Genomic DNA, 66,996 nt, shown 5'->3' with positions numbered 1-66,996 from the left:
ATTTCGTTTTTACAAGTATAACACATATGAGAATAACAGGTTAGCCAACTTGTTATGGAGAGACTCGACTTGCTTTATAAATTGTTCTTGTTTTAGAGTTGTGTTAGTCTTTGATAGCACATATAAAACCAATGTCTATGGAAAGCCCTTAGTACTGTCTGCTAGTTCAAACAACCATTTAATGACTACAATTTATGGTTTATGTTATTAACTAATGAAAAGACTGAGACATATAAATGGGTTTTGGAGGCATTTTTTGAGTCAATGAAGGGCAAAAAACCAATCGATGTGCTAACAGACGGGGATAATTCAATGTGCAAGGCGATTGAAGAAGTACTTTCAGATTGCCCTCATCGCTTATGTACATGGCATATTGCAAAGAATGCTCGGACAAACTTGCATATTCCTGAAATCTACAAATAGTTTCAAATATGCATGTTTGATGAAACAACTCCATATGGTTTTGAGCAGCGATTGAGTGATATGGTGAATAAATATGGTACTGGTGATAAACTTTGGATGAAGATGATGTATGAAAAATGACATAAATGGGCTGAAGCATTTATCAGTGGGATGTTTTTTGCTCGACTGCGTAGTACCCAACGGTGTGAAGGTATGAACAATTGTGTGAAGGAATATCTGAGGAGTGGAGTGAAATTGTTTGAACTAGTCCCATTACTTGATACATGATTGGGGCGACTTAGAAATAATGTACTTCATGAAGATTTCTTATCAAATAACTCCAGCCATGAAGTTACCACTCAACTGAAACAGTTGGAAGCACATGCATCTACACTTTACACTGATAGCGTATTTTACTTAGTACGCGAGGAGATAGATCATTCTGGAGGTTTATATACAACAAGAATTATGTGATTCCCTACAAGCCGTGTGTACGTCACATCTAGATATAACAAACATGAAGAGAATCTGTGCACAACAGTTTACCACCACTTGGAAAATACTTCTCAAATAGTATGTTCTTGCAAACTTTACGAATGTGAGGGTATTCCATGTTGTCATGCATTTAATATTATGAAGTACGAAAATATGGAAGAGATACATGTGTCTGTGGTGATGAAACGATGGACAAAACTCGCAAAAGCTGACATTCAGTCTACTGTTGTTGAGGACCATATACCTAATGAAGCTCTAAAATTATCAAGTACCTAAATAGCTATACTTAGTTTATTTCAATGTCCAGAATAGAACTGACTAATATTTTTTTAGTCATATAAGATCTATTACATTACTACCACTATAAGATCTCCCAAAATGAGTTTTGTTTTTTTCTTCCAATTGGCTTAGAAGCTTGAACCACATGCATACTTCCATTATTTTATAGTTGGTTTTTTTTTACTATTGTCAATTATGTTAGTAAGTATAGTCCGACTTGACTTTATAATTATTTTTCTTATATATGTAGACACGAAGATTTAAGTAATTTGGGTACCAAGGTATCATACATAGCATCAAAGACAAAGCAGGGCACTTAGTTTCTAAGAAGTGAGCTCATTAAATTAGAGCCGGTATTAGAGGATATTTTGAATCAACAAAAAGAGGTATGTGCGGGTTTGAGCGGTTGTAATAGTACTATAAGAGATCCGATCAAGGTCAGGACCAAAGGTGTGCAGTCAGAAAGCAACAAATGATCTAAGACCAACAAAAAATGCAGTTTGTGCAAGAACTATGAACATATGAGACATGCGTTCCCAAAAAAGATTAGGCAACGTGGTCGAGGTGGACGTGTTAACCGCAGGTAGTAAAAACCAAAGTTTGGATGAACCTTCACTATTAATTTGATGCATAATTTATGTAACAGACTAATAATTTCTGCTTATGATGTTATTTTTGTGGTGATTATAATAAGGGTCATATAACAATTGCAGTTTTTTCTTTCTATTTTTTAATTAAGTTTCAACCATGGCAGTAATGGCGTTACTTTGTTAAATATATATCCATAGTTTATGAAATGATATATTCATCCCTTCCCGGACAAAATCCGTCTTTGAAGAGATTTCAAAAACAGTTCACAAACATCTCTCCTTGTTTGCTTTGAGAAGATTTGTCCTCATTGAGATTGCTCCTCCATGTAGTTAAATGTGCTCATGTCAGTTTTGGAGTTTAAGTAACCATTCAAAAAGATCTTTCCTTTTGAAAAGTCAATATGTAGTTATAGTGATTAATATGACTATTTTAAGTAATATCTGACATTTTTAAGACTGATTTATATACAAATTGTACAAAGTAAATTTGAAACTATGATATGCAAACTACGTATCCACATTCCCTAATCGTATGCAAAACCACATGTGTTTATAATATGCCTATCTGCAATGTTCATTAATATCAATGTTTAGTACTAACTACATATCCTCGATCATGTACATAACATTCCCTAATCGTATGCAAAATCACATGTGTGTATAGGATATGCCTATCTGTAATGTAAATTAATTTCACGATCAACTAATTGCTTCCATTTTAGTCATTTATTAATTTTCTTAGATTTTTCCTTAAGTATTATCCTGATTAACCACATCGTTAGATATTTTTAGATTTTTTATGTATAAATGATAAAAATGATTACTTTAGTGACTATACAATTTACCACAACCATAACAATTGATGTTAAACCTGAAATTTTTGTTAAAAATATTGTAAGTACTCAAACTATAACCAATTTACTAGTTCAAGAACAAGTTTTTCAGTGTGACAACAATTTTGTTGTGGGAGTTATAAATTTATATGTATTTGTCAATAATGAAAATATTACTTTAGTGAGTACACAATTTATTAAAATCACAACTATGAATGTTAAAGTGGTAAATGTTGTTCAAATAGTGGTATATACTCCGTCTATAACAAATTTACTACTTTTGGGACAATTTTACAAGTGCGTCAACCAAGTTGTTGTGACAACTGAAATTTTATATATATATTATCATTAATGAAATGTTTACTTTAATAACTAAGCATCTTACAACAAACACAACAAGTGATGTTAAAACGGTAATTATGTTCTAATTTTATTAATTACTTAAATTGAACTAAGGTACTAATTTGTGGACAATATTACAACAGTGACAACAATTTTGTTTCCAATGCGGTAAATTATTTTATTTTATATCATTAATGTTAGGATACTAAAATGATTGTCCAATTTACCACAATACACAATTATTGATATCAAAACAGTAATGTTTATTCTAGTTGTAGTAATTACTTTTGTAACTACATTATTTACAAGATTATCAACTATTTTACAATTTAAAGATGTTTGTGTTATGAAAATGATAAAACTAATATTAGACTAAAAAAATATACAAGTACTTAATATTGTAAATATGTTTTCAATTTGATAAACATGTTCTCCATCTAATAAAAATTTTCTAATTATGATATTTACATCTTTACTACTCAATTACAACAATCACAATATAAGTGTGATCTTAAGTTGTAATTTAAGTTCTAGTTAGTGTAACTTATTATTTGACAATATAAGTTATATGGTTTTGAACAATTTTTCATATTAAAAATGAAAATGTTGTTAATATGATAAATTTCATTTACACATGTTAATTTTTAATTGGGTAACATATTAACCAATTCAATAGGTTTCCATTTAATTAATTTATTAAAAGAAAAAAAAGGTGAAAATATAGAATACATCTAAGTACCGTAGACGACCGCTTGGTCTTCATATATAAACGTGCGAGCTTCATAACCTCCCACACATACGATCGTTAGTCCTCTTTCGTTTTCCGGAATCCGGATTCAGTAAAAAGTGGTATTGTGCCGAAGGACAAGGGTTATTGTGAAAGCCGAAGGACAAGTTCTCGATCGAGTTTCATCTGGCACAGGATTAAAAATCACGTATAGAGGGTGGATTCTTGCACTGACCATATATAAGTCACTGTGGATAATATCATATATTGCTGAATATTTCTACGACACATTCAGTCTCAAGCTCCACACTACTGAGATATAGCAGCGACTTTTGGGTTAGCCAATATTGTTTCTAGATTGACAGGCCGGAGGGGTTATATCGGATATGATGGCGAGGAGGTTTGGGATGAGGGGGAGGCTGCTATGGACTACTGGACTTTGTGGGTGGTGCAAACTTAAGTAGGGGGTGTGTACTGTTTGATTCTAGGGTGAGTTAGCTATGTGAAGGCTTCTATTGCTGACATGATTTTGTTCTCCTTGTGGGCTTACATTTGGAGTGGTTCCGTCTATTTCCAGAAGATACATAGATAATTTTTCCATTGAATTTATGTGACTAGTATTTGTGTATTGATGTCTCAGTATGATGATTGATACACCACGTACTGACCCTAATACATTTCCCGCCCGCAATGGGGTGGAATGCTGAGTGGTGCATCATCCAAAAACAGGGCCACTGAAGAAGAGTTCTACTTGTCCGAATGGAATTCAGTGGAACAGGCCGGAGAAAGGTTTTCATCGCGCAAGCGAGCGCGACAACTCTGCTGAGAACAGCAGAAGCGAAAGGGTAAAATCAGGACCTCTGATGAGGTTCCACCTGCAGTTCATGTTTAACTAGCTAGTACTATTGTAAAATATGATTTTCCATTGACTTTCTAATTACAAGTATTCAGATTATATAGCAGCAACTATGCTAAATTAGTGCTACTGTTACACCGATTGTAACAAAAAATAATAATTAGTGCTACTGTTACAATGAGAAAATAAAGAGCAATTACACCAAATCAGAACTGATATGCATTCACATCAAATCTACAATATAGCCTGAACTGATCCTATGTCAAGGCTTGATTCCAGTTGATGATTTATGATATACAACAACTGTTGGAAGCAGCTGAAAGCTTTCAACCAAGACCTAGCTAGCTAGCTCCAAATTACAACAGACCGGTAGACTTGAACCTTGTTCCTACATGACCCGATCATGACTCCATTTACAAGCCTCACGAATAATTTCATTACCCTCACGAGCAAGATCAAGTCCCTCATTACGAGCTTGTACACATGCTTCTAGAGCTACTCGATTAACTATGTCACCTAATGAACACATGGAGCCATCTTTTTATCTTTCTATCAAGAAAAAATATGGTAGATTAGCGGATATTTATATCAGTTAATGAAAGAGACCAATGCAAAATAATGCATGAATAGAAGTAATGGACCTCTCTTTAGTAGAAGTAATTCTTTCTTATAAAGATCCCATTTCGGTACTATGGGATAATGGGGCTGAGATGCTTGTAGCATTTCAATTGTTTGATACAAAAATGACTGTATTTCAGGAGTTTGGGGCATTTTTTTCATGGCATCAATTTGATCACATAACATTATCCTACTAAACTTTAGTCATCATCGAATGAGAATGAAAATCATTGGGAAAAAATCGAACCAAAATATATAGTTATAACACTACAAAAAGATATTAACAAATGACACAAACAATGTGACACAAATGTGGCTTTTAGTGATGTGATCATTTCAAAATCACTACAAAAAAATATTAACAAATGATACAAACAATGCGACACAAATGTAGCATTTAGTGATGTGGTCATTTCAAAATCATTCATACAGTCACATATCTCATATAAATGTGACTTTTAAATTATAATAATAATAATAATTATAATTAAAAAATCACATTTATATAAATTGTGTGTTTTTTTTATGACCACATCACTAAATGTCACATTTATTTTGTCTCATTTGTTCGTATTTTTTTGTATTGGAAAGAACTGGTGAGAGAGAAATCTTCATCATACTAGTTTTGGATATCCCACGACTGACCAGCAAAATTCTTGTTGTCAGATCCGGAGCACAGATGGGCGCTCCACGCACGGATAGCTGGCAGTATTGCAAGCACCCTTTAAATTCAATCATACACCAATTTCAATCTTATATACACAAAACCTAAAACAAAAAATAAAAAAAGACATGATTACTTATCTTCTTTTGAAAAAATTAACGTATGACACTTTGACCTATGATATAAAGGTAGGAATCTGATAATTAACTAAATATAAGGTTGTTGATTGTTTGTAGAAAGTCCGCTGTTGTTCTAATTGTGGAAACATAATTTTCAAACACTTAATCATCAAACTTTTATTGGATCGCTAATATAGTGATGTATATGTCTCTCGAAGCGATTCAATTTGTATATGTAATGATTATGTGTCATACTATTGTTATTTCCTCCTGTAGAAGATTTTCACTTTGTTTGATTCGTTGATAGTTGTGTTTTTATCATATATATCTTGTTTTGTTTCAGGATGAAATAATTGTGTATTATTGAATGATATGTGGGTCTATATATAGGCATTACAAAACCACAATCCCGTAGGATTTGGAGTCCTAATATATTACGGAGATGCTAATCTATCTCCTAACAGGAAACCTATTAGGCTAAGACACACAAGGGTAGAATAATAATTCTCCCGGAACACTCCCTTGTGTCGCATGCCTAGGTTGCATGGTGCACACATCGTTGCCTCGGTAAAAACCTTGTCAAGCAAAATAAAAACCTCTTAGATAAAAACAAAAGCTTGATCGAAGGGAAAAAGAGCACAATGCACCGTCTACATTTCATAGCATCTTGTGAGGTAGACTCCCCCTAAAGTCTACGAAACAACTCCCCCTGACTAGTGCCATAATCATGGAATACAAAGAACAAGGTATACAACGTTCATTACATGCTTCTCAAACGTAGTCTTGGGCTAATGATTAATCATTAATCTAGCCACACATTCTTAGATCATACATGCTATACTTAGCCAAACATATATCTTAGGAAACAAGATTGTATAACAACTCAAAACAAGAGTTTGCAATGAAAATCAGATTCTCGGGTAGAATGACCTTCACTCACTTAAACGGCCATAACTTCTTCGTCATAATAAGTATCAGCGAACCGTAAAATGTTCTGAAAAATAGGCACCCGTGGATTTCCAGTGACATAAGGTTCATAACCTAATCCGATCGGAGCAGTTCACAATGCTCTGTCGAAGTTGACTGACTTGCAAATTTCCGGACAGAACTGTCCTACTTTGCTAAAACGGCCATAACTTACTCAATATGATAGCTATGAACAAATGGTTGGTACCTCTGGAAAGTAGACACATAGAACCTTCCAACGGTACTAATTTGACCATATTTCATTGAGCGAACTGTCCTGTAGGTCTCGTTGAAGTTGACCTACGAAACTGGACAGATTCTGATTTGTCACATTCAATGTGCCTTTCGCAAAAAGAATGGGGGAATGGACCAATGAAGGACTCATTTTGGTCCGAAGCGGAACCATACGTATCCTTTACAACTGCTATACCAAGGCGTATGTTGATGTTGCTGGAGCTGCTGGCGGCATTGGTGTGGATAGGATTTGTGTTGGTTCACTAAGTGTAGAACTAAACCCATGTCAAAGAAGCAATGCAAGTCCAATGACGATGCATAGGCGCATAGTTAATCACGTCATAATGAAAGAAATAGTGTCCCAACAACACTAACATGTATGAATGTATAGCTCACTGAATCTCTTCATCATCTATACTTAGACGGAATAGAGAATCAAGAATTAGCTTTCATATGAACACATATGAGTATGAGTTCTTGCAACCGATTGTACTACGTTCTCTCGAATGTCGCAATCTGATTACATAAGCTCTCCGTGGTCTGGAGGCATTTAAAGTCCCTCGGGCACTCTCATATATGCGTCAAGATCCCTTTACAGATATTCTATGACCACTATCATATGCTGCAAATCAGTATTCATGGACACTACTACTGATCAAGTAGCGGAAAGCAATTATGTCCATAACGAGAGAATATAACTCATCGTAGTCAATACTAGGATAATGAGACAATGTTTGCACCATAAGTCCTGCATATATCGCATGACTTCATCTTTCTCATTACACTTACGAACAACGACCAACATAACAAGTCTAGTTCAGCCTGTATTGATTCTTTCCACTTCGGTCAAGTTGCTCATCGTTGATACTTTACAACGGAATAACAGCATAAGCGAATACATCATCAATCATGGGAGATCAATCCATTAAACACATGCGCGCGCAGTATACGATCAATTTGTGAGAATTCTATTCTTCTCTAACATCAACAAAAGGAGTCTGTAGCGTCCCATAGAAACTTAGTTAATACACATGTTTAGAGAATATCTCTTGATGATGGGGGAAATACTTGTGCCTACGCACTTCGCTTCTTTCTGGTTTTGATTCCAGAGAATAATGGTCTCCCCCTCATCTAGGCAGGATCCAAGACCGAAGCTATGACCCTTACTAGTCCATCTTTGCATTTGCCGCCCTTGTTTTGTGGTGCAATACCACGGGCGCTGACAACACCACAACGTACGATGGTGCCATCGCCGGCTTCCTTCCCACTGTCATGGATGGTGCCAACGGTGCTAGGACCAGGTCATATGAAATTCTCTCATATTCTGAGAGTTCCAACCTTACCGGCACATCACATCATTTATGTGCGATCTCGTCACTTTTGCAATATCAGTAAAGTCATTGAGCATCGAATCTTTGACTTTCTAGAGGTAGATAATGCGTTGCACATTTACTCACTTTGAGTAGTGCGGGATCTTAATGAGACATAGTGCCACACCACGTCAATTTCTGGCGTTAAAACCGGAATGGGAGCATTCCATATCTCCCCCTAACGACGGGAAGTATGTCTCATCAAAGTGACCGTCTGCTAATATCGCAGGATAGAGATCAACGGTTGTAGATTGGAAATAGCGGACAAGTGTTGGTGATTCATAAATCATAACTAACCAGGATACTTAATCGTTTTAAGTAGACCCATTGAGATAACTACAATAGAGGCACATAAACAACTTTAACCAAATAGGCGTTTAATGAAAAGAACGTTGGGATCGTATCCAGTAACCATCTGGTACGCACTAAACGCTTGGCAAGTTGTGGGTCTGAAACGAATAAGTGTCGTTGCATGCAACATCATTACATATCCCCATGCAAAAATCGGCAGGTTAGTACCCATAATCAAGTCCGAGCTCTGCTAGATCGTGCAGTGAATGAACATGAGGAATAATATGTTCAACGACGATCCCAGTAGACATGCAAAACGAAATCATCAAAGTCGTGGGGGTGAACTCTCCAACGGTATCCATTCAAATATATTTGAGAGGATAGGAAAGGTGGTGAGCCCTTAGGATCATGATTATAGCTAAAAACTTTAGCAAATGCAGTGTTTCTTGTGGATAGCAAAGCGACGTGTGACCAACGCGTCGATGCTCTTAACCTATACCATAAAAATACCGAAAAATGTCCGTATTCAGTTGGATAGGGTCCACTAATGTCACCTTAAATACTTCGTAAGAATGAAATGTTCTCGGTTGGAGCCTTAGCAAATAAGGACTTCCTTGAAATCTAGCAAAAGAATAAGCTTTGCAAAATGAGCGATGGGCATCAGAGATTGCCATATAGGCATTAGAAAACACGGGAGGCATTACAAGCTCCTGTGAAGGATGGGATGCCGCCATCGACGGCTTAAATGCCATAGAGCCACCGAGAAGGGTAGGCTCGGCCTCATCGTGCATGGCACGGATAGGCACGGCCTCACCGTGTGGAGCACAGGTGAGGTGATCCTCCAATCGCTTCATGAACATGAAAAATAAATGATCATGTGAATTGTAAACAACTCGAATCATCAGATCTTGTTCAAAATGACCCAAAAAAATGATCATGTCAAAACTGAGGAGACAGCAAAACCAAACCCATGATTCAAAGAATCTTGAGTTACATAAAGCTACTGCTGCAGGCAAGCAAAACTATGTCCACATGCTAACAAAGCTACTGTCTAAGCTTGAAAAAGCTACTGTCAATGAAATTTGACAGATTTATTCCTATATATTCTTAACACAAATATCAAGATGAAAATCAATCATTGGCATATATGGCCTTTTAAAACTTAGCAAGACACGAAGATATAAAACACAATCTCCGCACGAGATCAGTAAAACAACTACCTGCGCCATAGGACAGTGTGGGTGGTTACGCAATTAGCAAGACACTCGATTTCACGGCGAGACATTCTCAAAATGAAGATTAAGAGAGTCAATGACGCGGTGAACTTCTCTAGACAATACGCCATAGGATATTGTAAGAGGGGGATTGAAACAAATGTGCAATCCCATCGAGTGTATCACATGGCAATAGAACTACATTCTTCAACTTAAGAGTTAGAAAAACATGGTATTGAAGCAGTTGAATACCAAACAATTTGGGTGGTAAAAACCATCCAATTGGTGCGGGTGGTCACCAATAATAATAAAATCGTTTGAGCTATGAAACGACTTGGAGAAAACCGAAAAATAACCGGAAAACCATGTCAAAATAACTCAAAACCGGATGAGATTTAGACTAGGAAAACGTGGCAGCAAGGACCGTTGAAATATACCGGAAAAATGACGAGAAACGACGAAAAAATCGTCGGAAAAACTCGCCGGCGGCAACGATTGCAGGGAAACTGACCGGTATGGAGGCCAGAAATTCAGGTCCGACAGGGGACGCCGTCAGGAACCGGATGACGGTGCCGGAAACGCCGGAATATGGCCGGAAGGCGGCGAATACGCCGGAAAACGTTCCGGAAACGCCGGAACAGTAACCGGGGAAAACGACGTCAATTTTGACGTTCCAAGGTCCGTTTTCTAAATTTCAAGGTCCAAAATCACAATGTAGTGCTATTGGGTCCTATGTAACCCAAAAACAGCCAATTTAAAAACCACGTGAGTTACAAACGTTGACCATGCATGCTAAGCCAATGCAAATAAAATTCTCACGAGTTAATCTTGTAAACAAGAAATACGAGAAATTTTATAGAATATGCCCATATTTAATACAACACAACCAAACTTCCAATTCCAATAGACGACTTAAGCTAAAGTCGAGCAAGAAACATGGCAATGCCAACGTCATACTTGAAAAATAGTAAGCAGAAAACATAGTCAAAATAGATTGACTAATCAAAAGTCCGTAGCAACAAAATCTTGCATATCGGATCGGGCGGAGCCTTAGCCTGAGGCTAAAAAATGTTTTCTTACTTGAGAATGGAAGAATGTTACTTTTCCATCTCCAAAATTCCCTCAAGAAATAGATACAGGTGCCAAAAATGGCATGCGTTTCTTGGATGTGGAGTATGTATCAAGGTTAACTCTGATAATACAACGTCATAGACGTTCATTAAATTACTTGAAGTGTGTCCCATAGAATTCGTTATTTTTGGGATCTTTTATCAGCAAATAGTGCTGCTTCAGAGTAATGAATTTTGACTCAAATAAATGAGTACGTAGACCTTGGGATTATCGTTTATAGACATGAGTTTAAGAAAACTCAAACATTCAAATAACAGTCGCGATGGCGACGCATCCATGAGAAACGAGGGTTGTATTAGTTTCGAATAATCGAAATATTCAAGTATGTAACCGGAATTAGAAGGGTTGTGATGTATATGGTCACAAAATAATCGATGCATATCGGCGATTCTCATGATCGCACCCAAAACAGCGGTGTACTCAGACAACCAAACGAAATCGATTTCTTCCCTTTAAATAATAACGTGACTCCCCCAGGACCGTCACACGAAAAACGTCGACCAAGAGGGGAATCATATCCCTCTTTGGTCTCATCGGCGTTATAAGAAAGGCCGGAAAAGAAGACAGGAAAAAGGCTAATAGCGCCCGATAATTTATATATATATATATATATATGTTCAAAAGCAGCAACTTTAAGAAAAACATACTTGTTGGTCTGCTAAATAGACCGCATATAATTAAAGTGCTCTGTAAATCGATCGTCATGCATGAAGTTGCTTGATGAATTCCTTTTCGATCTTCGTCAGATGACATAAAAATCTTGGGAGGATACGATCGAAATCGTATGTAGATGACAAAAGTATCGTCCATCTCGACATGAATGTCATCACCATAGTACGACGAGCAATGATTTTACCTATACGAGCACGTGAAATATCGTTATAAATAAAAACATTTAAATAATGAAATAGGAAAAAGGAAAAGAAAATATAGTATGAAGCCCAAAGGGCTATTGTGCTCGGCAGGCCATATGCCCAAAAGGGTAGAGAAGTCGGGAGTAGCTTCTCTTGAGCGAAAAGTTTGCTTGTGCAGTTTGCGTTTCTTGGGTGGATATACATTATTGCCAATTCATTATTGTCCGTCTCTTTCTCAACACCACGTTACGTGTGGGGGCTTCGTATGTGCATAGAAACAAATAGTTTGGATTTGAGGATGAACTTTTTTTGGTGCTATTGACTGTTAGTCGTCAAGACTATTAGTCCAGAACATTGTGCTAATGGCACGGTCGTTTCATCTGGCAAAGAATCGACGAGATATATTTTGTTATCCATTAAGTGTAAGAATGAGAATCTGAAAATAAATAAGAGTGCAGACACGTGTACAAATAAAATGTGATTTATTGATAATCAAGCGCGATGTTACAATCTTTGTGAACTCCTCTGATTCTATCTCCGTATGTAACTTAGTTAAAGGGTGACGTGCACTCTCTGTTTGAAATATCGGCGATATCGCCGATATATCGCTGATATTTCGAATCTGATACGATAAGAGCATATCGGTCAACGCAAAAATGATGGTCAACGGTCAAATATCGGTCAAACTTTGATTTTTTTATTATTTTTTCATTTTTTGTTTAATTTTTTAATATTTATTTACTCTCTTTTTTTGAAAAACTTATTTTTTTTTTTCATTTTTTCATATCTATTTTTAATTTATATAAATTTTAAATATATATGATGAATTTCAAGTCTAAATAATCATTCTTAAATACCTATTTTTATTATTAGATGTCGTTTGTGTATTTTAATTGTCATTAAATCAAGTATTTATTTTCTTTAGTTTACTTAGTACCGTTTTTTTAGGTTATTTGGTACATATTGAAGTATAATTTTATAAATTTTATTGAAAATAAGCAAATCCGATAAAACCGATATATCCCTCGATATATCGTTTTACCTCTCGACCGATACGATGCCGAAAACGATATTTAGACCATTGCGTGCACTTGATCTTGAGAATTTGAGTTTGATTTGGATTTGGATTTGGATTTGATGAAGAACGAACGATTTGGTAGCTTGATGATTCTTCGTGGACTTGAGTTCGGATTTGGACTTGATGAAGAACGATCGATTTGACAGCTTGATGATTCTTCGTGGACTTGGGAGACTTCAAGATTTCTTGTGAGTGATATTGCTCAAGTGATTTTCTCTCTTCTTCTCAAGTCTCATTCTCTTCATGTTGGAAGGGATATTTATAGTGTCAATGCTTCTATTTTATAGAATATTTTAACGACACTAAAATAATAAATTTATTTAATTGTATAATTAAATCAATATGTATTTTCTGATTAATTTAAAATTAGTTATTCTCATAACTAAATTAAGCAGAAAATAATTGAGTTAATTATAACCGGTAAGGAATTTATTAATCTAATCAAATGTCCGATTACCATTTCAAATCGTCAATGACATTCATTTTTTCGATTTAAATCGGAATCACGTAGCTTCGATTACGATCATACGTTTATGTGCTGATACGAGTTTTATTCAGATCCACACTAACTTTGTTGATTTTTGGACCACGTATGCAATTTTGTCGGGCTCTTAGTCGATTTAATCATTTAATGAAGATGATTTATTTTATTAAATTTCATGTGTCTACAACTTCATATATACACCTCTCCGTTAAATATGCCGCAATTCAGGCAGAAATCACAAGCAATTGAAGCAAATCAGATGAGCCTCACTAGACGCCGGATGTTTGTGGAATATCCAATCAACCGGGTTGGCAAGCTATTTCAATTAGCATTCTTAAATCTCTAGTGCTCATATTGATCGATCGGTCGACTTCAAGTAATGCTTGGTTAGAGAGGAAAAACTAGCATGCTGAGATGAGATTCAAGTGGCTAGCTTTTCATTCTTATTAAGCATGCAAATTTAACCGTACATCCCTCCCTAATTTTCGTACGTAACGTCGAAAGTTGGAGAAACCTACTATGTATGCATGACCTTAATTATTTTCTATCTGGTAGTGTTTACCTTTTTATATATCTTCCAAATCTTAGTATTGTTTACTGTTGGTGGATCGATCATGATTTAAGTGACATTTGATCGATCCGTTCGTTCTTAATTGTGTTAATTTTTTATGCGTGTCTCTTGAAATCGCATTAACGCCTTATCGATCACTTGCAAACCCTAGATGGCCAGTGATAAACTGGTTATCGATTCTTCATAGAATTAGAGCAGTACGTGTGATATACAGTATTCCGCAAACTGGAGTTGCCCTGTTCATGATACACCATCCAGAGAAAGTACCAGTTGTCTACCAAGTACCAATAAGCAAGTTACTTAAACGGACCGAATATGATATAGATTACGGTAATAATTGCGGTAGTGGTAAATGTTGCAAATTAAAGCAAATTCACCTTAAAAACGGTCTCACTAACATACCTACAAAATTTCCAGTCAACAATTAGGGTTAAATGGAATGGTGATTATGGCATCCACTTTGAGCATTGAGGGTTTTTTTTTGTTCTGAATGAAGAGAATTAGACCTCACAGATATTTGGTATTTTCAACCCCAGTAAGTTTAAGCACCCAGCAGTCATTTCGGAATATTCATGTTCTTGTGTTGAGGGAACCCCGAATGGTTGACTTGGGATATTCCTGCGCGCAAAGAATCAGGCACACTCATGTGGCTTAACCCGTGTGTATATCGAGAAGCCAAATAGAGGACTCATCATATGAAAATGATTCTTATGTCTGATAGTCGTAAGCAGATACATTTCTTAATTTTGCTTAGCGTTACCAGATTCTTAAGTTCCGTACGCCTCTCGTTAGATATTCTTTCTTACTAAGTTACTAATACATGAATGTCAACTTGTTTAAATGTACGTCCAATAATAATATGTAATTATGTAGCGAGTGGTTAGAAAGTTACTATCTATCCAACTTTTCATAAATTAGCGTAGCTATGATATATAAGGTTGGATCACTATGATGCATGTGATATCGATCTAAAAAAGTGTGAGGTGGTATGGCTAGTGATGTTGGTATCTAAGTTTCAAAACTTTGGATCATTTGTGTCCCTATCGTGCCACACTGATTTCATGGATTGTTTCAATACCGATTGAGTTTCCTCTCTTTCATATTCACGGACAAACTGATTGCTTTTTTGTTTGAATGGGACGTGCTGATTTCATTAATTATGTAAATTTGATTGATTCTTTTTCAATTCATATGTATAGACATTAATTTCATTGATTATTTAGATGGTGATTGAGTTTCTTTTCATTCATACAAACAGACGTGCTGACTTCGTTAATTATTTTCTTGATTGAGTTTCTATTCATTAACAATATACTAACGGACACACATATTATCCTAATCGAATCTCATTTCGTTATACATACATAACTGCTGACTTGATAGATCAAGCCTGATTCAAGCTTCCCTCAGTTCCCTGTATCTAACAACCCCTCCAAGCCTCCAGGTCAATGCTCGAATCCCCAACTTATTGTCTTATTATTCCCTTATATTCCAATGTCTCTAGCGTACGTGAACTAGTTCATAGTTTCATATATACCACCAAATCAGAATGTTACGAGTTAATCTATTATACATTAATGTATGTTATACATCTTACATCAAATGATTGACAACTGATATTATTTTTCTGACCCCACTCACAAAACAATATTAACCGTCGAATGTGAGATGTATAGCATACATTGATGTATACTATACTAGAATTTTTTTTCGGAACGTTACGATCAAATTTAACTCCATTCAAATACACTTCCTCACAACTACTACTACCTCCCACGTCAACTCCCTCTTGATCCTTCAGCCGCAGTGAAGGGTTGGGACTCGGCGGTCGACTTACACAGACTCGTCATCTCTGCCTCTCCGAACTTACACAAGGTCATTCGCGTTTGTCGAAACCGCTATTTTTAACTCTACGCCAAACTCCATAAATACCTAGCCAAGTTCATTTTGTATGCATCTTCAGTAAGGCATATATCGGCCCACTTTTGTCACTGACTCACTGAGTACAGAGCTAGCTACATAAGTCTTCTTCTTCTTCTTCTTCTTCAAACCAAAAGGGAGATGGAAGTTGAAGCAGGCACTACAGTGATGGAGTCCAATCCACAGCCCCAGAAGTTTGCTCTGCCTGTGGACTCAGACCACAAGGCCACAGAGTTCTGGCTCTTCTCATTTGCCAAGCCTCACATGCGAGCATTTCACTTGTCTTGGTTCTCCTTCTTCCTCTGTTTCGTGTCTACTTTCGCCGCACCTCCTCTAATGCCTATTATCAGGGACAACCTCAACCTCACCGCCACAGACATCGGGAATGCCGGAATAGCCTCCGTCTCCGGCGCAGTCTTCGCCAGGCTCGCCATGGGAACCGCCTGCGACTTGTTCGGCCCCCGCCTCGCCTCCGCTTGCCTTATTCTCTTGACGGCGCCGGCTGTGTTCTTGTTCTCCATGGCCTCCTCTCCCATTTCTTTTCTCCTCTTGCGTTTCTTCGTGGGATTCTCTCTGGCCACCTTCGTCTCCACCCAGTTCTGGATGAGCTCCATGTTCTCCGCCACCGTCGTCGGCACCGCCAACGGAGTCGCCGGCGGTTGGGGCAACTTGGGAGGCGGTGCAACACAGCTGATCATGCCACTTGTGTTTGGCCTTATCCGTGACATTGGTGCAACCAAGTTCTTCGCTTGGAGAATTGCTTTCCAAATCCCTGCTCTGTTTCAGATGCTTTCAGCATTCGCAATTCTTCTGTTCGGGCAGGACTTGCCGGACGGCAACTACTACCGGTTGGAGAAGTCCGGTGACAAACCCAAAGACAAGTTCGCGAATGTGCTCTGGCATGGAATTACAAATTACAGAGGGTGGATTCTGGCATTGACTTATGGCTATTGCTTTGGAGTTGAGCTCACTGTGGATAATATTATAGCAGAGTACTTCTACGACAGATTCAATCTGAAACTTCACACCGCCGGGATCATTGCGGCGACTTTCGGATTGGCTAACATTGTTTCCAGGCCTGGAGGTGGGATTCTTTCCGATGTGGTTTCGAAGAGGTTTGGGATGAGAGGGAGGCTGTGGACTTTGTTTCTGGTTCAGATGTTTGGGGGTGTTTTGTGTGTGATTCTGGGGCAGGTTAGCTCTTTGAGTGGTTCTGTTGTCGTCATGATTTTGTTCTCCTTGTTCTGCCAAGGTGCTTGTGGCCTTACCTTTGGGGTGGTTCCTTTTGTTTCCAGAAGGTATGTTTCTTACCAAAGCTTTCATCTCTATAATTTAATTAATTAGCATTGGATTTCTTCTACTACTATGATCATTGTTTCAGACACCATTGCTAAGTTCTTTCTTGGGTTCATGTGTTCATTCGCCCATGGAAAACTGCTGAGATTTTTATTGTTGGAATGTCATTTTCAATTAAACATTAAAGCCTGGAAGTCCCATCAGCTGGGAAGTTTGACTGTTGGAAAGTGTAGAATTATGCGACTGATCAAACTTATTACTCATTAGTCTTCCAGAAAATCAAAGTTTTGAAAAGTACAAGATTATGACAGTAAAGCATTGAACATGTTATAATGTAATAAAAAGCATGTGTAACAGTTTCAATATTGTAGTTGTTCATTCATTTTCATCTTGTGTGAAAACTTTGACCAATTCATTGATATCTCTATGATAAGATTGTCATCACTCACTTTCAAGCCTAGTTAATTACATTTTTTTATCTCCCCCCTTTTCCAGGTCATTGGGCCTTATCTCTGGTATGACAGGAGGTGGTGGGAATGTGGGTGCAGTTCTGACCCAATTGATATTCTTCAAAGGATCCGAGTACTCCAAAGAGACCGGGATCACTCTAATGGGGATTATGATCATATGTTGCACTCTCCCAATGGCTCTGATACACTTCCCACAATGGGGTGGAATGTTTTTCGGTCCATCATCCGGCAAGGGTTCAACCGAAGAAGACTACTACATGTCTGAATGGAGCACAAAGGAGAAGGAGAAAGGTTATCACTATGCAAGCGTGAAGTTTGCTGAGAATAGCCGGAGCGAAAGAGGAAAACGAGATTCTGTAACCAGGCCGTTTGATGAGGCTTCACCTACACATGTTTAGATTTAACCTCAACTGCGTCAATGTAAACTCTGCAGGTTCTCTTCAGATGATTTATGCTCATACTTTATAGTTGTTGATTTGATAAAGTAATGCATTGTTTTATCTTCAGCAACTCAGCAAAATAATAAGGATTTTTATTTATTTTGTTTTTTCTATTGCCGTATGTAAGAGTGTAAATTGTTAATATATGTTTTTTTTGTTACAAAAATTGGTAATATATGAGTTGAAACTTTGAAGATATGTAGTAAGACGAGAAATTTTTCAGTGCTCCATATCACATGGCGGCCTAGTGGCCATCCACACCAATTAAACAATGACATGCGTACATGTGGAGAACGTGGGCGACTGCATCAATTGTTCTTCCTATCATTCGCGGAATCCTCAGTTCCCGGTTGCGCGTTTTGTTTAGCAATTTCATAATAGTATCATTCAAATAGTATTTAGAGTTTGGTGAACAATAATATACTCGGGTAATTTCGGGTAGTTGGAGAATTTAACAATTTCACTTTTCTTCTGGTTTTATTAATTATTATGGATACCCTAGAACCTATAATAAACTGCTTTATGGAAAAGAGGGTGCCGTCTGTGCAAGAAAGGGAATAGAACATTTGCAACTACTATGATGGAGTGAGACGTGCTAGAATAGTCTGTACATAATAGAATATCAATTCCCCCACAGAGTGTTTCTCACCCTAAAAAATAGTTCATTACGTCCTGGATTTGAGCCACAACAAAAAAGTATGTATGAAACCCTTTAGATCCTCTGCCTCTATGTCTTATCGCTTGGATCATATATGTGATGATGTCCGTTTGGAAACGATCAAGCAAGCCCTTAATTAGCAGATGCAACAGGTTCTATTGCATCCCAAACGCAATAAAGGATTAAGAATGGAATTTCCTTTCCCAACCCTCCAATTCAGTGAATCAGACGACACGGGTTCGAAAGGACTATTACTGCAGCCAGTAAGGTAGTCATCAGTGTTCTGTTTGAATAGTACACTTTGAGAAGCTCTTCATCTTCTAGATATTTCGCCTTCTTACCCTCTTTTGCTGATCCTAACAAAGCATTTCAGCCCTTAGTCCCCCTACTGTACAATATGGCTTCTCTTAGAACAATATCAAAATCATCGATCTGACCCATTATTCAACTTGGCTTCAATCTTTTCTAACCCTTTAGATTAGCAGATGACACAGCTATTGGGGTTCTCATCCGTATGTATTCTATAACCCGTACCATTTGGGTTGTATGAAGCGCAGAGAGTGACATGCTCAACCGGTTCATCTTTGGGATCTTTCTTCTTCTCATCGCCCTTTTTGGGTTCCTCTTTCTTTTGCCCTTCCTCCTTTTTCTTCTTCGCTGGTCCTACCGACAATATCACAGCGTGGCAGAGCTTCCTCAACTTAGTCAACAAGTGTACTATATCAATATTACCTACCACCGTCAGCTTCTTGTCTTTCATGTCCATGGAAATCGAATCTACCCCTGAATTTTCATTTATTGCCATCACAAAACTAGTTAGCTACACCAGCTACGAGAAGCTAATATCGCCTGATCTTAAAGCACATCAGACTTTCTTAAGTATCAGGTTAATTCGATCATTGATGAGAAAGAGAGTATGTGCAGTAGTACATATACCATAGATCCTTGAGACTGTCTTCATGACTTCCCTCTTGGACTTGTCATCGTGTATGTCCAACTCGAACACAACTTTCTGTCATGAAACAGGATGAAAGAATTGTTAGAACACACTGTCATGCAACAACTGAAATTTTATAAATCTTTTGGTGGAGGGTACCACTGGTTTACATAAGGGTTATTTTGCAGAAAATAGATCATAACGTACTCTACCCAAAAACCCCTGATCATGAACTTAAATTCATGTAAAAGGAAAACGATAAACATAGCTAGAGAAAGAGCTCTGAATTAGAGTAAAATATCTTATAGTACCTGCATTCCCACTGAATATGAAAGATCTGAATCATCTGATGATTTTTTATGTTTCTGAGAGAGCAACTCAAACTCTCTTTCCTGTCGCGTTCCGCAATCCCGTTCATTTGTTGAGATCTGGGTATAGGTTTGCACTTCCGCTGGCATAGCTGAGACCTGAGCTAAGGTCAACGAGTCTGTCATTCCACAGCGTCCCTAGATGATCCACAAATCACACCAGGAACCAAAAGGACTTAATTAACTAAATAAAAAAATTAGTACAAGTCTTTTAATCTCTTCAAGTTCTAGTCTCTGTCTTTATTCCATGATTCTGGCAACCCTTAAATCATTTTTAATCAAACTCATGAGTAAATTTAAATAACCAGTCACACCAAGTGTAAATACAAAAGTTTGATTTTCTGTGCTTTATGGTGTTCAACATCTCACAATAAAACTCACTGCGATCAACTTATTGCAAGTGAGGCTAATTGCAAAGCTTGCTTCTGAGAATTAAACAGAAAATCTATGCCAAGTGAGGTTGAAATTCAGGAAAGCAAGGTATGAATGTGGGCTCTTATCAGCGAGAGAGCAAAATAAGTCAAATGTTAAATTCATACAAATTATTAAATGAAAGGTAGCAACTAAGCAGGTTTTATACAGCAGAATATTTCGAATTTCTTAGCAGACTACACCATTTCAGCTCCTCGTAAATGGTGTATTCCAGCGTTTTACGCAGATGATTGATCAAAATAAGACATAAGAATATTAACAACGTTTCACTGAAAGCTGTAATATTTCAGTGAAAGCACTCACAAACAATAATAATTATCTTTATTTTTTTGGTAAAGGAACAATGATTTAATCTAGTCTATAACTAACAAGTAATAAAAAAACCCATACATCACCCTCAAAGATTACTCCGATTAGCACAGGCAGTACTTCCTTCTTGTTCAAGCATTATTGAAAAGCATTTGAAAAAGAAATGTAAAAATTTTCTCATGTACCTTTATCTCTTCATGATCAAACCATATGGCGGGCACATGACAGAACATGCTCCAGTGTTCAATCTTCAAGCACCAACTTTTCAGTTCATGGCAATTCAATAGCAAGAAAAACTCAAGTGAAGTTGGTAGTCCACCGGTGGGCAACACCATAAGCTTTGGGCAGCACCTGAGCTCCAAGTGCTTGAGAGATTTGAAAAGAAAAGGTTCTGGAAGTGTGACAAGTTCTGGGCAGGAGTCCAGAGTGAGTGTAACAAGAGAAGGTAAGCCACCTACTTGTACATCCTTCCACAGTCTCAAATTGAGCATGATGTCAACTTCTAGTCTCTCAAGTTTAGGAAATGCATGATCAGCTAGGCCTTTTCTGAAGAATTGGTGATTAATTTCTTTCACCTCATTGACCTCTATAATAGAAAGAGACTTAAGAGCTGGTAATTGTCCCATACATGGCAAAAGTTTACAGTTTCTGCATCTGTAGAGAGTAATGGCAACAAGGTCAGTGAAAGAGGGATTGCTAATCCAACTCGGAAGTATGGACCCGCTGTACTGCTGTATTTGCAACTCTTTAAGGCCAGAATGCGGTTGAAGGAATTCTAGTATTTCCTCTTGCTGAGCACACTCAACAAACATCTCACTCCATTGAAGCTCCAACCTGTGAATACGTTTCTTTCCGAACAAGGCAGCTTCTTCAGCTTCTTCTTTGCTTGACACATTTTCGAGCCTTGAAATGTTAAATGACCCGTGAAGATCATTCAAATTTTTCAGCTCCCCAACACGGCACCCATCAGCTCTACCAACAAGAAATGCTGGCAAAATCTGTTTAGTCAAGTTCCCCAAGTGTCCAGGCATGGAATCCAATTGCCGGATGATATCAAGCTCAATATGCCTTAGATTTGACAGCTTCTTCATGCCCTTTGGCAACTGAACAAAGTGTCTGCAACCTCTAAGCTTTATAGTTTGTAAATGGTGAAGAGAATCTATTGATTCAGGTAACCGTGAGATAGGTGTATGAGAGGCATCAATGTATCTTAATGATTTCACATTCCCAAAGGAACTAGGCAATTCAGAAATCGATGTCCCACTCAAATTTAAGGTTTTCAAGAACGTGAAGGTGAAACAAAAATCACGAGGGACGTGTTTCATGGAAGACCCACAACAAGAGAGCATATGCAGTGTGCGCAAATCCTTAAAGTTTTGAAGAATCCCAAAAGGCATCTCATCAAACTCCTCACCAATGAAAGACAAATGTCTAGTCTTTTGAGAGGCGCCATCTAACTTACCATCCACTGCTTTGAAATAATTACCTGAAGAAATGGTGTCCTCCAATAATGAATGCTTGCTAGGATTTACCATGTACAAGAAGTTGCTGGGATCATCTGCCGGAGCCCAGAGCAATGAATCAAAATCCAGAGTGAAATCACATCTAGAAAAGACAAAGAAGCCTTCCTTCACCAAGGAATTGAAATGCTCAGTTGCAGTATCTTCCATTCTCTCACTCTGCATCTCTCTTATAAAGCCTTCAGCTATCCATAACTGAACCAACTCATCTATTCTAAATTCATAACCAGAGGGAAAGAGTGAACAATACAGGAATAACCTTTTCAAATGATGAGGCAAAGTCTCATGCTCATCTTGAACCTGACTAAGCTTTGCATCCACCAGTTTCTGGAAAGAATCCGATAACTCTTGAGTCTCGCCCGGACTTTACATTTCTGAAGTACTCAGCTTAAATCTGCAGGGATAATTCGAAAAGGAAAAAAAACATATAATTGAGACAGTTCGTATTGAATTACAGAAGTGTGAAAGCAAGAAGGTGGGCAGGAATGAGTCGCACAGTCAGATACAATCAATTAGCAAACACAAAAGCAAGACTTCATTACCCAAAAAAAAGCTGAGATCCATACCTTACAGTTTCCGATTGCTCATAATGCAAAGCTTGTTTGGTAGTCTAACCCAACTTTATTCTTTCCAGAGATCAACTACGTCAAGATTCGATTTTGCAAACCAAAAATCGATTCAGTTCAATTTTTGTTGCTACCCATCATCCGAATCTTCCTCTTCTAGGTGAGAATGGGGAGATGGGATTGTTAAAGTCAAACTGCTGAGGTGAGTTGTTCGGCTGAGGATTGATAGGTGAGAATGAGGAGATAGGATTATTAAAGTTAAAGATAGGGGAAAGGCACGAAAGAAGAGCTGCCCAAAGTTGACCACTTGACCTGACACGACACAACTATAGAATAAAGACAAAGCCCAGAGCTTTGCTTCATCTCAGTAAACACTAAACACTAAACACCAACACGCTCATCTTCTTCATTTCTTGGAGATTCGGCATGGCGGAGATAGCATCCCTTGTACTATCGACCGGCATTACGTCGGGAATTCTGCAGGTTGTTATTGACAGAGTCTCGAAATTCGTTGAGCAAAAGAATAACTTGCTCACTGGAGTCGACGACAATCTGAGGAAGTTGAAGAGGACCCTGACGGACATTCAAGCTCGTGTCGACGATTTAGACAAGAAGGGACATTGCATCAACAAGGCAGCGGCAGATTTGCTTGAGCATCTCCAGTATGGTTTTTTGGATGCTGAAGATTTGCTGGACAAGATTGACTTGGGACTTGGAAGATTGGCTTGTTTGGAAGTGGAGGTCAGCAGTCGGAGTAAGGTACATGAATTGATCCCCTTTTATTCTGGCGTACCATCTGAGATTCGAAACATGCAACTGAAACTGGATGAGTTAGTAACAGAACTTGAAAGGTACTCTGCCGCAGAAATCATCCAGTTGAGAGTTAAGAGCGTTCCTAATTCGACTTCTTTGGTTGATGAGTCTTGTGTATTTGGAAGGGATAAAGATAAGTATAAGATCAAAAAATTGGTGTTGACTGTGCAAGAAGAGGGGGCAAATGTTCTGTAATTGCTATAGTGGGGATTGGTGGGATTGGGAAAACAACACTTGCACAACTCGTCTACAATGATGCAGATGTGGATAAGAAATTTGATTTGAAAATGTGGGTGTTTGTTTCTTTAGACTATGGCCTGTACATGATAACAAAATCTGTTCTCGAGTCGGCTACTGGGGGAAAGGATTCTCATCTGTTTAGTTTGAATTGTGTTCAGATTGAATTACAGAAAATATTGAAGGGGAAGAGGTTTTTGCTTGTACTAGATGGTGTCTGTGATGAGAACCTTAGTGATTGGGATCAATTCAGGTTGCCATTTGGGGGTGCAAAGAAGGGGAGCAAGATTATGATGACTACCCGAAGTGAAATCTCTGCCTCAATTGTTGCCTCTACATCTTATCGTTTGGATCCTCTGTGTTGTTGATTTAAAGTCCTTTTTGGAATCTGAAAAGTTTATGTTGTAGACATGTATTTTAATATGGTGTCATTATATATGTTGTATCACTTACTAGATGTCTCTAGAGTCCTTATGTGTCTAGAATTATCCTTTGTTTTATTTAAGAAGTAGCTTAGCTGGTCTCGGAATATCAAGAAAGAGAACAGCCCTGTACAATCTGTTTTTGAGTAGGAAAGTCTCCATTCAGTTCATCTCTGTGTGTATTTTCTGGTTTCTGGTTTGTTCTTCTTCTTTGTTGGCTTATTGATCTTGGGCAAGAGAGATCTGCTACTGTGTTTGTTTCTCTATCTGCTACTGTATCTGTTTTGTTTCATGGTATCAGAGCCTCAAGGGCTGGTAGGTACTGTGTCATTCCCTTGGAGAAGAAGATCAATCAGTGTTTGAAGATTAACCAGTGCTGGTGCAAGAGATGGAGTCCTCGAGTCGGAGTGTCGGCCTTGGCATAGAGCTACTCAACCAATCAAATTACAAGATGTGGAAATCTTGTATGCAATCCTATTTGGTTGGAGAAGAGTTATGGGCTGTTGTTGGTGATAGGAGCATTTTGTGCGACGTTCTTAACATGTTTTTACCTCAATTTGTACTTTGCTTAGCCCTTATTATTGTACTATTGAGTCATTGAGTCGTAGTAAGAGTGTTGTGCGGTATTGGATGTATTTTTGTGCTTACATGAGTTAAAAACGCATAATTGGTCTAGAGTCCTAGTTTGACTAGGAATCCTTGTTAGGTTTTGAAACTAATTATCTCTTACTTATGATTTTATTTTCTTATTTTCAGATTGGATTGAAGAGATAATTAAAAAAAAAGATGGAGCCAAGTCATGCAACAATTAAATAGAAGATGATCATTAAAGGCATAAAACATGGCATGTTTTAGGGAATAAAACATGGCATGTTTTAGGGATTAAAGCATGCCATGTTTTAGGGAATACAACTTTCCATGTTTTAGGGATTAAAGCATGACATTATTATAGGAAGAAAGAAGGAATTTTAAACCCTCCATCTTTCCTCTATATATACATGGTTTCACCTCTCAAATATCATCACTTCTCATTTGCATTCAACAGCCAAACCTCTACCAAAATACTACCTCAAACATCCTTTACCAAAACAGCAAGCCATTCTCCCCATATACAAATTCCATCTCCACCGAAATCACCATTGAAGACACACCTCCAAGGTTCCTACAACGTGTGATTTTCGCAACTCTTCCCCACGGGTTTGTTCGTTTTTGATTTTTTACAATACTTTGTCTATGAAGATTGTAGTATGATGTTTGTGTGGGATTATTGTTTTGTATTAAGAATCGAAATTTTCAGATTGTTGTATTGGATTTTTGGTTCTTTACCAAATTAATGGTTTCCTATAATTAATGAGTTTGTATTTCTATTGTTGTGTTCCAATCATCTTTCTCATACTTTTAGATAATTTTCAGATATGTGCATATGAATTTAGTGCTTGGATGTAGTCCCTAAGATTGTGTTTGAGTGCTAGATTCATCAACCATATTGACACAAATCGAATCATGCCCTAAGTAGGTTCGGTTTGTGTTGATTAAAAGTGGTAAAAATTCTGGAAATTTGCATGTAAAACCATGGTGGGTGACGCCATACATGAAACATGTCTCCAACAAAGATTTGGTGCTTAAATGTAATTGAATTTGATTTATACTCTAAGTGTTATTGAATTTGATTGCATGCAAATTTAGATTAGGCCCTAAGTCAATCTAAATGTTAATTGAAATCTTGCATGATTAGATGATCCCCTAAGGCTCTAATTGTATTGGTGTCTAAAAAGTATGTAATTGGTTGAATTAGAATGCATGATAGGTTCGAACTTGTAATTATGTGGTGTAATGGTAAATTTGGTTTAAGTTTGTTAAAGAGAAGTCGATCATGTAAATAATAATTTAGGTTTTATTTTAGTAGTTAATAATCAATCTCAAACCCCCCATTATTTGTTAACACTAAAAGTTTAGAGTTCCCTTCAATTCTCCGGAAAGAACGATCCCTGCTTATTCTATACTAACGATGATGTTTTACAGGGTTTATTATAGACGTTTTAACAAAACGCTCTATCATTTTGGCGCCGTTGCCGGGGAATTGAGAAAATCTCAATTCTTTGAAGTGTTAATTTTGTACTATATTGTATATTTGTAAAAATAAATTCATGTGAATAGTACGGTGAATAGTAACATTCAGTAAAAACAATTAAAAGTTTTTTTTACATCTAAAAAAAAAGTAAATCTCTGTAAATTTTTTTTTTACTTTTTTTTTGTAAGTGTAAAAATGTAAAAATACTTATAAATTGTAAAAATAAAAAGTAAAAAAAAACTTTATCTTTGTAAAAATAAATTTTGTGTACAGTAAATAGTAAATTAAAAAAAATTAAAAAATAAATGTATGTGAACAGTACTAGGTAACAGTAAAATACGCACAGTAAAAATTAAACTTTTAAAAAAAAAAAAAAATTTGTGATAAATGTTTTAATTTTGTTGTAGTATGCATATAGGATACTTGTTACACTTAGATAATTTTTAAGGAAACTAAATGTTTATTTATGCTTAGTTTATTGTAAGTTATAAAGTGAACGGAATAAGGAAACTAAATGTTTATTTATGCTTAGTTTATTGTAAGTTATAAAGTGAACGGAATAGGTAAAGTCCATTTTGTTAATATTAGCCTTAACCCTCCATTTGTACCTTGCTAAGGTCACTTGGGGTTGAGGGCGGTTTTTATTAACACTTTGCGAGCAGTCTAACACACAAATTTATTCCAAGCTGAGTAAGGGGCATGCTATTTTCATTACCCTGGTTCAAGGTTTACAAAATTGGATCTCAGAGGCCCATAGACTGACATACATCTCGGTGATGGAGTCGATTGGGAAAGCATCCTTTCAAGGATGTGGCCCCCGTGGTGTCCAACAAATGAGTCCTGCCTTGTGACTATCTCTGATTCTAGCTATCCAGCCTTCTGAAACAAAGGAATGAGTTTGTGTCTAGACGACGTACTTAGGCCGCACGTCCACCTCACTTTATAACTTAGAAAATAACTTTGTATAAATAGATGTATATAGTTTCAAAAGAAAATGATATTGTAACTTTTAAGGTATATCGGATAAAGCAAGACCCTTACCTGGGACTATTTCAGTCCATTGCACAGTTAGCTCCTCTGCTCCACGTACCTTAAATATTAGGATTGTGTGTGAATAAAATCAATTAGACTTAGTAATACTTTACACTTGTAGATTTTGTAACAATCAATCAGTAACAAACAAAGAAAAGAAAATGAAAGTGAAAAAAAAGTTTGTATTTACTTATACTTGTATTTCATACTTTGTAAAGTTACTAATAATTGTTCTTTTCAGGCTCATGAATGTCCAAGATTAGTGGTTGGTCCGAAGAGTTTAGTGCACGCTTGAAAAGAATTCAGCCTCAAGATCAGTTTGATAACGTTTCCATTGAGTCAGATTCATTTCAAGAAGAAAGAGACTTTGGGTTTATTTCGCCATTTCCAGGTTCATCAAGTTGTGGTAGGCTCAATCCATTGTTCTTTGAGGATCCAGAGTTAGAATTGTTGACAAGTCCATGTCCTTTGGGCCAATTGAATTTCGATTTACTTGATCCAGTGCCCACAGTTCAAAGCCGAACAAAGGAAAACTTAGTTCCAAAACCAGAAATGGCATCGATCAGAGAGCAAAATGGCCAAGTAGAAGGAGCAGTTGGGGGGACATCATCCTCTAACATAGCGTACCATGTTCCAGAGGAGGGCAAGACGAGTGATTTTGAGTTGAAGAGTGGGTTCCTGCATCATTTGCCTAAGTTCCATGGACTCTCAGGAGATGACCCCAATCAACATCTCACTCTGTTCCAGTTCAACTGTGAGACTATGTGCCCTAGAGGAGCAGACATTCAGATTGTAAAGATGAGAGCGTTTCCTTATTCATTGGAGGATCGTGCTCAAAAGTGGTTGTTTGAGGTACCTGCTGGTAGGATTACTTCATGGACAACAATGGTCAATGAGTTTTTGTCGAAGTATTTTCCCTCATCAAGGGTGACACACATCAGGAAGCAGATAACAGGAATCAAGCAAGGACCAGATGAGTCATTCTACAATTACTATGAGAGGTTCAAATCTCTTGTAGCATCATGCCCAGCCCATGGGATTAGAGAAGGTATGTTGCTTCAATATTTCTATGAAGGATTGCTACAAATGGAAAGAGAGTTCCTTGATTCAGCTGCTGGTGGATCGTTTTTGGACAAGAGCAATGTAGTAGCAAAAGATCTTTTGGAGAAGAGAGCTATGAACAACCAACAATTTGGAACATCTGCTAGTTCTACACGGCAAGTACATGAGACTAACTCGAGTTCAAGCTCTGCTCTAGAGGACAAGGTTGATAAGTTGTCCAAGATGATGAATCATTTCATGAAGATTAGTGGAGCTCAAGTTTGTGGAATCTGTACGGATGGGCACCCTACTGATCAGTGTCCTCAAGTTGCTTCTAGTGGAGGGTATGAGGAAGTCAATGCCCTTGGTTATCAAGGAGGTCAAAGGTACAATCCATTTTCGAATACATACAACCCTGGCCTACGTGATCATCCAAACTTTCGGTGGTCCAATAATGAGAATGTACTAAGGCCACATCAGAATGCTATGCAATTTGGGCCTCGTCCGGCTGGTTTGTTTAGACCACAAGCTCCACTACTCAATGTTCCACCTCCCAACGTGGCCAGTACTCCTAATTATGATGAGATGTTGAAATCTTTAGTTGCTGGACAAAGTCAATTGAATACCGTGACTCAAACTTTGGTGGTGGGTCAACAAGCGAATAGCAAAGACATTGCGGAGCTAAAAACGCATATGGGTCAGGTAGTAGACTTCATGGGCCGTTTTTCTGAGCAAGGAAAGTTGCCAAGTGGTGTCATACCTAACCCAAAGAATGAGCAAGCCCAAGCTATCATGACAAGGAGTGGACTCGAGCTAAAGGAGCGGCCTAGTATTTCTAGGAAGGCCCAAACAACCCATGTTCTTGAGGAGGGTGACGAGATGACTATGATGAATGTCTTGGAGAAAGATCCATCTACCTCCAAGAAGGAGAGTGTGCCGATCCATGAAGCACACAAAGGTACAAATGCTAACTCAAATGAATTAGTTAAAACTAATCCTATTTCGTATGTACCTTTCCCTTCTAGGTTTGCAAAGAGCAAGAAGGATAAATCTGATGAGGAGGTGTTAGAGGTCTTTAGGAAGGTGCAAGTTAACCTTCCATTGTTAGAGTGTATCAAGCAGATCCCTAAATATGCGAAATTTCTTAAGGAGCTTTGCACTTCAAGAAGACAAATTAGGGAAGAAAAGGTAGTGAAGATGAATGAGACAGTTTCAGCTGTCATACAAAGGAAGCTACCCCCTAAGATGAAGGATCCGGGAAGTTTCTCTGTCCCATGTAAAATTGGTAACACATTATTTGATAATGTTATGCTTGATCTAGGTGCTTCGATAAATGTCATGCCATATAATGTTTATCAATCACTAGGATTAGGACCTTTGAAGAATGATAATGTGATTATCCAATTAGCAGATCGATCTAACAAGTACCCTAAGGGGTATGTTGAGGATGTCCTTGTGCAGGTCAGTCACTTGATTTTTCCTGCAGATTTCTATGTGCTAGACATGGAGATATCACCATTAGAGACAACTCCACTACTTTTGGGGAGACCGTTCATGAGAACTGCAAGGACATGCATCGATGTTGCAAATGGGAGTTTGACGATGGAGTTTGATGGAAATGTTATCAGCTTCAACATTTTTGAGGTAATGAAGTACCCAGTTTCTGACATTGACTCGTGTTATTCTGTGGATGATTCTATTGCACAGGTTATGTCAGAGACGTTGGAAGCATAGCAATTAGCTATGGAGCAAGGGGCCGGATTTGACAAGCATGGGGACCGTGTCCCAAGAGAGGAGTGGGCTAACTTTGAGCCCAAAATTTTTGAAATAGTGAATGAACTTGAAGCTCAACCATACAAAAGGTATCCCTCTTTCTTGTCAATTCCCATTTCCACTAATAAATTGTTACCATCTGTGGTACAAGCCCCAAAGTTAGATTTGAAGGAGCTTCCAGATCATTTGAAGTATGTGTACCTTGGAAAGAATGATACTCTACCAGTTATTGTGTCATCAACACTGAGTAAGCAGCAAGAAGCTAGATTGATTGATGTGCTTAAGAGGAACAAGATCGCTATTGGATGGACTTTGGCGGATATCAAGGGGATTAGCCCTACAACTTGTGTTCATAGGATACTTTTGGAGGATGGCGCCAAGCCTACACGTGATGCTCAGAGGAGATTGCACCCACCAATGATGAAAATCGTGAAAGATGAGGTGATCAAGCTGCTTGATTGTGGAGTGATCTATCCTATCTCGGACAGTCGGTGGATTTCACCAGTGCAAATTGTGCCTAAGAAGAGTGGGGTGACTGTTGTGAAAAATGAGGCGAATGAGTTGGTACCCCAGAGGTTGGTGACCGGTCATAGGATGTGCATTGATTATAGGAAGTTGAATGCTACAACACGCAAGGATCACATGCCTTTGCCGTTCATGGACCAGATGTTGGAGAGATTAGCTGGACACGAGTTCTATTGTTTTCTAGATGGGTACAGTGGGTACAACCAGATATGCATTCATCCGGAGGATCAAGAGAAGACGACATTTACATGTCCATTTGGCACTTTTGCCTATCGACGCATGCCTTTTGGTTTGTGCAACGCACCAGGTACATTTCAACGATGTATGCTTGCTATTTTCTCTGACTTTATCGAAAATATCATTGAGGTCTTTATGGATGATTTTAGTGTTTATGGAAAAAACTTTGATGCATGTTTAGAGAACTTAGAGTTAATCTTGAGAAGGTGTGTAGAAACTAACCTTGTTCTTAATTGGGAAAAATGTCATTTCATGGTGAATCAAGGGATAGTTTTGGGACATATTATATCTGCTAAGGGTATTGAGGTAGACAAGGCTAAGGTTGATATTGTGCATCACTTACCCTCTCCCACAACTGTGAGAGAGGTTCGTTCTTTCCTTGGTCATGCAGGATTTTATAGGAGATTCATCAAGGATTTTTCCATGGTGGCGAGACCTATGTGTACCCTATTGCAAAAGGAGGTGTCGTTCATATGGGATGATGCATGTGAGAAAGCGTTTGTGAAATTGAAAGAGTTGTTGACTAGTGCACCCATCATTTGTCCTCCGGATTGGAACCTGCCCTTCGAATTGATGTGCGATGCTTCAGACTATGCAATTGGGGCAGTGTTGGGCCAAAGAAGAGAAAAGAAGCCTACAGTAATTTACTATGCGTCTAGGACTCTTAATGAGGCCCAGATAAATTATTCGACTACTGAAAAGGAGCTTCTGGCTGTAATCTTTGCTTTAGAAAAATTTCGATCATATCTTTTGCATTCTAAAGTTATTGTGTATTCTGACCATGCCGCATTAAGATATTTGATGACTAAAAAAGATGCTAAGCCCAGGTTGATCCGGTGGATACTGTTGATTCAAGAATTTGACCTTGAGATTCGAGATAAGAAGGGAAGTGAGAATGTGGTGGCTGATCATTTGAGTAGAATCGTGCGAGATGAGGAAAGAGAGCCACTACGTGAGACTTTCCCAGATGAGCAACTCTTTGGGATGGAGGTAAGTGTGCCTTGGTATGCAGACATTGTCAATTATTTAGTTACTAAGACTTTTCCTAGTACACTTTCGCATGCTAATAAGGCTAAATTGAAGAAAATGGCTAGACATTATATGTGGGATGAACCGTATTTATGGAAACAATGTAGTGATCAAGTCATTAGGAGATGTGTCCCAGAAAATGAGCATAGGTCAATTCTTAACTTTTGTCATAATGAGGCATGTGGAGGTCATTTTGGGCCTCGTAGAACAGCTTTGAAGGTGTTTGAATGTGGATTTTATTGGCCTACTATTTTTAAAGATGCATACATGTTTTGTGTTTCTTGTGATAGGTGTCAACGGACATGTAAGATTGGTCCAAGAGATCAAATGCCCCTTACTCCTATTATTACTGTCGAAATTTTTGATGTGTGGGGTATAGATTTCATGGGTCCATTTCCTTCATCTAGAGGATTCGTGTATATCTTATTGGCTGTTGATTATGTGTCAAAGTGGGTGGAGGCAAAGTCTACCAAGTTTAATGATTCAAAAGTGGTTGCAGGTTTCTTGAGAACTAACATATTTTGCAGGTTTGGAGTACCACGTGTTTTGATAAGTGATGGAGGTTCTCATTTCTGCAACCGGACAATTGAGGCATTGCTCAAGAAGTATGGAGTAACCCACAAAGTTTCGACACCATATCATCCTCAGACAAGTGGCATGGCAGAAGTGTCTAACAGAGAAATCAAGAGAATTCTGGAGAAAACTGTAGGTCCAACAAGGAAGGATTGGAGTGATCGGTTGGATGATGCATTATGGGCCTACAGGACCGCGTACAAGACACCTATTGGGATGTGGTGTATGGGAAGGCATGTCACCTTCCAGTGGAGTTAGAGCACAGAGCATGGTGGGCGGTGAAGAAGTTCAACATGAACTTGGATGAAGCAGGTCTACATCGAAAGTTGCAGCTCAATGAGCTTGAGGAGATTAGGAATGAGGCTTACGATGCTTCGTGGATTTACAAGGAGAAAACCCGTGCTTACCATGACAAAATGATTAGAGGAAAGAAGTTCCAAGTGGGCCAGAAAGTTCTGTTATTCCATTCGAGACTTATGTTATTTCCAGGGAAACTTCGTTCGCGTTGGGTTGGCCCATTTGTTGTTACTAACGTGTTTGCTCATGGTGCAGTTGAGATTAAAAGTGATACAACAGGGAAGACATTCAAGGTGAATGGGCATCGACTTAAGCCCTACTATGAGCCATTTGAGGAGCACACGTATGAGGAGACAATTGTGAGAGATGCGCCTAACGGAGAATGAACATGAGAGAGTCTAGGCTGAGAGACTATAAAACTCAAGCGCTGCATGGGAGGCAACTCATTTCAACCGTATCTGTGGAGGAGTCGTCTACGGGAGTTTGAATTTTCTAATCCATTCACTCTTATGGTTGAATTGTATATGTGTTGATATGTGATCTTATTCTATGCTTGTGAATTACATTCTTACTATTGAGCTTACATTGAGGACAATGTAATTTTCTAAGTGTGGGGTAGGGTTGCAAGTTCATTGATTGTTTGTGTCATGATAAAAAAAAATCCAAATAAAAAAAAAATATTGCTTTATTGAGTCTTAGGATGCCCCTAAAGTCTAGGATAATTATGTCTCTAAAATACATAGATGATGGTTTTGCATTTCATACGAATTGAATTGTAATTTTCATTGATGATGTGGATTTGGTATGAACATGTGAGATTTGGATTGATTGATTATGACATACATGTTTTGGTTAGTTTAAAGTCCATAACAACCTGTGAGTTTTTGAGCTTATATGTACTTTTTTTTTCATGAGATGTAATTTGAAATTTCCTGATTATTCATGAACCTCATTATTCTTTGCATATTCAATAACTATGTGTCATAGCTTTTAATGGACTCTAGAATTTACTAGAACTCACTTTTGTGATTGTTGAAACATTTAAGTCATAAAATGCTCTGATTTTGAAAATGATTTATGGATCATTTCTAGGAATACCACCACTTTAGCCAAACAACCATGTATCCCTATATGTGCCCTGTTTGGGACCCCTTAGTTGAACCACATTTTAGCCTACATTGAGCCTTTTCTTCATCACCTATGTTATCACCATGCTTAGTATAGTTACCTCTACCTTGTCCTATAGATTTGGCAGAATTCTTATTGAGATGATGTTGTGATGATACATGAAATAAGTGTGGGGTGGAAAACATTTGAAAAAAAAAATCAACAAGCTTTTAAGCAAGCATTGCCGAAAAAAAAAACAAGAAAAAGAAAGAAAAAAAGATAATGATGAACTCGGCAAGAAAAGAAAAAAAAATGTTATGTTGTCTTTCATTTGTGATTTGGAGTTGAGTTGTAATTGAAGGTCTAAAAATTTTTACTTGACCTTTGTCCATGTTCACTTTGTGGTTAGAATGATGATTGTGCTCAACTTGTTATATTCGGCCCCTGATGGTGTGTGGTGTCATAAGGATGATGTTTACTCTGCTAAGTCTATAGGATTACCTTTGTGATTCCTTGATATTCCATGCCTTTAGCTACACCTAAACATTTACCTTATCTAATGATCCTAATGATTCTTAAAATGAGCAAATCTTGGTTTGTGGAGATGATCACAAGAGTTGAGCATATGGTTTTGGTCCATTTGTGCACTTAGTTGTTAAATGAGGTTTTCCTATGTTATTCACAAAGTGCTTTCATTTGTTGAAATATGCAAGTTATTTGATGCCTTAATATCCTTTCTCTTGCATATACTTATGTGTGAATGATAACCATGAATCTGAGTGAAAAGAAGAGAGTATGCCTTGTGAGGAGGATTGAATTGACTAAACATGTTAAATGTTTATTGTCTCGTATCTGACTTATTCATACTATGAAGCATGTTTATGAAACTTGGAATTTATGTGTTTACATTCAAATGCTTAAACTTGAAAACTATGTGTTTTGAGATTCTGAGACAGTCATTTAGGGGCAATAGTGTATCATTTAGTTTTATTTTGCTAAGGGACTAGCAAAAGACAAGTGTGGGGTAGTTGATAGGAGCATTTTGTGCGACGTTCTTAACATGTTTTTACCTCAATTTGTACTTTGCTTAGCCCTTATTATTGTACTATTGAGTCATTGAGTCGTAGTAAGAGTGTTGTGCGGTATTGGATGTATTTTTGTGCTTACATGAGTTAAAAACGCATAATTGGTCTAGAGTCCTAGTTTGACTAGGAATCCTTGTTAGGTTTTGAAACTAATTATCTCTTACTTATGATTTTATTTTCTTATTTTCAGATTGGATTGAAGAGATAATTAAAAAAAAAAGATGGAGCCAAGTCATGCAACAATTAAATAGAAGATGATCATTAAAGGCATAAAACATGGCATGTTTTAGGGAATAAAACATGGCATGTTTTAGGGATTAAAGCATGCCATGTTTTAGGGAATACAACTTTCCATGTTTTAGGGATTAAAGCATGACATTATTATAGGAAGAAAGAAGCAATTTTAAACCCTCCATCTTTCCTCTATATATACATGGTTTCACCTCTCAAATATCATCACTTCTCATTTGCATTCAAGAGCCAAACCTCTACCAAAATACTACCTCAAACATCCTTTACCAAAACAGCAAGCCATTCTCCCCATATACAAATTCCATCTCCACCGAAATCACCATTGAAGACACACCTCCAAGGTTCCTACAACGTGTGATTTTCGCAACTCTTCCCCACGGGTTTGTTCGTTTTTGATTTTTTACAATACTTTGTCTATGAAGATTGTAGTATGATGTTTGTGTGGGATTATTGTTTTGTATTAAGAATCGAAATTTTCAGATTGTTGTATTGGATTTTTGGTTCTTTACCAAATTAATGGTTTCCTATAATTAATGAGTTTGTATTTCTATTGTTGTGTTCCAATCATCTTTCTCATACTTTTAGATAATTTTCAGATATGTGCATATGAATTTAGTGCTTGGATGTAGTCCCTAAGATTGTGTTTGAGTGCTAGATTCATCAACCATATTGACACAAATCGAATCATGCCCTAAGTAGGTTCGGTTTGTGTTGATTAAAAGTGGTAAAAATTCTGGAAATTTGCATGTAAAACCATGGTGGGTGACGCCATACATGAAACATGTCTCCAACAAAGATTTGGTGCTTAAATGTAATTGAATTTGATTTATACTCTAAGTGTTATTGAATTTGATTGCATGCAAATTTAGATTAGGCCCTAAGTCAATCTAAATGTTAATTGAAATCTTGCATGATTAGATGATCCCCTAAGGCTCTAATTGTATTGGTGTCTAAAAAGTATGTAATTGGTTGAATTAGAATGCATGATAGGTTCGAACTTGTAATTATGTGGTGTAATGGTAAATTTGGTTTAAGTTTGTTAAAGAGAAGTCGATCATGTAAATAATAATTTAGGTTTTATTTTAGTAGTTAATAATCAATCTCAAACCCCCCATTATTTGTTAACACTAAAAGTTTAGAGTTCCCTTCAATTCTCCGGAAAGAACGATCCCTGCTTATTCTATACTAACGATGATGTTTTACAGGGTTTATTATAGACGTTTTAACCAACGCTCTATCAGTTGGTGGATCTAATATAGCTCCGCCGGAGAACATCGAAGCAAACGCTGAAGATCTGAAGAAGTGGACAACATTGAATGCAAAGGCAGAATTTGCACTAAAGAAATCCATTTCTCCTGCCTTGTTCGATCATATTATGAATTGCACTTCAGCAAATGGTATTTGGGAGACTCTCAACAGGCTATTCAACAAGAAGGACATTGGACAACTACAAATGTTGGAGAATGAACTAGCCAATTCAAGCCAAGGTGATCTTTCAATTTCTTAGTTCTTCTTGAAGATTAAAAATTTGTGTTCGGAAATTTCAGTATTGGATTCAGATGAACCTATTTCTGAAGCTCGTGTGAGAAGGCATATTATTCGTGGGCTGAGAAAGGAGTACACTCCTTTTGTCACTTCAATTCAAGGATGGGATCGACAACCGTCTTTGGAAGAGTTTGAGAATCTGTTGTCTTCTCAAGAGTCTCTAGCACGACAAATGGCTGGGATTTCACTATCAAGCAATTCCAACACCGGGGAGGCACTCTATGCTCATGGAAAGAAGAATTTCAGATTTGAGAAGAAGGAGTTTAAGAGGCATGACAATGATGGACCTCGTGAATCTTCCTCTTATTACAAGAAGAAGATTAAGTGTCATCGGTGTGGTAGGCCTGGTCATATCAAAAGGTTTTGTGATATGAAGCTCAATTCAGGGAATTATGCTAGGAAAAATGGTGGCCCTCATGACTCAAGTCGTGGTGAAGATGAAGATAGTTGGGGGAAATGTTTCATGGTATCAACTACTCAAAATGGTGGCCCGTCATCGGTGATGGAATCAACTACTCAAAATGCCTTGGCTTCAATTAATTTCCAGAATGATTGGATTGTGGACTCCGGTTGTGGCCATCATTTAACCGGTGATGAATCAAAGCTCTCCATGTTACAACCACACACTGGAAATGAAGCTATGGTGACAGCAGACAATACAGTTCACAAGGTTGAGAATGAAGGCACTGTGGTCATCAATGATGGAGGTAACGATTCTATCACCCTAAATAATGTTTTTCATGTTCCTGGCATGAAGAAAAATCTTTTTTCTGTCCCAAATGCTGTGGATGCTGGTTATAGTGTTTTGTTTGGGCCACATGATGTTAAATTTCTCCGGAATGTTAAGTTTATAAAGGCAGATGTTGTGCATACTGGTAGAAGGGTAAAAGACACATTTGTGTTGTCTGCATCTTCATCTTATATTGACAAAGTGAGCTGCAATGAGAATGCATCTTTGTGGCATGCTAGATTGGGGCATGTGAACTTTTTTAAGTTGAGAGTTATGGTTCAAAAGAACTTAGTGAATGGCTTGCCTAGTTTGACAACTTTTCCCAGCAAAGAAGTGTGTGAAGGGTGCCAATTCGGGAAGTCTCATCGTCTACCATTCGGAATTTCCAAATCCAGAAGCAAGGCTCCTTTGGAATGCATTCATGGTGATTTATTTGGTCCTACTAGAACTCCTTCATTTTCTGGTTTTCGTTATTTGATGATACTTGTTGATGATTATTCAAGATATACATGGGTTTATTGTATTAAGCACAAATCAGATGCCTTTTTAAAGTTTCAGGAGTTCAAAGAAAATGTTGAAAGGGTTCTAGGCTTGAAGATTAAGCGGCTGCGAACTGACAATGGGGGAGAATTTATTTCAAATGAGTTCTTCTCTTTTTGTCGCAGATTTGGAATAAGAAGGGAACTTTCATGTGCAGAGACTCCACAACAAAACGACATTGCTGAAAGGAAAATTAGACATCTCACGGAGACATGTAGAAGCTGGTTGCATGCTAAAAACCTACCTAAAGCTCTTTGGGCAGAGGGTATGATGTGTGCAACTTATGTGATCAATCGGTTGCCTTTGAGTCCAAACAATATGAAGACACCTTATGAGTTGATGTTTGGAGAAAAACCTAGTGTAAAGCACTTCAAAGTCTTTGGCTCAATTTGCTATGTTCATGTGCCGGAGTCAAGGAGAGGGAAGTTGGATGCAAAGGCGAAAAAAATGCATTTTTATCGGTTACGATGAAAGGAAGAAAGGTTGGAAGTGCATGGATCCAACAACTCACTGCTTCGTTGTTTCTAGAGATGTTGTTTTTGATGAGATTACTTCATATTATGGGGCAGCTGCTAGTGGAGAGTCAAGGTTGCAGGACTATGAATTTGTGGATTTGCCAACATCCTCAAATGTTCCTAGCACTACTATGATTTCATCTGATATGCAGCAAGGTGAAAGGGGGAGCATTAATTATGGAAATGGAGCAGAGATTGAAGGTGAAAGAGCTTCTGAAGATGGTTATGCAAGTGTTGTAGCAAATCAAAGACCAAGAAGAACTATCATTAAGCCGGCCCGTTATCGAGATGAAAACTTCACAAGCACCTATTCCTGTTTCTTCTCAGGACCAATTGATGATGAAGAACCTACTTGTTATGATGAAGCTAAATCAAGTGATCAATGGAGGCAAGCCATGGATGAAGAAATGAATGCTCTTATTAAGAATGAGACTTGGGATCTTGTTCCAAAACCCGAGCATGTGAATCCAGTTACATGTAAATGGGTTTACAAGCTGAAGAGGAAGGTTGATGGCAGCGTAGATAGATTTAAAGCTAGACTAGTGGCACGTGGTTTCTCTCAAAGCTATGGAGAAGACTATGAAGAGACTTTCAGTCCCGTTGCCAAGATGACTTCGGTTCGTGTTGTCATTTCCTTGGCAGCTTCTCAAAATTGGAAGCTATGGCAACTCGACGTTAAAAATGCGTTTCTATATGGTGATATTGACAAGGATATTTACATGGAGCAACCTATAGGATACGCATCAGAGGCTCATCCCAGGCATGTGTGTAAACTCAAGAAAGCCTTGTATGGCCTAAAACAAGCGCCGAGAGCATGGTATGGAAAAATTGCTGAGTTTTTACAATTTTGTGGTTATCATTCTACTGAGGCGGATTCTAGTCTTTTTGTTAAGAAGGGTGGAGACTTGCATATGGTGGTTCTTTTGTATGTGGATGATATGATAGTGACTGGAAGTGATGAAGTTGAGATTGCCAAGCTAAGGGCAGAATTATCTACTCGATTTGATATGAAGAACCTTGGTGAGCTGAGCCATTTCCTTGGCCTGGAAGTGAAAAATATGAAGGATGGTGTTATGTTATCACAAGAAGGTTACGCAAAAAAGCTAATTGAGAAATATGGGCTGAAACTGAGTAAGAAAAGATCTACTCCTCTTGACACAAGTGAGAAATTAAGGAGGGATGAAGGATCATTCTTACCAGATGCTAAGTCCTATCGTTCCCTTGTTGGTGGCCTTCTCTATTTGACAATCACAAGGCCAGATATTGCTTTTTCAGTTGGACTCGTAAGCCGCTACTTGCAAGAGCCACGGAAACCACATCTAGAAGCAGCCAAGAAGATTCTCAAGTACGTCAATTCTACTCTTGATCTGTGTCTCTTTTACAAAAGTGGTGGTGGTTTCTTGTTGAATGGTTATACAGATGCTGATTTTGGTGGAGATTTAGACGAAGGAAGGTCCACATCTGGTTATGTATTTTTTTGCAATAATACAAGTGTTTCTTGGTGTAGCAAGAAACAAGATGCAGTCTCTTTATCTACAACAGAAGCAGAGTACAAGGCTGCTACACTTGCTGCACAAGAGTGTGTTTGGCTGCGAAGACTCATCAAGGATGTTTATTATCAAATTGACAAGGCTACTGATCTGTTTGGAGATAATCAAAGTGCTATTAAGCTTGCTTATAATCCAGTATGCCATGCTAGAACTAAACACATTAAGATTCAACATCATTTCATTCGGGAGAAGGTTCTTGATGGAACTATCAATAACAAGGAAGTAAGGAGTGAGCTCAATGTTGCAGACATTCTCACAAAGATCCTATCTAAAGGTCCATTCGAGTTTTTGCGTTCAAAGCTGGGGCTGATTTCCAAAAATAACTTTAAGGGGGAGTGTTGATTTAAAGTCCTTTTTGGAATCTGAAAAGTTTATGTTGTAGACATGTATTTTAATATGGTGTCATTATATATGTTGTATCACTTACTAGATGTCTCTAGAGTCCTTATGTGTCTAGAATTATCCTTTGTTTTATTTAAGAAGTAGCTTAGCTGGTCTGGGAATATCAAGAAAGAGAACAGCCATGTACAATCTGTTTTTGAGTAGGAAAGTCTCCATTCAGTTCATCTCTGTGTGTATTTTCTGGTTTCTGGTTTGTTCTTCTTCTTTGTTGGCTTATTGATCTTGGGCAGGAGAGATCTGCTACTGTGTTTGTTTCTCTATCTGCTACTGTATCTGTTTTGTTTCATGTGTGACAATGCTTGTTGGGAAATAATCAAACAAAGAGGGAATCTTGTTGAGCAGCGGACTAAGTTGGAAGCTAATGGCCTAGCAATATCAAAGAAGTGCAAAGGCTTTCCATGGGTAGCAAAAGTGATTGGAAGCTGTCTGCATTCGGGAGAGATGGAGTGGGATGCTTTGTTGAGGTATGAGTTTTGTGAACTGGAGGGACATAAAGCACGAATCTATCCAGTCCTCAAATGGTTGAGCTATGATAATATGCCTTCTTATCTGAAAAGATGTTTCAGTTATTGTTCTATTTATCCTCGTGATCATGTAGTTGAGAAGGATGATTTGGTGCAACTATGGGCAGCAGAAGGCTTTATTCAGTCCCAAGGTACAAGAGCAATTGAAGATGTTGGAAGACAGTATTTTGAGGAATTGTACTCGAGGTCTTTCTTTTCCCCAGTTCCAACTATTGGTGGTGATCAGCAGAGGTATAAAATGCATGAGCTCATTCATGATTTGGCAAGATTTGTTTCAACCAGCGTATGCTTTTGTATGGAGGACAAGATGCCTTGCTTGGTGTCTTCTAATGCTCGGCATGTGTCTTTGCTTTATGAAAATACTCAACTACCTAGATTGGAGGTGTTTTACAAGTATACGAAGTTGAGGACATTTACATTGCTTCCTAAGTTCCCATCTATTCCAAGGCCAGTCATGTTGCGTCCAAATTTTCCATCCAATCTAGGAGAAGTTCCTTATGAGTTTTTTGAAAGGTTGGGATGCTTGAGGGTGTTGAATTTGAGCCGTAGTCCCATCACTAAATTGCCTGAATCTATTGGAAATTTGATACATCTTCGTTACCTCAATCTTAGTCATACCCGTATTGAACTGTTGCCAAAGCCAATAACAACAATATGTGGGTTAGAAACATTGAAGCTTAAGAGTTGTCCTAAGCTTCTTCGTTTGCCTGAGAACTTGAAGGACTTGATTAAGCTACGACATCTTGACTTTGACAGACACCGTCAGCTAAGTTCTATGCCAATTGATATTGGGAAGTTAACCAGTCTTGAAACCCTGCATGCATTTAGGGTGGGGAAAGAGAAAGGATATCAGATTGAGGAGCTTAAGAACATGAGCTGTCTTCGTGGATCTATTTCTATTACAAATCTTGATAATGTAGCAGATTTTGTTCAGGCTGAGGTTGCTATGTTGCACAAGAAGAAATATATAGACAGGTTGGAGTTGGAATGGAATGGAATAAGAGGTCTAGTGCAACCGGTTCAGCAAGAAGTTCTTACTGGGCTTGAACCACATGCTCGGTTGAAAGAGCTGCGAGTAGCAGGTTACTGTGGTTTGTTATTTCCCAGTTGGATAGCCAACTCAGCATTCAGCAAGCTTGAGAGTATTGATTTAGAAAATTGCCCATTTTGTGAACTCCTTCCTTCTCTTGGCCAACTTCCAGCTCTCAAGAAACTTCTGATTCAAAATATGTCTACACTGGACGTTGTGGATCATCTGTTTTGTGGTTCCTCAGTTGCTTTTTTATCCTTGGAGACGCTAACACTTCGAGACATGCCAGAATTGATTAGCTGGACTGGATTACGTGACAATGACATGCCTTGCCTCAGAGACCTTAGCATTGATTCTTGTCCGAAATTGGCTACGATACCTTCATTTCAGTACCTAACTGCACTTCAATGTTTAGACATCAATCGTTGCCCTCAGCTTCAGTCTTTGCCAGAGGGAAGACTACCATCCTCACTCAAAACTCTGATCATTTTGGAGAGTGACATCTTGAAGGACAGGTGCAAGGTGGGAGAAGGTGCAGATTGGAATAAGATCAGATGGATCCCCAAAATATTGATTGAAGATATGGTGATTCCAGCACAAAGACCGGATAACCAGGTACTTGAAGTTGGATTTTATTTATAAAAAAAAACACTTTTTTTTTTCTCTTTGTATCTACTTTCTAAAAATAATAAAGTTTTTTTTTTATGCCAACTGGGAAGGAGTTATATATCAGTATTGCATGCCTGTCCAATGTTGTCTTAATTCGGTTCAACCATACAGTTTACAGCATGCAGGCTGCCGTGCAGGTCTTTCTGAGTTTGTCTCCATTGTTTTCTCTTGCACTACCGTACATGCTCTCATATATCCACTTAGGAAGTTTGAAGTCAGTATGAAATAAAAGCAATATCAGTTTCTTTATATTTGCCACATTTAGCTAGTGCGGAGAATTCTAGTGTTACCTGAAACATCGCCCATTCTTCAGGTCTGAGTACCCTAAGAGTTCAGGAACTATTTACAACTTGCCTTCTTTCTAAACAGAACTTGTTTTTCTTGTTGAAAATTCGCCAATAGTAAGTAGTGCAGGAATCCTCCCTTTTGGATTGCAGGGTACCAATGATGGATAATACTTCAGGATTTTAGTTCTCTGCCAATGAATCAACCATATCAAAATCAACTAGTTATTTGACTATACAATACTTCGGATGACCGAGCAGTATCAGTTCTCGCTATTTTCTTCTCTCTTTTTTTCTTAAAAGAAAACGAACCCGGGAATGGGTCGCTGTCTAGCTGATTATCAATCTACATTGCTAAATAATCAAGAAGAGATTGTCAAACATTTTAAATGAATACAGATAGTTTGCATATTTAAATGTGTATATAGTTTCTTCATCAAATCTGTACATCATGGGTTGTTATATGTAGTCCACCTGTGGGGTTAACCACAATTCTAGGAGAAGTTCTATTAACCTCACCTCAACAACCAGACAACAGACTTCAATAAGACTGAAACAATTGTTCCTTTAGCTCCTTCATACAACAGACTCTGAGTGATTAATGATGTTTAATATGTGGCTCTTTTGTCAGTCTTGTTTGAGCTGAGTGAAAATATAGACCTAAACATTGTATCTTTCGTGCAGATTGATGAGGTTCACGATGCTCCAGAAAATTTGTTTGGTAGCAGAAACTCCTTGTTGGTTTGCTGCGTAATTCTTTTTCCTCTGTTCGTCCTGTTTATGAGATCATTGTACCGGTACTTGTCCCAGGCCAGAGCTTAATTATCAGCAGATTCCACCAGAGGGACTGAATAAATAGATAACTTAATGTCATCCAAAATCCACTGTTATGTCATGATAGTTTATATGAGCTGGCCCAATGAATATACAGTAGTTGGAAACTTGGAATGTTTGATTAACTCACATGTTGATAAATGTCTGTCAAAGTTTATTTGAATTAGAGTTAAGTTTAGGCTAAATACTAGCTATTTTAGCCTTTCACAGGTCTCCACGATTTTGTGACAGGTTTAATGTATCAGATATTCCTATATTTGATCTCTAGAATACAATGTCACATGGAAAATCTTCATCCATCTCTGAGGCTTGCATATGATATATGCCCGAAGAGTTTAGGCCGATTAGTCTATAGGATTATGGATATATATATATATATATAGAGGGTGGTTCTAAGGCGGATGTCTGCAATGCTCTTAAAATGCGGACATCCCTAGTTTTTGCCACGATCAGCCACCGCCGACGACCCTTCTCTTATTGAACACACAGTAGAGGCATCCTGAGCTGCATTTTCCATGAAGATGAAGCCACCTCGATTGATCTCCTCCAAACTAGTAAAGGTTTAGACAAGGATCACCTGAAACTTCAAGCACCAATCAAGGTTGGCCGGAAACTATAGCCAGCGACTCCACTGGCAATCAGAAGCTTAAGATTGAGGTTTGGCCTCCATTCGGTAAGGAGAAGGGCCGTCGGCGGCGGTTGATCGTGGCAAAAACAAGGGATGTCCACACTTTAAGAGCATTGCGGACGTCCGCCTTAGAACCACCCTATATATATATATATACAATTTGTTTTTCTTGTAGCAAATCCTTGTTTTAGCCTCTGGCACCCTTGCAGCAATTAATTTAAAAAATCGAAGAATGGGGGAACATGTCTATAATTTATGCTAAGATTACGAGCCTCTTTTGTATAAACTAATTCGAATATTTCTACCATCTTCTTCCTGGCATAGATATTTGAAATTAATATTAAAGATGGAGTTCACTGCTTCACGATTTGATAAAAGGTAAATATATCCTTAGAATGTAAATGGTGATTTGCAACTCTCTTCAACCATCAGGTCTCCCTGTCAAGCTACTTAATTACATTTTGCTCCCCATTTTCAGGTCATTGGGGTTCATATCTGGCATGACAAGAGGTAAAAATGTGGATGCAGTTCTGAACCCGTTGATATTGTTCGAAGGATCAAAGTACTCAAAAGAACAGAGATTAATCTGATGGCTAAAACTCTTCTGCCCATCCAAGTGTGTTAATAGTGTTATGATCATATGCTGCACTTTCTGAAAGACTGGTGCACTTCCTCTAACAATGGGGTAGAATGCATTTCAATTCATCTCGAAATTCTGCAATAGATGCAAGAAGATTGCTACATCTCTGAATGGAGCATAAAGGAGAAAGAGAAAGTTTATCAGTTTATCACCATGTAGGTGTGTGAAGTTTGCTGAGATCGTAGTGAAAGAGGAAAAGCCGACTCTGTAAACTAGGCTGTTTGATGAGATTTCACCAAGACATGTTTTACATCTGCATCAACTGTAAAATCTCCAAATCGTATGCAAAACTTTTATTACTATTTTCTTTAATGTTTTGGCCTTTTGAGTAAATCTCCAAGTTGTTATTACTAACTTGTACTTAACACACAATACAACATAAAATGATACAAACACATGGATTGTCGCCTCTAACTTTTGAACTATGTGTGAAGAACTGAGGACCCTCCAATTCATTCTGACAATTACCATTCATCTTCAGTTGGCCACCCATATCTGGATTCTGGAAGTTGGTAAATAGAGATGAATTAGGTACTATTTCTATGCAGATCATGGCTTCGAGTAGGTTCTATCATTTTGCAAATCATGTCTTTGAAGGGATGACTTGGATATGAGAAGCTCCTTAGTTCCATGTTGTGGTCATAGTTGGAATTAACATAATTACAAGAAGTACCTGAGGAAGACTATCAAACAAATGGATAATCCATCAAAATATATATCGTCCGAACCTTATGAAAATGGCTTGTCATAGAAGAAAACACAATGGACCACTGAATTACTATCCTCACTTGCCTCTGCTTCTTCTCTATCTGTTCTGATCATCTCCATGCCAATGCCTTTTGATCTTCTGATACGAACTTGCTAAAAGTGTCGAGTGGGTTGTATTGCCATCCACTTCAAAATGCATTATTGGGCTTGTTTCTTTGCCGAACATGGCATATCAAGAAAGTAGAAGGCCCACCAAAGATGCCCATCATCATCTCAAGCTAGGATCTAGTTGATTCTATTCTCTCAACTTTAGGGTTCTTGTTCATGTGATTGGCAGATGGCCAACCTTCGCCGTCTATCTAAATTTCTCTTCATCAAGGTATCATTCACTTGTGGATTGGTGGTATTCATTAAAAAGTTTAAGTTGGAGAAGAAAATTCTCGAGTTGAAAGATCAGAGACGAAATTAAATACCCTTGACTACTAGAACTATGACATTATAAGAAACTTTCTTAAAAGAAACAATCGCACATCTCACTCTTGTGGCACAAATTAAAGTACACAAGCTATATACAGTTATACAGGCTCTGATTCATTGTGCTTCATTCACCTAGGCAGAGATAGTGCTTAAATTATACTAGAACAAGAACCAAGAATACAGAAGATAACTCAGACACACTTGGTAGGAATTCGGAATGGGTATATGGGTGGATTGGGATTACAAAATTATTGGACATGTAAATGTGGATCCAATCTGGAATGTCGAATCATGTCCACATTATTTAATTCCAGCTGTTAGCAAACTCCCAAGTTTCTCTTGGACCCATCTGTTCTTCCATGGAAGCTCACTGTCCTAGCTTTGCATGAAGGTGGAGCCTTGATCATGATCCCCTTGAATAATCTGCTTGATGATGAACATCATCATTCCACTTTCCAAGCATAAACCAATAATGAAAATCCAAATGACCCACCTGCACTATCATGATCCTCATCTTCTGATCTACCTCTTGATTTTTGATGATTAGTCAAAACTGCGGCTGCTGTTGATAAAGAACTTTCTGCAGATTCTGATGGTATTGGTTTGAATATGAACATTCCATACCTTGGACCAGAGCCAAATAGCCAGTCATGAACATCATAATAGACCTCAACTTTGGTATTGTTCACATCAACAGACTCATTGCCTCTGAATTTCCATTGAAGGTGCTTGACATGAATGGCTTGGTTCCCATCAATCTTTATCTCCAATTCTGGATCAGCTCTTGACCCGGTTACCGAATTGTTGTTGTTGTTGCACTCGATTAAAATCTCATGAAACTTCCCCTTTCCTTTTTCATGAAACTTGATCCCTGTTGAGTACTTCCTCTTACCAAACAAATGTTCCTTCCTTGAAACCAAGATTGGCTCAATCAGTGATGGTCTGCACCCTGTTCTTCTATATGCATCTTTCTTCTGATCACCAACAAGCAGAACCACCTCTTTTTCACACACAATGGCAACATAATAGTCCGACTGCGGCTCTGTTTCACCATTGAACTTGGCAGCTTTCAAGTCCCATGCTACATCAACTGTGATACCATCCACCATGAACTGTTTAGCGCCTGTCTTCCTCCAAAAGTACCATGGCTTCAGCTCAACCTTGCATCTATAGTCATCCTCTCCATCTTGGCCTTGAACGGAAACAGAGAGCCCATGTAGCAGTAAGTTCTTGCACCAAGTAATAGTGATCAAACGGCACTGACCAGCAATCTTTGTACTATAAACTGACATAACCAAGCTCTGCCCTGACCTGATCACGCCGGCCGGATCATGCTCCACCGGCCTCTGATGAGCTGCACCGGCCGAAAAGCAAGAAGGAATTCCAATTGCATCATGCATATTGGTTACACAACAAGTGCACACAACACAAAACTCTGCAGAATAATCAGGCTACTATAGATTGGAATACATAGATGAACAAGATGATATAAGGGTTTATGATAGGGAGCCTTTTCTGGTGAACAATGTAATCAGCAAAAGGAGGATGACCCGGTTGGACCGGTTTCAAAGCTGGCAGAGTTAAAGAGGGCAGGGAAGTAAGGGTTGGGTAAGGCTAACACGTTTTTATATATATTCATGCAAGCCGTGCAGACTAGGCTTTTCAATCTGTTACTTCTTCTCTGTTTTAACAAAACCGATTTTTCTCTTCTTGGAAGTGGTTTGGCTTTTAGATAGGTTTGATCCCCATAAATTCGATCTTTTTCATGCATGGAGAAAAGCAACTCACCCCTTTTTCCCATCAGGTTATGAATTTCATGTGACACTGAACTGGGAAATAAACAACTAAGATTAGGGGAGCATATGGATGAGTTAAGAGCGACTGTAACAAATTAAAGTATATGCACGAATTTGGATTTACAATGTGGGTACAAATGTACAATATACTTCAGCATGATTTGATTTGTTCCATATTCACCAGGGTTTTTCTACCTCACCTCAGCGTTGAATTCAGAGCAGTGGAAAGTGGAGTACAATGTACTATACTGCGAACATGGTGCGTAGTTGCAGCACCGTATATAGAACGGGCATGTAGATCGGACATGACACAATTAAACTTTTGCTGATGCCAACTGAAGCTTCAATTTTATTTAGCAGTAAATAGTAAAATGAATTACATTCACAGATATCAACACTTTGTACAAACCAAAGCTGAGCAAAAATCACTAACAGGTAGTTCAGAACTTCAGATCGCATTGGTGGCGCGAGATCATTAAGGTTTTAACGCGACTACCTGGTCAAGATATATAACTACTTGCAGGGTTAGACCCTCAACAGTGAGGATTAGACCTTCAAAAGCTCTGTGCATAGCTAACTGTAAGTGCAGGGTTATCCAAGCTAGGTCTATCCACTATTGCATCTAAAATGATTGAGATCAATTATCATAACAGTGATGTCGTCCAAGCTACCCCTACTCAAAGCAAGGTTCACAAGCTCCTTGCAAGCAGTCACCAGTCCACCAGAGGCAGGTCTCATCATATGTCCATTGTTCTCTTTCATGGGAGATTCAGTTTTCATGTCTGCTCGTTTGACCGATGATATTCTCCTTGATTTCGATGGAGGGCTTTCGATCTCAGATGCCAAATCATTCTCACCACAGGCAGGTCGGATCTTACATCCACTCTTCTCCTTGATGGGAGATTCATTCTTAATATTTACTCGCTTTACCATTGATAATCTCCTTGACTTTGATAGAGAGCTCTCATTCTCACTTGAACAGTCATTATCAGCATCTTGAAATTCGAATAGTGTCTTCTTGTAGCCTGGAGATTGGGTTCCTTTTGGTTGCTTAACCAAAGAGATCCTTCGCAACTTCGATGAAGGGCTTACATTGACATACCCATAGTCCTCATGATCATCTATCATTAGTTCTCCAGGGGATTGAATACCTTTTGACTGCTTAACTGTTGAAATCCTTTGCAACTTCGGTGAAGGGCTTCCAGTAACACAACCGAAGTTATCGCTATTATCTTTCTGAAGTTCTCCAGGGGGTTGGGTCACTTTTGGCACCTTAACCAGCAAGGTCCTTCGGAATTTTGATGAAGGGCTCACACTGACACACCAAAGATCCTCATTATTCTCTTTCAGCCCGTTTCCTGGAGGTGCCATTTTCTTTTGAGCTGAACATATTCGTGTCACCATGTCAATCACTTCTTGGTTGCCAACCTAGATAAAGTGAACAGCACAAAATTTTGAATGGACACAAGAATCTCAAGTGCATGCAGCTAGTAGTCTGGTAAACAACAATAAAGATTTAGCCACAAATGCATAATAAAACACTGCACAGGATCTGATAAGAAACTTGAGTATTCAAATATTGAAAAGCTTATACATGATTACTTTCGCGGTTAATATCTGCTCATCATATTAAGGTCCTACTAGACCTACTATCAATGAGATTAATTGGCTTCTTCACTAAGCATCACTTTAATTCACTGGCCAGGAGATATAAAGTATGTCATGTGTTGCATTGATAAAGCATAAAAATAACCTAGAGAAAAAAAAAACTAAAACTGCTATATGATTTACAAAGAATCTAAACTCAAAACTTGAATAATAATAACACAGAACATGATCATTGATGTCAACGCCAGAAACAGAAGAAACTCGGTTGCAAAAAGTAACCAAATATGAGAAAAATTAATTAGCTTCTTCATCATAGCAGCATTTTAATTCTCTGGCCATGAGATATAATGTATGTCATGTGTGATTGATAAAGCAACAACAGAAGCTAGAGAAAAAATAAATGTTATACGAAATACACAAGAAATTGATTAATCATTAATGGTTGCCAGATCAGGAAATCTGCCCTTATTTTGAGATATTCCGAAATCTAACAGGACCTTATCAGGAACAAGAAATTCTTACCTTTTCCCACAGACCATCCGAAGCCAATACAACAAATTCCATATCTGGAGTCATCTCTAAGATCTTCGTTTCAGGCTCACCCAGCACCCAGTCCTTCAGATGAGCATCTCCAATGCTTCTTGATACAGAAAGAACCCCATGGACCCTCCATGCTCCTCTGTGGAACTCCACATATCCTCCCTAACAACAGCATCAACATTTACCATCAAAGACATTCCAAATCATCAACCAACAATAAGCAATTCAGACAAGTATAATGTCAGATACCTTATCCTGTATTCTCTGGCGTTCACTCTCCTGCGCCGCAGTATGATCCATTGTAAGAGCTTCGGCCACTCCACCTCTCGAGAGAACAGCCCTACAATCTCCCACATTCGAAATAACCACCTCCTGCTCATCAACCAAGGCAGTCACACAGCAAGTACCGCTCCCAACACCCTGCATTTTCTCATAGTGATCAACTACAGTTCCATAATACAAAATAAGAACACTCACATCCACAACGCGCGCTATCGTCACATAAATGTCAGCAAAATACATCCAATTTGTAGCAACAGTCATTCCACAAACTCAATTTACTAAATTGAATTGAGCTAAGCACACTATTCGACGCGATTCGGCTTCACAGGATACACATGCTAAAGAATCCAAAATTGCAGTTACCTGATTCAAGAACTCCTGGTCTGTTTTGAGATACCCAGCTCTAAACGCCTCTTCCTTTTCAGTACAACCTTTCATCATTTCAAGAATGTTACTATGCAAATTCTCAGCAGCAAACTCTGCAGCCTTACTACCACCATGGCCATCATACACCCCAAAAAAACCCTACACAATTTCAGCACCACAATCATGAGAATTTATATCAATTAAATCCAAAATTGGAAATCACATGAGGATTTCTGATCGAATTAATTATGCTTACTCTATTGGAGCTGCCTTGTAAACAGGGAACTATCTTATGCGCGTCTTCCATAAACTTCTTCTTGCCTTTGGCGGAGGAGACCGCGACTCCGTCGCCGCCGAAGCAAACGACGCCGTTTGGGGGCGCGAAGTCGCGGTGCTTGTCGGTTTTGATTTCTTGCAGGACGTTTGGGATTTCAATCATCGGTGGCCGCTTCCGCTTCAGAGAAGAAAACGCGGTAACTGGTTGTGGCACGGCGGCGTTTTCGGTGGTCGTCGTCATTGAGAGAGAGAGAGAGAGAGAGAGAGAGAGGGCGTAACGGCTATAAAGAATGGGACGTGAAGTGAGGAGTCAAAGGAGCAGTTAGGGTTCGTAGGGTCAAAGAGGCGAGCCGTTAAGAGTGTGGTCAAAAATTCAAAACGGCAATTAGCTGGAGTTGAAATTCCCCCAAATGGAGTAATTACAAGATTTTAGTCTTTGGAAGGCTTCTTGCAAGTTTGCAATTAACAGTGTTTGACTCTTAATATAGCATGTTTGGAAATAATCGTTACTCTGTCAATTCATTGCCATTAAACACAACGATACAAAAATTATTTTAAGTACGTTATTTCAAAAAGTCTATAAGAAAAAATAGACGGCAGTTTGAAGAGAGACTTATATTATTTCCACAACAGTTCACCCCTAAGTTTCATCTAATAGCTCATTTAATTCACAATTTTGCACTTTTGTTTCAATTTCAATATGTCTCGCTTGAGAATCAAAATTATAACCCTAGCTGTACAAGTTCGATGGTTGAATTGGTTATATAAACGAACCATGTATGAAAATGCAAACATTGGTTGATCTTACGACTTGATTTATAGGTCATGGAGAGAACTGATTGGTAACATGGGGATGTAGCTCAAATGGTAGAGCGCCCGCTTTGCATGCGGGAGGTACAGGGTTCGATCCCCTGCATCTCCAACATTTAATTTTGATTGCAAAAATTTTAATCAAAAAAATAATTAGCAAATCTTGTAAATTAGTCTGATATATTAGTTTTAAGCTAAGAAACAACCAAACAGCCGTCTTAGCTCAGCTGGTAGAGCGCGTGGCTTTTAACCACGTGGTCGTGGGTTCGAATCCCACAGACGGCGCTTCCCTGCAATAATTTTCCCCTTTTGCCGCGATAATCCGACGTCGTTTGGCTGTCAGTTTGCCACATCACACCGTCTGTACTCATTTCAGTTTTCTCCCACTCCCTACCTAACCTCCAACGGCAAAAATCAGTTGCACCTATCGGCAAATTGATTTTTATCTCCTCCTCTCCTCCATCTTCTCCAAATGCTTCTCTCTTCTGCAATCACTCACCAACACCCCTCAAATTCCAATTCTACCCTCCTCCTTCCCCCTAATCCCCCCAAACTCCCCTCCTCCCTCAAACCCACTCCCAGACCTCACCTCCTCCCCACCGCCTCCTCCTCCTCCCAGACCATCCGCCACGTCACCCACACCCCCTCCGATGGCCACCCCGAGCCCACCTCCATGGTCCCCTCCGCCTCCGCCGTCGCCGCCGCCATCCGCAGAGCCTCCACCTCCCCCGTCGACTTCATGCAGCGCGTCGAAAAGAACCAGAAAAACGGCACCGTTTTGCCTAGCCCCGACTTCCAGCGCCTCTGCCTCCAGCAGCTCGAACTCTTCCGCCGCATCGTTGATCCCGATGCTCTCCTCTCGGTCAGTCCCTTCACTTCACCACCTCAAATTTACCTCAGTAATTTTTCCTTTTACTAATTTCGGTAACTTATTTCACTAGGTATATGTAAGACCAGCCGGTAGTTATGTGATGGACCGATTGGAGCTGCGTAGAGTGACTTGCTATCCAAGCTCGAATGCATCAGACATTGTGATTTTAGTTGGAAGCTTCAGTGTTGCTACCGGTTTTCGTGCCGCAGAAACTGTTCTTTCCAATCACAAAGTAAGTAGCTGATGAAGTTGAGTGTTGAAAGTAGAATTACAGTTGCAAATTTGTGTACGTGAGTTGTTGGATGTGTTTTTTTTTTTAACAGGTGGAAGTTGTGGCCGAGTGTAACGCTATGGTGTTTCCAATGGTGAAGCCGCCTTTTGTGGTGGGGTTTCTGGTTGCTGAGTTGCCGAGGATGGAAATGGCGCCGCCACCAGGGAGTTTTGGGAGTGAAGGTTGCGATTTGATTCACTGTCCCACCCCTGAGGAGGCCTATGCTTTGCCTAGGAGCTCCGATGTCAAGTCTTGGGACGATCACTCTTTGGAGGACGGGCAGGAACTAGTGGCGACAATGTACAGGTTTAGTGCGGAGCAGAGGGCGATTGCTGTTAATATTTCTAGGTCTTTGGCTATGGCGTATGTTATGGATCAGGTAGTTTACAAGGTTATGAATCCAATTTCTTTATCTTTTGTAAGTCTATTTTATTTTACAAAGAATTTTTATATATTTTCTTCTGCAGAAAGCAATGTTACTCCAGCAATCCTCGTGGCAGAATAATGTAAGGATGAGCAGTCTGGTTGAGCAGGTAAGACAAATTTTTGTAGGATTTGGTTTTGCATTTACTTGTGGGGGTGATTATAATTTCTTTTCTTTCATGTTATTGTATTCTGCAGATTCGTGGTCCGCTTTCTAGCATTCGAACTTTAAGTAAAATGTTGTCTATACATACAAAGAGAAGTGAGGTTTGCCTTCTAATGTAACCTTCATTGTGAATTTGAGATAATCTGTATAAGTTCCGTATCCTATATTTAGTTACTTACATTGGACTGATATGCTTATGCAGATTTCTTATGACATTGTTGAAGATATACTGGAACAAGGTGATCAAGTAAAAGATACCCTTCAGCAACTCCAAGATGCTGTTTACTTGACTAAGGCACTCAATCTTTCTCTCTCTCTGAGACTGCTGATTACTTCAACAATTTTGAAGCTCTTCTATATTTAGTGAATTATGGTTGTTGGTTAATTTTGTAGTCCAAGATGCATTGACCAATTCACATTATTTCTTTTCAGGCTAATATCATACGGTACAACGAACATGACTCTGCATATGTATATCCTGATGCACGGAGGTCTCAGTTATTGAATAACTTGCCAAGTGATGGTTCCCGCAGAAAGATGCAGATTTCTGGTGAACAACTTTCTCTAAATGCTGCAACCAGAGATGTAGAAATGCCGATGCCACCTCTAGCCCTTGCTCCTTTACAGCAAGATGGAATTAGGTAGGTATAGTTCTATGGTCAATAATTGAGATGATCAGATGATAAACAAAAGTGATGTAAAAGTGATGTAATCAATCTTTTGTTTTTCACAAGTGCATGCAGCTCCTTATGATTGTTTAGCATGCAACAAAATTTAATGTTGTTTCATTCATAAATCATCATGTGTCTTACGCTTGTCGATTATGTCAGGAAGACCATGCAATGTTTCTCACATACTGGTAGATTTGGTAGACGCTGTAAGACCTCTTGCCCAGAACCAGCAGCGTGTAGTAGAATTGAATGAACTGGGAAAATCTTTGGAAGTGGCTGTAGAAGAACCAGCTTTACGACAGTCTCTGAGCAATTTAATCGAAAGCGCATTACTACGTACGCATGCCGGGGGAAAGGTGGAAATTGTGTCTACAGGAGCTCCAGCAGGCGGTGCCCTTGTGGTAATTGATGACGATGGGCCTGACATGCATTATATGGTAATAATCACAGAACTTTGAACTCCGTTAACTTTTCGTCCTATACATGTACCATTTGTTACTCACCGCCTGTTGAGAACTCCGTTAAGTTTGCCTTCTAAACACTTGACATTTCCGCCTGTTGATAGTATCAACATTTATATGTTTTGAAGAAGGGTCAAAAACAGTTAGGGGTGTGGTAATGAAAAATATATTTGTTGAGATGAAGCAGCAAATGCTTTATCATATGAGCTACAGTTGATACTCTGGTAGTTTTGCTTGCAACAAAGTAGAGTTGCTTGCTTGGAAACTAAATAGGAATTCTTCTTGCAATTAATTTGTAACCGAATCAATACCTGCAATTTTCTTCTTTCTGTTCCAATTTTTATTTCTTATAGATGAATTGTTGTGTTGGTGTTTTCAACTTCAGACACAGATGCATTCCCTCGCACCCTTTGGAACTGATCTCCTCTCAGAAAATATGGTTGAAGACAACATGACCTGGAATTTTGTTGCTGGGCTGACTGTTGCTCGCGAGATACTCGAAAGTTATGGTTGCGTTGTCCGCGTCATATCACCTCGGAATACAGATGCTGCCCTTGGAGCAGGTGGAACTCGAGTCGAACTCTGGCTTCCTTCGCTCATAGAATTTCCTGGTATTGATGGCCCCATTCTGGATGCGTAGATCAACAAACAGAAACGTGGAGTCCTGCTGCCGCTATTTGACTATTAGTGAGAATAGGGTAGTAGAATTTGAGAGTTCTTCACTTGATCATGCATGATGCATAGAATATTTGCTGTTTGGAGCAAGTAATTCTGTATAGCAATTCTGTTTCCCACATCATGCACATTTTGTACAGAAATAATTGAAAAACTTGCGCTAGTGCTATATTATGCTTCTCGATGATAGTATCATTGTGAACATGTTTGTTAGGACACCATCACTTGTTCATGTTGGAGAGATGGGCATATATTACCCAAACTGCTCTTAAATTCCTTAGATCAAGTGACACTTATTACCAAGTCAGTTATAAACCTTATGTTTTAACTAGAAATTGAACACAATAGATCAAGTGATCAACGACTTGAGGTTATATAGTCTACCTCCCACCATGGTTTGGTATACATGAACTATGGTATGGAGAGATCCATTCTGGATGCGTAGATCAACTAAAACAGATGAGGCCACCCACTTAATTCCCAATTAAATTCTCTAGGGCAACACACGACCACTCATATTTATACGCGACAAAACCTGAAAATGGGAGTATTAATGGGCCATATATACACACCTTGAACACATGTCCATGACAAAGCACACCTAACCACCTATTATTGGTGTTGGCCTGCCTACACTTCAACATCTCCTCTCTTTGGTAATGGGTTAGGTTGCGTTTCATTTTGTAGATAATGACAATGTAAAAACGTTACAATTCTTAGATTTGACATTCTCATTTATTTCCTCTCCATTTGTAAATTTGAGGCTCCTTGCTCGATAAAACTCGATAGCCCTTTTTAGTTTGCATTTGGTTTTGTTCTTAGGTTTTGTAAAATGGTGACCAGGTGAGCTATAACTCTAGGGCCGAAAGCAATTTTCACCGGCTGGTGTTCAAACCAAGAACCTCGTAATACCAAGAGTATCATTGCAGCATTTACCCCACTTGTAGCCTAACATGCTTCCACTATACTAATTCCAGTGTAGCTTAGCATTTGGTTTGTTCTTAGAAATGTATCATTTAATCAGTTATCTATAAACAATTGTAATTAGCCGCCAAGAACACATGAAAGAAAGTTTATTTGAATAACAACATTACTATTGCTGAAAGAGATGGAGGCTTTTCCTACATTGTATGTAGTCTATACCCATGTTAATGTTAATTAAAAGTACTTGTCATACAAGCTTTGTTTACATCTGAATGATACAGATCTGAAGTATCTCCTAGCTTTATCAATCATCCCAAACAGGTTTCTTAGCCCAAGGATAAACCATATAACATGAAACTGATGAAAGAAGAGAAGAATATTATTCCTTATACTATATATGTATTATGTATACGTACAACTACGGTTCCATACCGTGAACTGGTCCATGATGATTGGACATCAGTGTGGGTCCCAGCTCAATTTCCAAACGTGGAGCCGAATCAGCCGTATCATGTGACACGTACGCGTACGAGCACCGAAATGGCCGGAAATGTGTGGCCGCTTCCAGCTTCGGCAGCTCGTACCGACCCAGCTTAACGTTGATTGCGGGGCGACACGTGGAGCTCGGTGCTTGTTTTCTCTGTGTGATCGGGTCAAAGTCAAGCAGACGTATGGTCGTGGATTGTTTCCTACGGCTGATTGACTATTCTGCACCGTCTGATGCGCGTCAAGAGAATAATTGGGGAGCATTTTAAGGGCGCTACCGTACTCTTACTCCCCTAGTGGCCTCCTAGTCGTCTGATTTAAATAATTTTGAATTGTTGGAGTCAAGAATGATTGAGACATTAACCAAAACAAAAAATTGATTGAGACAGCCTAATCTCCTCGAGTCACTTGTCAAGTTGTCATTGAAACCCTTGTTCATTCCTTAATCTGGTCACAAAAGACTAATCAAATTGGGATGTTATCATGAACCTATTGACTCGAAAGTTCCTAAATTCAAAGGGATACGAACATTACTGAATGGTTCTTTGTCTTTCTAACAAGAAAGCACTAATCTAAGGTTTTGGTTCATGGTAGACGTTTGAATCTTGACTAAGAGATATGTATTTGTTACTGATTGGTTCATTTAAATAAATTCTCGTTTCATTTCATGTAATGATTTTGTCAAATAAGGTGAATTTGAGGAATGTATTTGTATGACCATGATTTAGAGGGAATGATGATCCATTTCTAACAATGTTATAGATTTTTGATGAAAATATATGGCTGAAAACTTTAGTTGTCTCTTATTTTTTCAATTCGCGTTTGCCATTTTTTCGGTTATGAATTTTGGGAGTGTTATGCTTAATTGCTTAAAGCGTTAAACATGGCATATGTCTTTGAGCTGAAAATGATCTTGAGATCAGAGAATTAACTACTATATCGGTACAATGCTAGATCTTGGGGTTAATGAATATATCCTGGCCCCAAAACCAGGAAACATCTTGTGTACCTGGTAAGGGACCTGCTACATTACTTCACCGTGATATGCAATTCAGCATAATCTCTATTCCGAAACAAAGATTTAGTAATCAAAATCGTTCATAGCTAAAAAAATAAAAATAGTTGTTTTGCTCATAACCATTTTCCTGTAAAACAAGCAGAAATTTAGCTTCAACCCTGAAGCTATATTTAGAGTATGATACCAACACATTCAGACGTCTTTGTATAAAAAATAAATAAAAAACACATTCAGACGTCTTCTTTTCTGGTAAGTAATCATGTATCAGTCAACTGGAGCCATAATAAGTTAGTTTCCACTATTGGATCATAATATTCTACACCATTTAATTTTCCCTACGAGGTGAAAAAGTGAGAAATTATGAACCTAACTAATCTAATTCACAGAATCAGTAATCTATTTTTTTTGTCCTTATTAGTGTATATATTCTGGTAATAACACCCTCATTTTGGTAGCTAAAATTGTCCCCCAGTAATAAAAAAACACGAAATATTACTCGAAGTAAGAAGTGATGCGACACCAAAACCTGCACAAAGGAAGAAACAAAGGAAAAAGGGAAGCCGAAAAAAGCAAAAGCACTGGGACAAAAGTTGCCACAACTTTACTACTACAGAGCAGCGGACATTAAAAAAATATTATTAAATTGTGAACTATTAATTATAATTTTATATAATTTTAACTCCATCCATAAATAAAAATATAATTATGTAAAAATACATATACTTCATTAATGTGATTATCAAAATTATTTTTTGTATGAAATAAAATAAAATTAAATAATTATTTTTCAAAAATACACTCTAAATAAAATTCTACAACCCACATATATAAAAATATACATCGTACGGATACGAAATTAGTTTTTTATAATGAAATTAAAAAAGAAAAAAAATGATGTAAAAATAAAAATAAATAGAAGTGGGTTACCACCTATAAAGAACTGTTCCAAGTCTAAATAATCTGTTATTTGAAATTTCTAAACCCGAAGCAAAAACTGCTTATTAGATCCATCCCCGATATATATTACCCTTTCTCCCCCATTCTCTCTCCTTGTTGTTTCCCTCCCTAGTCCAATCCAAGTCTCCCCTCTCTGCTCTCTCTCTCTCTCTGCAACTGGGGATCGTCACATTCTCGCCGTGACCAAACTGAAACCTCCTCTCTCGCCGTTCCAGTTTTCTCCTCCTCCTCGACTCAAAGATCCCCCAACTTCGCTGCGCCAGCTGCCTCTGCCTTTTCGCGTGACTCTCCTGCAGATCTTATGAGGTCCGTTTCCATTTTCTCTAATAATATAACGTAATAGTTCTGGTTTCGCCTATCAAAAAAGTTCAGTAGCTATTAACTCAGCTCCATCTTTACTGTTTACTTCTTTTAATCCGATTGCTGTGGCTTTAAGCGATTCCGCGGATAATTTCGCTGTTTTCGGAGCTGCTAGATCCTCTTAGAGATTCGATTTTTCTGGTTTTTTTTTTGAGGTGATTCAATGTGTTTTGATCGCGGAATAGTTTATTACTGAGGTGAGGTTGAGGCTTGTGTGTCTTTGAAATCAAGCGAGCCCAGCTGCTTGTGTGTCCTTGTTGCATAGGGTTGAAGTTTTAGGTGCGCGTGTGAATTCAAACGGAGCCACATGCGTTGCGTGACTAGGTTCTACTCTAGTCTTGAGGGTTTGAATTGGTGTTTGATTTACTAGTTGGTCCAATGGAAGCACATGGTTGATTTCTAAAGCCACGTGTTTGTATTGCTTGTTGTTTCGATCACATTGTGACGATTGTGTTTGAACAAGGCCTACTTGATTGGTTTCAGAGTGCAGTGTCTGCAATTGCTGGTGTTAATTGGTCATTGTGTTCCGTAAGGTTGATCTCTCTGAGTGAGGGAGGGAGGTCAGTGGTTTTTATTAAGTAGAAATTAATAGAGAGGGAAGCTTTGGGATTTTGAGTTGTAAGTGGCAATCCCGTCTTTCATATGGTTGTGTCTACACAGATATTTGAATCATACTCTGCTCTTTGGTAGTTCTGGTTCTTGTACTGAGTCATAGAGTCGTGCTTCAATTTGTGGAGTACTGGGGACTCATATATACTGACTGAAAATTGAGGGAAACACAGAGTTAGTTTCCATCTTTAAGTATCTCCTTAACCTTGTGAACAATGTTAGCTTACGAGTTTTCATCTCTATTTTGTTATTCAATCCAGATGTTCGAGTCATTCTCTGTGTGAAATATGTTTGTTTTTATCAATTTCTGTAGTATTGAGTCGTGGAGTCTTGCTTGAATTCCTGAAATTAGTGCACTTCAACTTATTTTCCTGTTTATTCCGCAAACCAGGTAGTTCTTCCTTCCATGAGGGTCATAATTTCTTTTAAAGGGAATTGCCAACTCAAACCTGTTAAATAATGCAGATCAGCTATCGCTTTCTACTTGCAGTCCCTTTTTTCCATGCATTTGTAGTCAGAAGCTTGTAAATAACATGGGAATCATTTCACGCAGGTTACAATTTTTGACAGCTTATTCCCTTTGGAAGAGACAACATTTTTTGCCCTTTTGTTTAATTTTATTCTCGAGTTCAAATCATCTCTAATTCCAACTAACTCTCTGAAACATTTGCAATTTGTTGTCTGCAGTGGGGTTGGTAGAAAACCAAATGAGACTATGAGGCTTATTGTGACAACTTTTGTAGGAGTAGTTTTTGGATTCTTGATAGGTGTATCCTTTCCAACATTATCATTAACAAAGGTGTGTTTGCTATATTCATTTGTTGTATTGTGATTGTTACCAAGATGGTGGAACTTATCTAATGTGTGTAAACTATGACAGCTAAATCTCTCATCCAGCCTTCTTCCATCAGTTGATTTATCATCTCACGAGAACGGGAAATCAAGTATCTCAGATTTCTATTCTTATGTGAAGAAAAATAGCAGCTCAACTCAATCTCAGAGACCAAATGATCCATCAAAGGTATATATCCTCTTCCCGAACTAGCATGAATAGAAGCTTTATGATGAAAGCTTTACGTCATAATAATACTTGTATTTTATTGAGGGTGTGGTACTATGGTCATTCAAAACACAATTGCTAAATTAGTTATGTAACTACTTTGAGGGTTGCTATATTGATTTCACTTTAGGTCTGTTCAATAAAATAAAATAGCCATGATTAATCGATTGAACCCTTTAATTACTAAAGCAAATAAGCAATACCTGGAAGAGCTACAGCAATAAGAATTATATTTTTTATTTTTATTGTTGATATGAGTAGCAATTCAAATATTTCCTGTTCTGATGTCACAACTTTTCATCAGATATAGTCATTGCTTATCCAGACTCTTAATTTACTGTAGATTTGGGTGCCCACAAATCCTAGAGGTGCAGAGATGCTACCCCCAGGAATTGTCGAAGCTGAGTCAGACTTCTACTTGCGCAGATTATGGGGCAAGCCTAGTGAGGTGTGCATTCTACATTTACATTCCACTTACAATTTGAGCTTTCTAAAACCTCTGAAATGCTCCAATCTACAGATGAGATAATTTCTTAGTAGATTCCATTGAATCTCTCTGGTTTTGTGTAATGCATACTAAGATGACATGATATGGTGAATTTATGAAATGATGGAATATGGCTGTTGCAAACAACCAGGAAGGTCATCTGTTGGATGTTTTGATCACTGAAAATCCAAGTAAAAGTATTGAAATTTGATTTGTCTGATGATTACTTGAATGAAAAATAGAGGCTCATGTTCATATTATATGCCGTTGCATGTTAATTTTTTCTTTCTCCCTCTTGGAAAAGTTAGAATAACATTGCAGCGTTATGGAAATTTTCATGGGTTCTGTAATTGAAGTCATGATTAACCCAATTTCTCTTGTGACTCTTAATGTCTCATATGATATTTGAATATGGAGCTCATAAGTTCAAGGCTTCTGATTTGGTTGGCAACTGCAGGACTTAACAACCAAACCTAGGTACCTTGTGACATTCACTGTGGGTATAAAACAGAAAAGGAATATTGATGCAGCTGTGAAAAAGGTATATCTCCCTCTCTTTCACTCTGTATCGCTCTCCGAGGTGGTTGTAGGGAACTAACTACAATTCTCTCACAGTTTTCAGAGGACTTTACGATTCTTCTTTTCCATTATGATGGAATAACAACTGAATGGGATGACCTTGAGTGGTCTAAGCGGGCTATACATGTTAGTGCTCGCAAGCAGACCAAATGGTATGAAGAACTGCCCGCTCCTATTTGCAATTTAAATTGCATAGATATTTCTGGTTTATGACTTCTGATATTTGTCAAAGGTGGTATGCCAAGCGATTTCTGCATCCTGACATTGTGGCCCCATATGATTACATATTTATCTGGGATGAAGACCTCGGAGTTGAGCATTTCAATGCCGAGGAGTAAGTCTTTGATTACCGAGTTACTTTATGTTTAATTCCTTTTATTTTAATGAAAAACTGACCTAGTTTTCAATCCAAGTTCAGGTACATAAAGTTAGTCAGGAAGCATGGTTTGGAAATTTCGCAGCCTGGTTTAGAACCTAACAAAGGATTGACATGGCAGATGACGAAGAGGAGAGGTGACCGTGAAGTTCACAAGTAAACTCATCTGACCTCTGCTGAAAGTTTTCTAGTTTGAAATTTAGTTTCTGAAATAACTTTGTCCCTAAAATTATTCCAGACAAACAGAGGAGAAACCAGGCTGGTGCAGTGACCCACATCTGCCTCCATGTGCAGCGTAAGAACGTTAACATATTATAGTTGCTGATGTTGTTCATATATGCTTTGCTTCTATTCTCCTGTTATGTCTGATTTAGTCTCATTTGGTTTTATAATCATTTATTGTTGCCAATTCTTGTTCAGATTTGTTGAGATCATGGCTCCGGTATTTTCCCGAAGTGCCTGGCGCTGTGTGTGGCATATGATTCAGGTATAATTTGTGACCATAATCTTTTTCATGATCACCACTCTTAGTTCTCAATTATTTTGCCGGTTTTAAATTCTATGATGTATACTCTTTGCTTCTCCAAATTTTGTAATGGCAACACTATGGGATTGCAGAATGACTTGGTCCATGGGTGGGGTCTTGACTTTGCTCTTAGAAAATGTGTTGAGGTGAGTGGCCCACCTCCAATCTCTTTTTATGATGAATCTTATACTATTGGTTCGTCTTTGTTGGGAGTATCTGGAGTCATGATTCAAATATGTTTTCTTAAAAACAGCCTGCCCATGAGAAGATAGGAGTTGTAGATTCTCAGTGGATTGTTCATCAAACTGTTCCATCACTTGGTAGTCAGGTAAGAAGAAAAATGTTACCACCGTTCTCTTATTATTGCTTCAGTCACCAAAGTTTACATTTTGTGATAGAAATGCTAATTAACTCTCTTGGCTTTGGCAGGGTGAATCGACAAATGGAAAGGCGCCATGGCAAGGGGTATGTGAAGCCTCTTATTATCCATGTTTAGTCATAGTCTAGGCAGCTACCCATTGTTGATAAATAAGCCCCATCAATACCAAAAGGTGCAGGAATCTTGTTCAATTAAGTTTTGTTAATCGACATTTTATCTCAATGCCAGGTAAGGGAAAGGTGCAGAAAGGAATGGACAATGTTCCAGATGAGGGTTGCAAATGCAGAAAGTGCGTATTTCAAAGCAATGGAGACTTATAATTCGACAAACTCTCACTAGGGAAGCAGCAATGATACATCGATTGTACACATCCATGACCCCTGTTGTGCTTAAAGTATATTAGTAGAAATCGGTTATAACTTATAAGTTGTCATTCTTTAATTGATAAAAAGAACACAAACGCAAACCATTTTAGAACCTCAGTAGTTAGAGAGATCTGCTATGATCCGAGTGTAACATATTTTTACTATGATCATTATCACTACTGTATTGAGATGTTATGCTTGTTAAAAATGACACAGAAGACCAATAAAATCAGTATCAATAGAAGTCGTTTTCGCTATTTTTCGAAAAAAGATGAGTCCTCAGGCTTCAGTCGTTTAAAGTTTTGACATGATCTGCGGATGCGGACTGCTCTTCAGGCAAATTGAAGCCGCATAGGCTGGTAGAAGTTAGAAATGTGGTCACAGTTCATCATGCTAGCTACTCCCATGTAGTGGGGAAAAATTGAAACCATGGGCTATGGAGTTGGTACTCAACTGCTGATTTCTAAATCACTCACGCGTTTCAGACTGAAGATCTTTCGAAACGGCCAATTATTGTGCAACTCAGAAATACAGACTATCGGCACGCACATCTAAAAACAGGTAGCCGTCTCTTTTTTTTCCCGGGATAATGAAATAATGACCAGAAAATTACATTCAAAACTGAGGAAGAATACCATGTTCCAATTTTGAGCGCCGGGAGCGTTTATATTTGCAGTGCTCCCTCCAAGAATGGACTAATTCAAAACAAACTATGACCTAAACAACTCCCGAGCTCATCCACTTAAATTTTTTAATTTTAACTATTGAAATCTTGTTAGAGAAAGATCAGTACATCTGATTGCATATGGAGTCATCAACTAAGTTTACTTTCATCATCTATTGTAATTCTACAGTCTTTGCATGTTTACAGTCCAATTTCTCATAGAGCAATTGCATGTTAGACTAGAGATGTCTAGAACAATTAAAATCCTCTTGAATCAAATTCATCACAGCAGTTCAAAGCCAGCTGCCATTTCACTGTCACATTTTCGGGCCCGAGTTTCTTGAATACGATATCTCAGTGCAACAAACACCGTGTGATCCACGAATGGAGGCGGGGGGCGCTCCTTTTCGGTGGTGACGATGAATCTGACCGGAACGTGGGCCCCACGCGCAACCTCCCCATCATTAGTACTGTACTACCCTGTGACCGACACATATCTCGATCTCCGCCCTCAAATATCATTGGCCTTTCTCCCACCTCCTTCCGGAATCAAGAAACTTCCGTGAGGCGCCACCTCATTCGCCCTTCCCTCCAGGCCCCACGACACGTGTCCTCTCCGTTCGTCTACTCTTCCCGCGCCAGTGAAACCCTACACGTGTCGACACGTGTTGCCTCACATCCCCAACCATGGTTAGGTCACTCTCCTAACCCCGGGTAAAACCACTGCCGTATTTATCAACCGTGCCCAAACTAGGTCATGGACCCATGGTCTTCGTCTTGTGGAAGCACATCCCCTGGTTTTTGCTTCCTCCTAAGTACTTCAGCTAAAAGCTACTCAGCTTTCTCTCTGGTTCGAGCTGGGAGATATTATCAGGAAATAAAATGGGTCTGTCGAACTTTCCAGGGGCGTCGGAGGGAGTGTTACCGGTGCTGGTAATGAACACGGTGCTGTCGGTGGCGCTGCTCAAGAACATGGTGAGATCCGTGTACCAAGTAATGAGTGGCGCCAATGTGGTGGCGGCGTCTCAGAACCTAGAGGAGGATCCAGATGGGTACATGGAAGTTGCGAGAGAAAGCCGGCTAGTCTCGGTGGCCCGGTACAAGTCGCTGTGCCAGCACAAGAAGAGCAAGAGAGAAAGAGTGGCGCCTATGGTGGAGTGTTGTTGTGTGTGTCTGTGTGGTTTCGAAGCGGAGCAAGAGGTTAGTGAATTGTCTTGCAAGCATTTCTTCCACAAAGGTTGCTTGGAGAAGTGGTTTAACAACGACCACACTACTTGCCCTCTCTGCCGCTCTGTTTGCTAATATAGATATGAACAACAACAGCTACAAGGCATTGTTTTTTGTCTTAACCAAAAGTTAGATGAAGTTTTTGGAGTGCTTAGATCAATTGTTCCTCAACTGTACCTTTTTTTTCTGTTCGTTTTTAGCAGGATGATTAATAGACCTCTATTTACCAGTTAAGTAGAAGAACTGATGAAAAATAAAGGAGGAAACTTTCTAGTTGTAACTTGTATGGTTACTGTTTCTTTGCTTCCATATCTGAGAAACTCAGAGTTGGGTGCTTGACATTTACAGGGATAAGGTAGTTATGTCTTTGAAACAATAACCAGATCAAACAAAGAGGAGCACCTTGTAAGAAAGATTTCAGCATGTTTGGTATATGCCAATTCAGAAAGAGAGATATATCATTCTGATACCATTTGAAAATACAGGCTTATATAAATTTGATGCTTTTCTTGTTTAGGAATTAGTTCCCTTCACGATGGTAACTACAAAAAGTAAAATAACTTGACCATGTCTTTTTTGGGTGCTGTCTCTGATAAGCAAGAGATTCAGAATGTTCTGATCTACAAAGGCGTAACATTTTAGCTAGGTTGGCATCCTGGCAAAAAATTGTGTCAGCTAAAATGAAATGTATAACATATTAATTACAAACTCGAAGCTGCAAATAATTAATTTTACATAAACGTAACCATACTGATGAGTTACTTATTTGGTGTATATATTTCAAAATACCAATTTGAAAGCAATCTAATGGCTCTGACATTATTTATAGCTGGTGGCTTAGCACGAGTTTATCACACAACCCTGAACTTTTTAAGAATACTATTGAGGGCATAAAGGGTACACATAGTTATATGCTAGGTACCCATATCATCAGTAATCTGTCATGGTCGTCTGGCTCATCTGGAACTTCTTGTGCTCCATCTTGATAAATGCAGCAGCTTCATCATCAACATCTTCCTGAACCACTGTTACCTTCAGTGGCCTCCTTGGGGCCTCAATTATTAGGCGCTCCTCATCGTTAAATCTGACATGGTGCTTCGAGCGGTGATGGGAACTGGAGGTAGCAGGTGCCCTATTAGGCATAGGTTGCTGCATTGCT

At 38.5% G+C, this 66,996-nt stretch overlaps 8 protein-coding genes, 1 long non-coding RNA gene and 2 other non-coding genes across 13 annotated transcripts; 9 read left to right on the top strand and 2 right to left on the bottom strand.

Annotated features, from left to right (window-relative positions):
• Positions 1 to 16,096: 16,096 nt before the first annotated feature.
• Positions 16,097 to 18,354, top strand: LOC126790802 (high affinity nitrate transporter 2.5). Its single transcript, XM_050517150.1, has 2 exons — positions 16,097 to 17,336; positions 17,830 to 18,354. Exons 1-2 carry the CDS (start codon positions 16,180 to 16,182, stop codon positions 18,200 to 18,202), a joined length of 1,530 nt encoding a protein of 509 aa, XP_050373107.1. The 5' UTR covers positions 16,097 to 16,179; the 3' UTR covers positions 18,203 to 18,354.
• Positions 18,355 to 18,784: 430 nt separating this feature from the next.
• On the bottom strand, positions 18,785 to 23,244 carry LOC126790273 (putative disease resistance RPP13-like protein 1). The gene is made up of 5 exons (XM_050516451.1): positions 23,035 to 23,244; positions 21,134 to 22,862; positions 20,151 to 20,345; positions 19,839 to 19,914; positions 18,785 to 19,685 (listed from the first exon to the last, which is right to left on the bottom strand). Exons 2-5 carry the CDS (start codon positions 22,631 to 22,633, stop codon positions 19,381 to 19,383), a joined length of 2,076 nt encoding a protein of 691 aa, XP_050372408.1. The 5' UTR covers positions 22,634 to 22,862; positions 23,035 to 23,244; the 3' UTR covers positions 18,785 to 19,380.
• A 216-nt stretch (positions 23,245 to 23,460) lies between these two features.
• On the top strand, positions 23,461 to 24,452 carry LOC126792394 (putative disease resistance RPP13-like protein 1). Its single transcript, XM_050518823.1, has 2 exons — positions 23,461 to 23,788; positions 23,992 to 24,452. The coding sequence occupies exons 1-2, from the start codon at positions 23,461 to 23,463 to the stop codon at positions 24,450 to 24,452; spliced, it is 789 nt and encodes a 262-aa protein (XP_050374780.1).
• A 16,650-nt stretch (positions 24,453 to 41,102) lies between these two features.
• LOC126790685 (putative disease resistance RPP13-like protein 1) lies at positions 41,103 to 44,465 on the top strand. Its single transcript, XM_050517018.1, has 2 exons — positions 41,103 to 42,979; positions 44,002 to 44,465. Exons 1-2 carry the CDS (start codon positions 41,252 to 41,254, stop codon positions 44,137 to 44,139), a joined length of 1,866 nt encoding a protein of 621 aa, XP_050372975.1. The 5' UTR covers positions 41,103 to 41,251; the 3' UTR covers positions 44,140 to 44,465.
• A 627-nt stretch (positions 44,466 to 45,092) lies between these two features.
• LOC126791888 (uncharacterized) lies at positions 45,093 to 45,833 on the top strand. The gene is made up of 2 exons (XR_007671879.1): positions 45,093 to 45,157; positions 45,258 to 45,833. It is a non-coding gene; the product is annotated as an uncharacterized LOC126791888 (long non-coding RNA).
• A 922-nt stretch (positions 45,834 to 46,755) lies between these two features.
• LOC126792393 (uncharacterized) lies at positions 46,756 to 52,123 on the bottom strand. The gene is made up of 9 exons (XM_050518822.1): positions 52,104 to 52,123; positions 51,453 to 51,753; positions 51,194 to 51,355; positions 50,798 to 50,968; positions 50,531 to 50,710; positions 49,721 to 49,828; positions 49,285 to 49,510; positions 49,019 to 49,155; positions 46,756 to 47,986 (listed from the first exon to the last, which is right to left on the bottom strand). The coding sequence occupies exons 1-9, from the start codon at positions 52,121 to 52,123 to the stop codon at positions 47,048 to 47,050; spliced, it is 2,244 nt and encodes a 747-aa protein (XP_050374779.1). The 3' UTR covers positions 46,756 to 47,047.
• A 198-nt stretch (positions 52,124 to 52,321) lies between these two features.
• TRNAA-UGC (transfer RNA alanine (anticodon UGC)) lies at positions 52,322 to 52,394 on the top strand. Its single transcript has one exon. It is a non-coding gene; the product is annotated as a tRNA-Ala (tRNA).
• A 100-nt stretch (positions 52,395 to 52,494) lies between these two features.
• TRNAK-UUU (transfer RNA lysine (anticodon UUU)) lies at positions 52,495 to 52,567 on the top strand. The gene has a single exon. It is a non-coding gene; the product is annotated as a tRNA-Lys (tRNA).
• Positions 52,568 to 52,709: 142 nt separating this feature from the next.
• Positions 52,710 to 55,993, top strand: LOC126790866 (chloroplast sensor kinase, chloroplastic). The gene is made up of 9 exons (XM_050517225.1): positions 52,710 to 53,144; positions 53,224 to 53,385; positions 53,477 to 53,803; positions 53,892 to 53,957; positions 54,046 to 54,114; positions 54,216 to 54,308; positions 54,446 to 54,654; positions 54,848 to 55,121; positions 55,531 to 55,993. Exons 1-9 carry the CDS (start codon positions 52,755 to 52,757, stop codon positions 55,783 to 55,785), a joined length of 1,845 nt encoding a protein of 614 aa, XP_050373182.1. The 5' UTR covers positions 52,710 to 52,754; the 3' UTR covers positions 55,786 to 55,993.
• A 3,273-nt stretch (positions 55,994 to 59,266) lies between these two features.
• LOC126789813 (uncharacterized) lies at positions 59,267 to 64,136 on the top strand. Of its 3 annotated transcripts, none has more exons than XM_050515869.1 (15): positions 59,267 to 59,511; positions 60,640 to 60,727; positions 60,862 to 60,973; positions 61,055 to 61,195; positions 61,578 to 61,682; positions 62,179 to 62,262; positions 62,337 to 62,452; positions 62,533 to 62,634; positions 62,719 to 62,832; positions 62,915 to 62,971; positions 63,097 to 63,163; positions 63,295 to 63,348; positions 63,456 to 63,530; positions 63,632 to 63,667; positions 63,810 to 64,136. In XM_050515869.1, the coding sequence occupies exons 2-15, from the start codon at positions 60,708 to 60,710 to the stop codon at positions 63,918 to 63,920; spliced, it is 1,194 nt and encodes a 397-aa protein (XP_050371826.1). In that variant the 5' UTR covers positions 59,267 to 59,511; positions 60,640 to 60,707; the 3' UTR covers positions 63,921 to 64,136. The 3 variants fall into 3 exon arrangements, with proteins under 3 accessions (XP_050371826.1, XP_050371825.1, XP_050371827.1); XM_050515868.1 differs by having other exon boundaries at positions 60,566 to 60,727; XM_050515870.1 differs by lacking the exon at positions 60,640 to 60,727 and having other exon boundaries at positions 59,268 to 59,511.
• A 1,245-nt stretch (positions 64,137 to 65,381) lies between these two features.
• On the top strand, positions 65,382 to 66,123 carry LOC126791133 (probable E3 ubiquitin-protein ligase XERICO). The gene has a single exon (XM_050517539.1). It carries the CDS (start codon positions 65,493 to 65,495, stop codon positions 65,910 to 65,912), a length of 420 nt encoding a protein of 139 aa, XP_050373496.1. The 5' UTR covers positions 65,382 to 65,492; the 3' UTR covers positions 65,913 to 66,123.
• Positions 66,124 to 66,996: the final 873 nt, after the last annotated feature.

Source organism: Argentina anserina, chromosome 4 (assembly GCF_933775445.1).
Source record: "Argentina anserina chromosome 4, drPotAnse1.1, whole genome shotgun sequence".
Taxonomy (NCBI): Eukaryota; Viridiplantae; Streptophyta; class Magnoliopsida; order Rosales; family Rosaceae; genus Argentina; species Argentina anserina.
The sequence above is the reverse complement of the archived record's forward strand: the minus strand, read 5'-3'. Positions and strand labels throughout refer to the sequence as shown.

Coding starts and splice junctions, on each gene's coding strand:
- LOC126790802 (XM_050517150.1), top strand. CDS start 16,180: ATGGAAGTTGAAGCAGGCACTACAGTGATGGAGTCCAATCCACAGCCC. Junction 17,337..17,829: donor GTTCCTTTTGTTTCCAGAAG/GTATGTTTCTTA, acceptor CCCCTTTTCCAG/GTCATTGGGCCTTATCTCTG.
- LOC126792393 (XM_050518822.1), bottom strand. CDS start 52,123: ATGAAACTTAGGGGTGAACT. Junction 51,356..51,452: donor TACAAGGCAGCTCCAATAGA/GTAAGCATAATT, acceptor GAAATTGTGTAG/GGTTTTTTTGGGGTGTATGA. Junction 47,987..49,018: donor ATCTCAATCATTTTAGATGC/AATAGTGGATAG, acceptor GATGCAATTGGA/ATTCCTTCTTGCTTTTCGGC.
- LOC126791133 (XM_050517539.1), top strand. CDS start 65,493: ATGGGTCTGTCGAACTTTCCAGGGGCGTCGGAGGGAGTGTTACCGGTG.
- LOC126792394 (XM_050518823.1), top strand. CDS start 23,461: ATGGCGGAGATAGCATCCCTTGTACTATCGACCGGCATTACGTCGGGA. Junction 23,789..23,991: donor AGTGGAGGTCAGCAGTCGGA/GTAAGGTACATG, acceptor GATAAGTATAAG/ATCAAAAAATTGGTGTTGAC.
- LOC126789813 (XM_050515869.1), top strand. CDS start 60,708: ATGGGAATCATTTCACGCAG. Junction 62,972..63,096: donor CATCTGCCTCCATGTGCAGC/GTAAGAACGTTA, acceptor ATTCTTGTTCAG/ATTTGTTGAGATCATGGCTC. Junction 63,164..63,294: donor GTGTGTGGCATATGATTCAG/GTATAATTTGTG, acceptor ATGGGATTGCAG/AATGACTTGGTCCATGGGTG.
- LOC126790273 (XM_050516451.1), bottom strand. CDS start 22,633: ATGCAGAGTGAGAGAATGGAAGATACTGCAACTGAGCATTTCAATTCC. Junction 20,346..21,133: donor TTGATCATGAAGAGATAAAG/GTACATGAGAAA, acceptor TGGATCATCTAG/GGACGCTGTGGAATGACAGA. Junction 19,686..19,838: donor GACAGTCTCAAGGATCTATG/GTATATGTACTA, acceptor ATGAAAATTCAG/GGGTAGATTCGATTTCCATG.
- LOC126790866 (XM_050517225.1), top strand. CDS start 52,755: ATGCTTCTCTCTTCTGCAATCACTCACCAACACCCCTCAAATTCCAAT. Junction 53,804..53,891: donor TGGCGTATGTTATGGATCAG/GTAGTTTACAAG, acceptor TTTCTTCTGCAG/AAAGCAATGTTACTCCAGCA. Junction 54,655..54,847: donor TTACAGCAAGATGGAATTAG/GTAGGTATAGTT, acceptor TATGTCAGGAAG/ACCATGCAATGTTTCTCACA.
- LOC126790685 (XM_050517018.1), top strand. CDS start 41,252: ATGGAGTGGGATGCTTTGTTGAGGTATGAGTTTTGTGAACTGGAGGGA. Junction 42,980..44,001: donor CACAAAGACCGGATAACCAG/GTACTTGAAGTT, acceptor TCTTTCGTGCAG/ATTGATGAGGTTCACGATGC.